General features: G+C 29.0%; 8 protein-coding genes across 9 annotated transcripts; 6 read left to right on the plus strand and 2 right to left on the minus strand.

Moving 5' to 3' along the window:
• The first annotated feature begins 8,895 nt into the window (after positions 1-8,895).
• Positions 8,896-10,383, plus strand: LOC124912948 (11-beta-hydroxysteroid dehydrogenase-like 4A). Its single transcript, XM_047453582.1, has 5 exons — positions 8,896-9,078; positions 9,185-9,377; positions 9,467-9,552; positions 9,642-9,773; positions 9,852-10,383. The coding sequence occupies exons 1-5, from the start codon at positions 8,896-8,898 to the stop codon at positions 10,239-10,241; spliced, it is 984 nt and encodes a 327-aa protein (XP_047309538.1). The 3' UTR covers positions 10,242-10,383.
• Positions 10,384-19,799: 9,416 nt separating this feature from the next.
• LOC124920436 (11-beta-hydroxysteroid dehydrogenase-like 4A) lies at positions 19,800-21,340 on the plus strand. The gene is made up of 5 exons (XM_047460926.1): positions 19,800-19,997; positions 20,104-20,296; positions 20,410-20,495; positions 20,597-20,728; positions 20,809-21,340. Exons 1-5 carry the CDS (start codon positions 19,815-19,817, stop codon positions 21,196-21,198), a joined length of 984 nt encoding a protein of 327 aa, XP_047316882.1. The 5' UTR covers positions 19,800-19,814; the 3' UTR covers positions 21,199-21,340.
• A 2,812-nt stretch (positions 21,341-24,152) lies between these two features.
• Positions 24,153-25,749, plus strand: LOC124918633 (11-beta-hydroxysteroid dehydrogenase-like 2). The gene is made up of 6 exons (XM_047458679.1): positions 24,153-24,404; positions 24,508-24,700; positions 24,800-24,888; positions 24,967-25,098; positions 25,178-25,309; positions 25,388-25,749. Exons 1-6 carry the CDS (start codon positions 24,216-24,218, stop codon positions 25,613-25,615), a joined length of 963 nt encoding a protein of 320 aa, XP_047314635.1. The 5' UTR covers positions 24,153-24,215; the 3' UTR covers positions 25,616-25,749.
• A 754-nt stretch (positions 25,750-26,503) lies between these two features.
• Positions 26,504-28,394, plus strand: LOC124918634 (11-beta-hydroxysteroid dehydrogenase A-like). Its single transcript, XM_047458680.1, has 6 exons — positions 26,504-26,742; positions 26,818-27,010; positions 27,329-27,414; positions 27,524-27,655; positions 27,729-27,893; positions 27,968-28,394. Exons 1-6 carry the CDS (start codon positions 26,560-26,562, stop codon positions 28,256-28,258), a joined length of 1,050 nt encoding a protein of 349 aa, XP_047314636.1. The 5' UTR covers positions 26,504-26,559; the 3' UTR covers positions 28,259-28,394.
• Positions 28,395-29,183: 789 nt separating this feature from the next.
• LOC124918635 (SWI/SNF complex subunit SWI3A) lies at positions 29,184-32,740 on the minus strand. 2 transcript variants are annotated; one of them, XM_047458682.1, is made up of 7 exons: positions 32,555-32,740; positions 31,937-32,469; positions 30,728-31,222; positions 30,123-30,286; positions 29,990-30,030; positions 29,695-29,855; positions 29,184-29,602 (listed from the first exon to the last, which is right to left on the minus strand). In XM_047458682.1, the coding sequence occupies exons 1-7, from the start codon at positions 32,643-32,645 to the stop codon at positions 29,420-29,422; spliced, it is 1,668 nt and encodes a 555-aa protein (XP_047314638.1). In that variant the 5' UTR covers positions 32,646-32,740; the 3' UTR covers positions 29,184-29,419. The 2 variants fall into 2 exon arrangements, with proteins under 2 accessions (XP_047314638.1, XP_047314637.1); XM_047458681.1 differs by having other exon boundaries at positions 29,981-30,030.
• Positions 32,741-37,165: 4,425 nt separating this feature from the next.
• On the plus strand, positions 37,166-46,131 carry LOC124912959 (DEK domain-containing chromatin-associated protein 1-like). The gene is made up of 12 exons (XM_047453592.1): positions 37,166-37,297; positions 41,522-42,166; positions 42,249-42,282; positions 43,277-43,356; positions 43,546-43,605; positions 43,782-43,892; positions 43,974-44,054; positions 44,162-44,218; positions 44,845-45,322; positions 45,408-45,511; positions 45,588-45,618; positions 45,704-46,131. The coding sequence occupies exons 1-12, from the start codon at positions 37,166-37,168 to the stop codon at positions 45,910-45,912; spliced, it is 2,022 nt and encodes a 673-aa protein (XP_047309548.1). The 3' UTR covers positions 45,913-46,131.
• A 4,328-nt stretch (positions 46,132-50,459) lies between these two features.
• LOC124918636 (omega-hydroxypalmitate O-feruloyl transferase-like) lies at positions 50,460-52,205 on the plus strand. The gene is made up of 3 exons (XM_047458683.1): positions 50,460-50,586; positions 50,710-51,162; positions 51,245-52,205. The coding sequence occupies exons 2-3, from the start codon at positions 50,722-50,724 to the stop codon at positions 52,106-52,108; spliced, it is 1,305 nt and encodes a 434-aa protein (XP_047314639.1). The 5' UTR covers positions 50,460-50,586; positions 50,710-50,721; the 3' UTR covers positions 52,109-52,205.
• A 4,227-nt stretch (positions 52,206-56,432) lies between these two features.
• Positions 56,433-57,119, minus strand: LOC124912970 (auxin-responsive protein SAUR71-like). Its single transcript, XM_047453601.1, has one exon. The coding sequence runs from the start codon at positions 56,907-56,909 to the stop codon at positions 56,433-56,435; it is 477 nt and encodes a 158-aa protein (XP_047309557.1). The 5' UTR covers positions 56,910-57,119.
• Between the last annotated feature and the right edge of the window lie 14,630 nt (positions 57,120-71,749).

The following is a 71,749-nucleotide window of genomic DNA, read 5'->3' on the forward strand; positions in this document are numbered from 1 at the left end:
AATTTTGGACACATTCATTACTCACTACAACATTTTTTTATTAATAGAACAACAATGAAAATTTTTTATTAAAAAAATTCTATTAATATGCTTAATAAATAATTCATGATCATAGTTACTTAGAGTATTTAGATGTTCATATTATTCAACTATAATGTATTCCCATATAAACTAAAGTTTACAAATAGTGAAAATAAATGTAATATAGGATATCACATTAATCAAAAGGGGTAATAATGTGTATGAATTAGAGACGACAATATATTCGTTTATAATGATGCTATCTTTCATTAGAAAATATTTCAATTTATGAAAGATAAAGTTTCGTTAGTATTCTAAATTGAACACTTTGAACTGAAGCGGTGTTATGTCAGTGGAGTGTCATACTAGTTCTCCTTAATTAAAATAAAAATATATATAATTAGTTTTTAAATTGAAATTAAAATTTGTTAGGAAAGATATAATGTTCTTTAAATCAAATTTAATAACTCAATTTTTTCATAACTCCAACCAAACCATTATATTAAATAAAATAACCCAAATCCCAAAAAGGTTTAATAGTTAATATATTATTGATTTCTTTTTAATTATTGTTTCTATTAAACTATATTTGTGACATTATCTAATAGGATTAGATATTTAGATGCGATAATCACGTGTTACTCTAACTCAAAGTAGTGTCTTTCATGTTTTTTAATTTTTGTCAATCTTAAACTTTGAGAAATTGAATTATATTATATTATTTTCAAATTAAGCAAACAAACTTTGTCACTGTTAAAATTTATTAGAGTGCATAATAGTCAGAAAGGATAGAAGTGTTGTCTAGAAATAATATATATATATATATATATATATATATAAATTATTTTACAAATAAATTAAATTAAAAACAATACAATATACAAAAACGAAATTATCATAATATAATGTTTGTTGATTCGAGGTGTGTTTAACACATTTCCCTTAAAACAGTTTCAACGCCTCCCATTATACTTGAGCTTATCACAGATAACTGTCTCCCAAGGTATAACGAATCTATTAGTGATTCAGCATCAGAATCACTACGCAACGAACTTGACAAAGTACCTGAATCAATTATCGTGTTTCAACGGAAATACGACGAGTCAATAACTCAAATAACACTCAATTGAGTGAAAAAATCGAAGAACACTTAGATGAGTGAAGAACTCAAAGAACACTCAAGAAAACAAATAAAAACATTTAGAATTCTAGAAAGATTATGGAATGAGTAAGAAAAAGAGATATGAGATATTTTAAGAGTTCCAACCAACATGAAGGGGATATTTATAGCTGGAAATTAAACTATCACAATAAATTCATTTATCAATCCAACGATTAATAATTCATCCAATGACTATCATTCCTAGACTTTTAATATTTCAAGACTCTTGACATTCACTGGAATTAAATTTTACCAAAAATTCACATTTAATTTGGTATGAATTTATATTTATTTGGATTAAATTACATTTAATTTATTTATCGAAATTCCCATTTACATTTAATTAATGGAATTAGTTTAAAATTTCAACAATCCCCACATTAATGGAAATTGAAAGATTAACTCGGTGAAAGGTTCAATACTTGAATCATACATAGGATAAGTATGTGTAACCCTTTTAACTTTCCCTTATGAAAATATATAACTTTACTAGCCGATTAGTAGACTCGATGTCCTTGAACTATTCTGTCATTTATGTAAACGATTACACACTTTCACATAGAACTCTCCCTAATTAATACATGTCAAACTCTCATGGTTGTGTCCATTTTAGCCATGGAACACGCGTCTGATTCCTTGAGAGAGTCTAGAATTGAGCCTTGCAATTCCTTCGATGCTGCCCCACTTCTCCCTCACATATGTGATCTCTTTGCTCACAATTAATCATTAAAAGTAATACGCTTATCCTCGTTAAAATATATATTGTTTCTCTATAGGATTAATCCTCAACAATAATATTTCAAGTCAGTACGATTAGGTTGTCCCATTGAACCTAGTTCTTGGGATTTCTAGTCTGCATAGTTGGGTTTTGCTTCATACCAACTTATAGTAGGCTCATTTCTTTAAAAGACCTTCAAACTAACTCTTTATTCAATATTTTGGCTACAATGTTATCTTTGAATAACATAGTCAAATGTGATAACTCTATTAGAGAATATAATCTAATGACATTATGTCTAAGACGTGTATGTCAAGATTTGTCATTTAGTCTAAACTTGTCCAATTTAATATTATTATAATAATTAGAAATTTTAGACAATCTTGGAATATCTTCTAATAAGCATAGTCATTCATACATATTTATCATTTAAACATTATTTTGTAAAAAAATATTGTTTACTTGGCTATCTAGTAGACAAAATGTCTTTGAACTATTATGTCTACGTGTAAACGATTACATATTTCACAAAAAAATATATTTTTTGTTAGAAGATTTTCACTCATATAGATGCACTTTCAAGTGTAAACATATTCACTTGTAGACGTAAAGTCTTTCATATCAGTTTATCATTTGATAACAACATGATACCTCGTTTAGTGCAACTCGCATCCTTAGTGAATTTAATCATTTTTATTGTAATTTTCACTGACAAAAATATCGTATAAAGACACTAATGAAATAACCACTTTCATTGTCTTCATGATATACACAATTGTCACATTTATTGACTTTTCAGTTAAAATCAAAATATAATCAAAATTTTCATACCATTATTGTAAACATTGTTTTAAGTCATACAAAATTTTACAAGCCAAATTTTATTTATTAATTTATTTCATAAAATTTATTTTGAAGATATTTGTTCTTCATATTTGTATGAAAATAATATTAAAGAAAAACGTGTCTCTTGATTTCAAACCCTCAAAAAAATCAAATTGAGCACCAACTAACAAGACATTTTTTGGTTATGTTAAGTTGCAGAACTTTATCTTTTGTATATTTCTTTAACAATAGATCATCATTTTACTTATTATAAAATACACAATAATAATACTTTGTGTTATTATCAATAAAAATATTTGCACCCACATTCGTGTTGGTACCTTTTAAAACACACATCTATATGAATTAAATCCGAAGTTTTTTTAATCAAGAAATTGTCACACAATTATGGTGTTATACTTATCATTATATATTTAATTGAATAAATCATTCATATATAATTTCTATATAAAAGATTAGAATGTTTATTCACATAATTTTTATATAAGAAACTATAATGTTGAATCAATTAAAATTTTCATTTCAACATATTATTTCTATAAAATAAATTAAAATATTTAATCAAATAAATATTCATCATCATGTCACGTAATTTCTATAAAAAAAAAAATCATAATATTTCAAGATCTTTGGTCAAGACCGTTGGTTGCACGTTTGCATCCGATAATTAAATAAGATTTTACTTATATCGTTCTCAAATTAATTAAGATTTTACTTGTAAGACCAAATCAAACAAGGTCTTATTATTGAGATATTTAACCAGTAGGCCTCTATTAATGGCGCATAATTCAAATCCAAGCTGCACATTTAAAAAGAATATCTCAATGCTATAATAAGAAAATGTAGTATGTAAAACAATATATATATATATATATAAATAAATTATCTATCTTTATGTAGTAATCATAGTACCATATTCTTATTAATCAATTCAAAAAAATAAATATATTATAAGTAATTATTTTAAAACTGCAACATATGTTTCAATTATAATTAATTTTAGTTACCATTAATAAATATAATCATCAATTTCTAAAAATTAAAATTAAACTTTTTAATTACTTTTCATTTATTATTAATAATAATTTTAGTAACCAACAAACCTTTAATTTAAAATAAAACAAATTATTATTTTTTAATTTATTTAAAAAAAAAAACGATTTGTAAATTGAATATACAATTTTTCTTTGAGAAAATTTATTTGTAACATATATTAGCTTATAAAATTAAGCTTTTTTGACAACACAAAGAAAAAATGTTAATAATCAACATATATATCAATCTTTTGACAACACAAGAAAATAATGTTAATAATCAACATAAAACAAATTATCTTTATTAGTCGATTCTTCTCTTTTTTAAGATGAATGATTTCAACTTGTTGAAATGAGTCATATCTCTTTTGTAACATCGCAATTCATATTTCTGAAATATCAAAGACAAAAATTTTCGACAACTAGCAAAAGCTACTGATTAAATAACTTAGCATACGAAACAGTTTTAAGATTGTTAGAGTTCTTATCTTGAAATAACATAAATATATATATATATATATATATAAATATAAATAAATGATGTTACAAATAAATAAAATAAAATATACAAAGAACGAAATTACCATAATACAATGTTGATTCGAGGCATGTGTTTAACACATTTCCCTTAAAATAATTCCATTGTCTCCCCTTGTGCTGGAGCTTATCACATATGGTTGTCTATGGTACAATGAATCTAATAGTGATTCAGCACCGAAATCACTACGTAACGAACTTGACAAAGTACCTGAATCAATAACCGGGTTTCAACGAAAATACGACGAGTCAAAGACTCAAAGAACACTCGATTGAGTGAAAAAATTGAAGAACACTCAGATGATTGAGTTCTAACATGAAGGGGATATTTATAGCTATAAATTAAACCATAATAATAAATTCATTTATCAATCTAACGACTGTCATCTCCTCAAGACTCTTGACATTTCAAGACTTTTGGCATTCAATCAAGACTTTTGGCATTTGATCTTATCTATCCATTAGCATTCAATATTATCATTGGCATTAAATTTCACCAAAAAATCACATTTAAATTTGGTATGAATTTATATTTATTTGAATTAAATTATATTTAATTTATTTATCCAAATTTATGTTTTCTATTTAATTAATGAAATTATTTTAAAATTTCAATAACATCTTTATTTATTCATATATTTTATTATTATAATTAAGAGCTAATGAAAAGTTGGTTAAAAGCTGCCATGAAGTTGAGAAATATGTAAGCCATGGAATATATATTTCTCTGATTTGAAATTATAGGTATGACGGAATTTATTTTCAAAATAAGGACTGAAAAACTTAGCTTTACAAAACTTATAATTAAAATCTAAGTTACGAACAATCATATTCATTTATAACAAATTAATTCTCATTTAAATTTATTGAGAGTTACATATAAGTAAATATTACAAAATAAAAATATATAATCAATACAAAAGTACAAACAATGGAGGATATAGATATCAAACTGTATGTACCATTTAAAAAATTAAAATTTTCTGAGTAGATCCAGTAATTATGTAATTTATTAATGACAAACTCATTTGAGTTCAAGTGTTAAAGTAGAACAAGTTAAACGAACTAAGGAAACCGTCATAGTTGTAAAAATTTCTAAAAAATATTCTGGACGTTAGTTGAAATTATCTTTAGTCGAGGGTTGATATATAACGCCGAAAAAAAATTATGTCAAATAATAAATGATCATTTATGTAAATGACAAAAATAGTGAGAAACTCGTACAAATAATGAGATGATACATGTAAAAGGGTCTCCATATAAAATGTCAAATAAAAAAATTGTTGAAAAAATGAAAAACAACCCAAAATCCAATAATTTCATTTTTTTCGGTGCTAAAAAGGAGACGGATATAGATTCAGAAAATAATTATCAACACAATCGGATGGTATGAGCAACAAACAACACATCGAGGGTTAGAAAATATTATTCGAATCACAAAATTTCGAGATGGAAAAAATTATTCAATTAAAAAAGATGTCGCACCAAACAAAATACAACACAACAACCTCCGAAACTAGAAAAACTAAAAAAAAGATAAAAAAAAATTGCATTTCAATTTCTCTAGTTTTTTTATTCTTCTCGAGATAAAAAAAAAAGAGTGAACAATAATAGTGTAAGGTTCCAAATTATTTATTTATTTGAAATATTTTGCAAGTGGAGTGTTCGTAGCTCTATAGAATTGTCAATTTGTTTTTATTTTCATCTTGCAAAATTAATCATGCATGGGATGGACCTTCTTTTATTTTTATTTTCATGAGAACATTCAATACTTTTTCTGATTCAGGGTGCGATTAATTCTAGTAAGTTGATCCTATAAATCGCAAACATACTTAACTTTGAGTTTTTATTGTCTACTGTGGGCCTGTGGCTAACACCATGGCCTAGTCATATTTTTACACATCTAAAAATTTGTTTTTGATAACTTTTGAAAGGCCTTAATATAAAAAGAAGAAAAATAAATTAGACTCAATACAAATTAAAATATTAATATACAAAAAGAAGATAATATTGACACGTTAGATTTAATTGACCGAATTTAAATATTGCGCATTTCCTTGTTTAGATATCACAACCAAATTTCACATTATCATTCATTCTATGTTTTCTACGTCAAATATGTCTGCATACAAATTAAAAGTCCTCTCTTATTATCCATTTGTAACGTGAATCTCTCAACAATTTGGTCACGATTGTTTTTTTTTTATCATACTAACTTGACATTATTTGATTCATCTATTAAATTGCGAAAATTAAGATCTAATTTAATAGTATTAGTTCAAAATAAAATTAAAAAAGTCACCAAATAATTGTGATCACTATAAACTAAACAACATTCACACCGACGCAAATTATCCCTTCTAACCACCACACTAGGGATAGTAAAGATATGAGATTTTATAACACTCTGATTGTTTTCGATCGTATCTAATTAAAGAACGGATTAACTAATTAAAATTGTCCCTTCAGGGACGAATTTATGTAGGGGTTCGGGTAGGCTGAATTCCACCCCGAAAAAAAATAATTTAATTTTACGGTACAATTTTGACATTACCCTTTATTTTATTTTTTTTTAAATTATATTTTTTCACTTATTTTCTCCAAAATTTTATCGTTATTTATTTAAATTCACCCTAATTTTTTTTAATCTCACACTATTTCCGATTCTTGGGTCCTTCCAAGCAATATGTGTTCCTTAACCATCTAGTATCCATATGTTCATTTCATAAAAATGGCAATAGGAGCTCAAACTTTAAATTATGTCGTATGAGAGTTTTAACTATCAAAATTTTAGTAATATGAGGTTTTTCTCAAGCAAATGAACTCTTCTTATTTTAATGTAATATTTTTTAACTAATTTACGACATTTGTAAAAATATAACAAGTATGATTTTATTTTATAAAAAAATCAACAATTTACGTACATTACACATTGTTTTAAAACATTCAATTCGCATTCGATAAGTTGAAACGCATATATTTCAAAAAAATACTTAATTTAAAACACAAATATGTTCAAATTGTTAAATTTGACACAAAGTTACGTGGTTATGCAAAATATAGTATATCAAAACTATCTCTATTTAGATTTTTTCAAATAATTTCATAGCTAATACATTTTTTAGATATCTAAAACATCTTTAACAAATTAAAACGTATAAATCTCAAAAAAATATTCTATTTAAAAATAATACGTTCAAAATGTTTATAAATATTATTAATTTATAAATATATAAAATGAATTAGATAAATTAAAATGAAATATTATAATAATAAGAAAAACGTTTTAATTAAAAAAAAATAAAATATTAAAATTTTGATAATTCAAATTAATATGATAGACTTAATAGTAAAGTCGTTTATATATATAATGATTTATTTATGACTATAGTTTCAGATTTTTAATCGTTAAACTAATCGGTTAGGTTTGATTCAGCTTATTTATTTTTTATATTTATAATATGATTTAATAATTAATATTATATAAATATATCATGTTATATATATTTATTAATTTAATTTTAAATATTAATAAATGATTTAAATTAAAAAAATAAGTATATATTTAAAAATAAATTATATTAATTTTTATAAATTTTTGTTAATATATAATTTTAAATATTAATAAATGATTTAAATTAAAAAATAATATGTTTTAAAATAATTAATATGAATAAAAAAATAATTTATTATTATATATATTTTTCACCTTTTAAACCAAATCTTTTAATTGTTAATTTATTTTTAGGTTTTTTAAACTTCTTTCTTATTATTCATTTCGGTCAAGTTTGATCCATCAAATAATTAATTAAGGGGCTAGTTTATTTTTAAAACTTAATTATAATTTTGCGTGAGTTTATTACATAAATGTTCAAATGCAACTTATAAACGCGAAACAAAACCTACCTAACTGTCAATTATAATGGACATTACTACTGTGGGGCCACTCGTCTTAGTTAAGTGTCAATTTGAAAAAACCAATATCTAGATACAGATCCAGATCCCATCGGGTTTTGAGCAAAAAAAATATATTTTAAATTTATTTAAAAATTTATATTTTTTAAATATATTAAAAGAAAAATAGGACAACAAACTTCAACAGGAACTTAGATTAGAATATTCGTCTTAGTTACTAATAGGATAGAAGATTAAATTTTTTAAATATATTATTAATACATTAATTTAAATAAAATATATTTTAATTATATATATATATATTAACAAATATTATAATATTTATCTTTTAAATTCAGCTCACTTCAAATATATTTATTTGATGAATAAAGCTTAAACTTTATTTATAAATTGGAAATTTGCATAACAAATAATTTAAATGTTACTAATAAAAATTAAATCAGTAAATTTTTTAAAATATATTAATATATAATATGATAAAATAATTTTTTTTATAAAATATAAATTATTTTAGTATTTTAATTAATTAAATTAAGTATTTTAATAGATGAAAAGGGTTCAAATTGGAATAATTGGATTTAAATAAAAAAAAACATGGCTATATATATTCTTGTCCTTAAATACTAGCCCAAGTAAGGTTAAGGGAGGTCAATTATCGCCAAATGGATCTGATTCAAGATCTAATGGACATTTTTGTCCCTGTTCTATTCTTCATCATACTCCCTATCTTGTTGCCCTTCTTAGTAATTTACAAGGTTTTGAATTTCATATCGGGATTCTTACTAAAGGAGAATCTCGCCGGAAAAGTGGTCATCGTCACCGGCGCCTCTTCCGGTATCGGAGAGGTATGTCCTCGTTAAAGATTGTTTTTTCACAAATGATATATATTTTATTCAGAAGTGAAATCGAAATATTTATTAAAAACATGGTTTTGCATACTTTTATATATAGGAATTGGCATATGAGTATGCTAGAAAAGGATCACGTCTCGTGCTGGTTGGAAGGCGGGAGAATCTCCTCCGAAAGGTTGAAGAGAAATCGAGACTGCTCGGTTCCCCTAATGTTCATGTGGTGCGTGCCGATGTTTCAAAACTCGAAGATTGCGAGCGTTTAATTCGAGAAACGATTGACATTTTCGGTAGATGTGAGTATAAGATACACTTAAACTTATAATTATTTGAAGAATTCTGTAATGTCATAACAATAATATTAATTGATATTTCAAATGCATAGTGGACCATCTTGTGAACAACGCGGGGATACTTCAAGCTTCATTGTTTGAAGATTGTAATAATCTTGAAACTCTTACTTCACTAATGGTAATTAATTCCAAGTAAATCATTGTTATATTTTTCAAATATTATTTATTTCATTTTCATTTATCTAACATTTAAAAAAAACATTATAGGATGTAAACTTTTGGGGATCGGCTTATTGCACTTACTTTGCGATTCCACACTTGAGAAAAAACAAAGGGAAAATTATTGTAAATGCTTCTTGTGCTGGTTGGATCCCAACACCAACCCTATCCATTTATGGTGTAAGAAAATTTAACCAACCATTTTTCCATATGCAAGTGAATATGTGTTAGAAATAATATTTGCTTTTCGAAAATCAGGCAACTAAAGGCGCAATGATAAGCTTCTACGAGGCTCTTAGAGCGGAGATTGGTTCTGATATTGGGATAACTATAATGACGCCTGGTCACGTAACATCAGAGATGACAACATCTGAACAATTTTGCACGAATGTGAAGACAATGGCGGCTTCTAGCCCGCCTGAATCAGGAGAAAGGTGTGCAAAGGCTATTGTTAGGAGGGTTTGTCGCGGGGATAGATTTGTGTTCGAGCCTGCATGGATAAGGTGGGCTTTCTATTTGAACTTGATTTTTCCACAACTTATCGAGTGGGGTGACCGATTATGTGGCGCTCTAAGGGCCGGGCAACCAAGGAAAACAAACAAAAATGTTGTATGTGTCGACTCAAATGGTCCCTTGAAGGTGGATTAGGTCAAACATGGAACATTAAGGAGTTAGCTAGAGCTTCACAAAACCACCTCTAGCTATACTTTTATTTAATAAGAAATGTTGGAGTTCAAACTTAATTTCTAAACTTTTTATTATTGGAAGGTCTTGCTTTTGATACTTTTCAGCTATACTTTTATTGAGATCTTGATTTGATTTTCATTTGAAACATAAAAATTGATGTACCTTTGTTTTGTATTGTGATTTTAGTGAAAATTTATACTTAAAATTTAAACCATGAAGGAAAATGAGAGTTTCTCGTTCATTGCTTCATTCGTGTAAATCAATTTCATAGTTTGTGTCCCACAACAAGATAAAACTAATAGTTTTGTTTAGTTAATTACTTATTTTAAATTATCTAATTTTTTTTATATGTAAAATATAAATGTGAGAAGGTAGTTTGATGTAAAAGAGATTATTTTATTCTCCATGTTTTGGTTTACGTCTCGTTCATTCATAATTTTTTGACATATGATATTTGAGAAATTTGATTAGATGATCCTCATAATAGGTCTAATTCTAAAAAAAGTCCTAGGTTGATAAACCTTGCAAAAAAGGCATTTTCTTCCTTTGAAATGTCAGTCATGCCCTTAATAACACATTTATCACTGATGTGTGATCATTACAGATGCGAGAATCGTGTAATGCTTGCACATCATGCGAGCATTACACGATTCTCGCATCTGTAATGCTCGCATATCAGGGTATAAATTCAAAATCTAATTTTGACCCTCATTATAAAACATTTCAAATTCGATTTTTCCACTCTCCACGACTCCACTCTCCAACGTCTCATTTCAATCCGCACCACTTCAACCGGAAATCGTCCATCTCGTTTGAACTCATCATCGGCCGAGCGTCCGTCCTTTCTTCCGTCTCGTTGTTCGATTATTCAGGTCAATTTAGGGTTTAGGTTTGAGTTTAGGGTTGTGTAATGTTCTTATTTATGGATAACTCCAATGTATGCTTATATATTGATATATTAATCCTTAATCTTTAGGGTATTTGTAGACTTTAGGATTTAGGATTTGGTTTTATGTGTAATATTCTTATTCAGTTGGTTTTCCATTAAGTTGGTTTTATGAAATTTAATCAAATATAGGTCAAATTCGGGAAAAAAAGGCCACGTTTGATAAACAACGGCTTATCCATCGTTGAAGAACCGGAATTTTTATCCACGTTTATTTTTATATTTGATATTTTAGTTTAATATTATTTTTTACTTGAATTTTCTAAATAAAATGTAGTATTTACTAGATACATAAATATGTACCTTGGTATAAATAGATGTAAAATCCATGTTTCTTTATTTATTATTTTTGACAATGTTGTAATAAATTTATGCATGAATATCTTAATTTCAATTTAAAGTGAAGAATAAGTAGTAGAAAACAAAGTTATTCTTCTAGCAATAAATTTAAAAAGTTTTTCCTTTCTTTCTTATTGAATTAGATATTTGAAAATCACTTACATGATTAAATAAAATAACAAAAGAAGATAAATAAAAAATAATGAGTTTAAATTTTCAGATGAATGGAACCAATACATCTCTAAATAACAATAATAGATCATGTATTGACATTCTGCATAAATATTTATAATAATAATTTATATTTTCTCTAAATTTATCAAGTTTTGTTGAAATAAGTAGTTTGAGTTGTGAATCTCATACACCTTACACCTTGTTCCCACAATAATAAAAACATGTTAGTTTAAAATATAATCTATAAAATTATACATCCTTCATGTTTTGTGAAAGGAAAATTAGGTTATTTTTTTTGTTTCTTTAAAATGATACAAATGTTTTTAACTAACTTTTAATATATTTTGTAAATATAATACAAATAAAGCAATGCAGAAATTCTCCAAAACCAATGATTGCCAAGTACCAATTTATTTTTTTTCAATATACAATAATCTAGATATGGGAATCAAACTCATAAAAATTTTGATAGGAAAGTAACATTTTAATAGCGGTAAATGTTGATTTGTTTGTTAAATTATAGTAATAACCACTTTTTTGAGTTATTTTGTAATTATTAATAAGTTAAGATACTTAAGAATATGTTGAGTTTTTTTTTTTTTTTTACTTATATTGGATTTCTTACCTAAGTTTTTTCTCTCAATTTTGTGTAAAATATTTCTTCTCTCCAATTTTCTTCATAACCTTTTCCAATAGTTTTATCAATCACCATTTCTATATAAGTTCTATATAGTATTAGAGCTAGATTCATCTAGCACTAATTGTTAAGCAAAAGAATTAAGATGGTGAATATCAACAAAACGTCAAACAACTCTAGCCCTAACACGATTCAAAATGTTACTCCACTGATTAACACTTCTCAAATGTTGCCACAACCGGACTCATTTGTTATACAACAACGATAACGATTCTTTAGTCATTCATCCAACAGATCATTTAGGAGAAACTCTAATTATTATCGTTCTCGCTAGAGAGACCGGGACCGGGACCGGGACCGATAGAGCTAGGGGTTGAGGTGGGCTTAATCCATTTATAATTTTTTTTATATACATACAATTTAGAGGAAGACTGTTGAGTATGCAATTAGAGGTTTTAGGCATGGTTGGAGAGAGGAAAAGAGAAGAGAGAGTTATATATATTGATATTAATGATTATTTGGATTTTAATTATGTTTTAGAATTTGTTTATATGAGTTTTAGTATTTTTATAATTTATGAGTATTTTTTATCTTTTAAATTTATTTATTTCTTTATATTCAAATTATATTTTATAATAAATAAATATTTTATTAAAATAATTAATATTAAAATAATATATTTCAATCTTTCGAAAATAATATTAATATTATTATATACATATATAATAGTTATTTGACTTTTTCCTTAAGATATAATTCTTTTTAGTTACATATTATTTATTTATTTTTAAAAAATTAAAGTTAATCTCAAATATTAACTTTTATTTTTCTATAAGTTCACCTTAATGATAACATTAATCTGATCTTCAATAAAAATATATAGGTAAGAAAGTTCTTTTAATAAAAATTAATTATTTTTAGAATAATCAATTATTATTTTATTCATTCATATTTAATAACAAATGTCTTGTTATAATTATATTTAAAATGTTGGTACGGGAATATCATTATTTGGTTAAAATATAGAAACTTAATTAAATTTTACTTTATTAATATTATTTCAGTTTTATAACATATATTATTTGGTAAGTACTAAGCTTAGTGTAGACAGTTTTTTTATTATTTTACCTGTTACAAAATTGAATTTAAAATATTTTTATTATATTTAATTATATAAAAATTTAATTAAATTTATTTTTATTAAATTTATTCCGGTTTCATAACATATATTTTTTAATATTCTCTTATACGAATGGCTTTATTTAAGAGTGAATTTAAGTTAGGGCTTAGAAGGTTTAACAAATATTTTTTTATAGTAGAGAAAGGACATGGATCATTAATTATTTTTTTACACTTATATTCATTATTTTCTTTTATAAATAAAAAAAAAGGATAAATCCATGTTATCCCTAGTTACATCTCTCATTATTTTATTCAACCCCACTAAAAAAATTCATTTTAATTTTTTTTCAAGCCCACCCAAACAGTAATTCTTAATTTGTCCTTGAGAGAGACCTATTATGGATGGTGTCTTAGCGTTGTACTTGCCTTATAAGCAGTGTTCTAAATGGCGGTCGAGGTGGCCGCCTAGGCGGCGCCTAGGCAGTAGGCGGTCCAACACCGCTCCGCCTATACATGAGGCGGTCAGATTATTTAATTATTTATTATTTTTAATTAATTAATTACTAATATTAATATATATATATATATATATATATATAAATTCAATAAAAACACTCTTTATCTCCCACTATTTATATAAATTTTGAAATGATTCTTTACATTCCAATTCATTTATCTTCTTCTTTTTCGTTTCTTATCTCATTCACCTCACCTCCCTTATCATCTACATATCATTCGATCATCTAAACATCTATCTCTTATTTAGCTCGTCTACATACTTATTTTGGTTAGATGTTACTATGTTAGAGAATATTAATTTGGCTTTTTGATAAAATGATAATTATAGAACATATTTTTTATATTTATATTTATATTTATTTATATTCAACCGCTTAGGCACCGCCTAAGCACCGCCTAGGAACCTGAGGCAGTAGGCAGTCACTTACCGCTCCGCCACCGCCTACCGCCATTTAGAACACTGCTTATAAGATAGGATAAAAGTCAGATTCATAGATGAATTATTCCCAAGGCCTGCGTATTTCGTTTTTTGGAAGATTGAAGACAATAGGGAATCGTCGACTTTATGGTTCTCAAGTGCATGGATGATGAATACGTTAGGCTTAAGAAGGTTCCTGTTTACTAAAAACTAAAACTAATTGCGATCTCTAATTGAAAATTAAATCAAGACGGAAACAACTGTACGAAAAAATGTTATCTTCAAAAAGATATTGTCATATTAGATGAAATTATTAGTTAAAACCACTTAGAATGTGAAGGTGTTAAGAAGCTAAGATAGATTGCGATCTGAAACTTGTTACTGCAATTCCTGATGAGACTTATATATGAATATGTGAAGGATTAAATAATAATGCAAAAATCATAGTCTGCTATTTTAAGATGGTTGGTTATCTTGCTTGGTGAAATAACAAAAAAATAATAATAAGAAATAAAAGAGAAAATACAATTATTATCAACAATGTTTTAGAGAAGAATGAGTATGAAAATAAACTCTAGAAGAATATAGAATGTACAAGGATTTTTTTTTAAATATGAAAGATGTTAAAGGAAGATGAGCAGTTGAAACATCCTCAAGTGGCATGGATGCATGTAAATGTTCCTAACTTATATCTTATTCACATATTTTTTTTGAGTTTACCATGAGCATTAACAATTTAGTTAAAGATAAATATGAATGATTACTGGACTCGGGTATCATGTAATGTATGCAATTAACAATAATTTTATTAAAGATATTTGAAAATTAGAGAATGCAAGGCTTATGTATTTAGTTAATGGATCATTTAATCAATTTGAGAAGTATGAACAATTATAATTTTAAATGAGTTAACACTCAATTAAGTTTTATTTGATCCATACTTTAAACATAATTTAATATGAACTGTTAATCTTATTCATGATAGCAAAACAAATTGTTTTTTCTCAAAAAAAAAAAAAAAATGTGCAACTTAGAGCATCATAAGTTTGCATCAAATATATATTGAGATTGAAAAAAAAAAAAAAATAGAAAACTGGTATTCGTTTCTAATGACATGATACAAATAATATTTTTGATATTTTCCCTAAATATTTTTTTTACAGAAATAAATTATTCTTAATGTCCATTATCTCTAAGTGAATTAGATTACCTTCATTAATATTGTTTCTTACACTGATAAAATCTTTGAATTGATTCATGTTGATGTATAGAGCCTCAAGGTGAGGAGTTAAATTTAAATTGTTTACATAATTACCAGTATTGATGATTTCATATGTATTTGGAATTCCTCGTAACACTTGTATTTGAAAAATTGCAACAATGTTTCATACTTATTAAAAATAATATGCAACAAACGTACGTTAAGATTATTAGGAGTGATAATGGAACAAAATTTATTAATAATAAGTGTTCTAATCTTTTTAAATTAATATCTTGGTATAATTCACCAAACAACATACAAATACACTCTACAACAAAATGATGTTGTAAAAAAAATAATAATAATCTTTTCAAAATAGCTAGGTGATCTATCATGATTGATTCTCATATTCCTTCAAACTTTTGGGCACGTTTAGGATATCACAGTTTATAATGATGTTATCTATCATGAGAAAATATTTCAATTTTTGAAATATGAAGTTTGACAGTGTTCTAAATTAAGCGTTTTGAGTTGAAGTCATGATGGTGGTGTGTCATACTTGTTTTACTTAATTAAAAAAATAAAATAAAATAAAAAATTATTGTTTTAAATTGAAATTGAAATATGTTCCAATTTTCTCTAAATTAAATATATAATATCCTTTAAATCATTTTTAATAACTCAATTTTATTATAACTCCAAACCAAACCAATTTAAATAAAATAACCCAAATCCCAAAAAGGTTTAATAGTTAATATATTATTGATTTCTTTTTAATTATTGTTTCTATTAAACTATATTTTTGACAATATTTAATAGGATTATATATTTAGATTCGATCATCATGTGTTACTCTAACTCAAAGCATTGTCTTTCATGCTTATTAATTTATTTATTTTTGTCAATCTTAAACTCTGGGAAATTGGATTATATTATATTATCTTCAAATTAAGTAATTAGCTTTGTCACTATTAAAATTTATTAGAGTGCACGTGGAGAAAATCCGTGGTCCATGTATATAATTGTAACATCTTTATTTATTCATATATATTATTAATTTATTATTATAATTAGTAGCTAATATTTTATATTTTTATCATATATATATATATATATATATATATATATATATATATATATATATTCTAAGCGAAACGGAAACAGTGTTATAAAAATTTCTACGAAATATTCTAAGTGTCAATTGAAATTATCTTTAGTCGAGAGTTGGTAAACAATGTCGGAAAGTTCGGTCAAATAATAATTGATCATTTATATATATATGACCAAAATATTGAGAAATTCGTACAAATAATAGAATGATACATGTAAGAGGGTCTCTATATTAAATGTCAAATAAATAACTAATTGTTGAAAAAATGATAAACAATCCATATCCGATAATTTCGTCTCTTTTAGTGCTAAAAAAGATATGGATATAGACTCAAGAAATGATTATCAATACAATCGAATGGTATGAGTAGCAAACAACTCATCGAGAGTTAGAAAATATTATTCTGATCACAAAAATTCAAGATGAAAATTTTTATCTGGTTAAATAAAATATCACACCTAAGAAAATACAACATAACTCAAATATGAGTTATTGAAAGAGAAACAAAAACACCCTCCTCCGATATTAACAAAATTACGGAAATAGTCAAGAAGAAATGCCATTCAATTTCTTAATTTCAACTTGCAAAATTTATCTTAGCCATCATTTATATATATAATTTATTATGGTGAGAACATTGAGTTTTATTTCGATTATTTTCTGTTTCGATGTACGACTAATTACCACAAGTTAAAACATATAGTTCACAAACACTCCTAACGTTAACGTTCAATTCTGTTTTCTTTGTAAATGTCAGCTTCTTTTAGGACTTGGATAGCAGAATATTAGACTCAACAAATGAAAATATTAATATACAAAAAGAAGATAATATTGACACGTTAGATTTAATTGACCGAATTTAAATATTGCGCATTTCCTTGTTTAGATATCACAACCAAATTTCACATATATAATCATTCATTCTGTGTTTTCTACGTCAAATATGTCTGCATACAAATTAAAAGTCCTCTCTTATTATCCATTTGTAACGTGAATCTCAACATTTCGGTCACGATTATTGTTTTTGATCATACTAACTTGACATTATTTGATTCATCTATTAAATTGCCAAAATTATGATCTAGTTTAATAGTAATAGTTCAAAATGAGATTAAAAAAGTCACCAAATAATGTGATCACTATAAACTAAACAACATTCACAACTACACAAATTATAACCGCGCAAGGATGGTAAAGACATGAGATTCTATAGTTAATTGAACGACCGGATTAACTAATTGAAATTCTGCTCCGGCTTCACCTCCCTTTTGAACAATCGGATTGTGCTGAAGGACGTATGAAATGGCTTGACAAGTGATAAACTTTTCATTCATAAATCTAACCCGATATCTCCACATGTGATCTACATGTCTCTTTGTCGAATTTTTTATTTATAAATTTTAATCAAGAAAAAATGGTGATTTATAAGAGCTAGTTGAAAAATTAAAGAAATTGATGTATGATAAGCCCGATTCATCATGAGTTTTTGTTCTTTTAATTATACAAACTTATAATTATTTTTGTATGATTCTTTATTGTCAATATGTGTTCCTTAACAATCTAGTACTCCATATGTTTATTTAATAAGTTTATAGAGTTCATAAATTTGGCAATCTAAGAATAATAGTTGAAAATTTAAAATATTAGAAAATATAATATTAATTGTTTTTATAAAAAAGAAGTTGATAAATTAATTTATATAAATATGACCAATTATTTGAGGTTCGAACTTGTGTAGTTTCATTAATTTACAAACGTTGTCAAATGAATTAGAAAAACTAAAATGATATATTATAATAAGACCATTTGATAAAAATAATTAAGATCTAAAATCCCCGTAAGTAAGCATGTCGTTGTAATCGGTTAAGCTCTAGTTTCGATACTATACCCGAAACTAATATGACAAAATGAAAAGTGAACCCGTTTATATCCACCCAGGGTTGCATGTTTTGGAGGGATACATGTGACATGTGAGGGAACAAGGATCCATTTACAGAGGATCATATCTTTTATATCCATAAGAATAGTTGGGTCATATAATTAATATAAATATAATGATTTATTTAAAATTTATTTAAATTATTCTTAATCTAACCTACCCAACTATCAGATTAGAATGGTCATTACTGCCGACACTAAAGAAGTACTAATATATTTATAAGTGGAGCGGTCTTCTAAGGTATTTGTTAGGTAGAGTTATTTAAATAATTTAGGAAAGAAAAAATTTATGAGAGGTGTAACCAAATCTGTTGAATAACCCAATAATGACCAAATTTTAAAAAACCAACATACAGATTCAGATCTGAATTGAATTGGGTTTTGGGTAAAAAAATATTTTTTAAAATTTATTTAAAATTTAATACGTTTTAAATATATTATTTTAGATAAAATAATATTTCAAAATATATATTAATTAAATATATATATATATATATATATATATATATAATAACGAAAAGTAATAGAGAGGATGAAATTTGAAAGAAACAATGTAAAAGTGAGAAATCTAATTAATTAAAAATATATCAAATTTTATTTTTTTATTGTTTCCCCAACCCTTTATATATCACATCATTCCTTCACATTTTCTTTCTCAATTTTTCTTCTTTATCACTCTTTTTTATTAACCAATCTCAGCTTAATATATTTATTTTGATGAGGATGAAATTTAAATTTTCATTTTTAAATTTGAAATTTGAAATTTGCATAACTAATTTTAACTTAAATGTTACTAATAAAAATTAAATCAGAAAAGTTTTTAAAATATTAATATATAATGATAAAATAAAATTTTATTTTTATTTATTTTGGTATTTTAAAAGTGAATTTAATTTATAAATTGATGAAATTTGGAAAAATAAAGGAAAAAATTCTTTATCTTCTCTCCTTTCATTTATTTATTTTTTTAAAAACGAGGTAATATCATTTCCATGATCGTAATTATATTTGATTAAGATTAGAATGATTGGATATAATAATAAATAAATAAAACCATGGCTATATATATTTATATTCTTGTCCTTGAATACTAGTCCAAGTAAAGTTAAGGGAGGTCAATTATCGCCAAATGGATCTGATTCAAGATCTGATGGACATTTTTGTCCCTATTCTGTTCTTCATCATACTCCCTATCTTGTTGCCCTTCTTAGTAATTTACAAGGTTTTGAATTTCATATCGGGATTCTTACTAAAGGAGAATCTCGCCGGAAAAGTGGTCATCGTCACCGGCGCCTCTTCCGGTATCGGAGAGGTATGTCCTCGTTAAAGATTGTTTTTTCACAAATGATATATATTTTATTCAGAAGTGAAATCGAAATATTTATTAAAAACATGGTTTTGCATACTCGTGTATATAGGAATTGGCATACGAGTATGCTAGAAAAGGATCATGTCTCATGTTGGTTGGAAGGCGGGAGAATCTCCTACGAAAGGTTGAAGAGAAATCGAGACTGCTCGGTTCCCCTAATGTCCATGTGGTGCGTGCCGATGTTTCTAAACTCGAAGATTGTGAGCGTTTAATTCGAGAAACGATTAACCTTTTTGGTAGATGTGAGTATAATATACACTTAAACTTATAATTATTCTTTATATTTTCATAGAATTATTTGAAGAATTATGTAACGTCGTAACGATAATAATTTGATATAATTTCAAATGCATAGTGGACCATCTTGTGAACAACGCAGGGATACTTCAAGCTTCCTTGTTTGAAGATTCAAATAGCCTTGAAACTCTTACTTCACTAATGGTAATTAATTCTAAGTAAATCGTTGTTATATGTACATTTATTTTTTCAAATATTCTTTATTTCATTTCGTTTATCCAACATTTTAAAATTAACAATTATAGGACGTAAACTTTTGGGGATCGGCTTATTGCACTTACTTTGCGATACCACATTTGAGGAAAACCAAAGGGAAGATTATTGTAAATGCTTCTTGTGCTGGTTGGCTCCCAACACCAACCCTATCCATTTATGGGGTAACGAAAATATAACCAACCACTTTGTCATATGTACGTGAATCGCGTGTTAGATATAATATTTGCTTTTCGAAAATCAGGCAACTAAAGGCGCATTGATAAGCTTCTACGAGGCTCTTAGGGCGGAAATTGGTTCTGATATTGGGATAACTATATTGACGCCTGGACTCGTAACCTCAGATATGACAACATCTGAACAATTTTGCACGAATGTAAAGACAATGGCGGCTTATAGCCCACCTGAATCAAGAGAAAGGTGTGCAAAGGCTATTGTTAGGAGGGTTTGTCGTGGGGATAGATTCGTGTTCGAGCCCGCATGGATAAGATGGGCTTTCTATTTGAACTTGATTTTTCCACAACTTATCGAGTGGGGCGACCGATTATGTGGCGCTCTAAGGACCGGGCTACCAAGGAATACAAACAAAAATGTTGTCTTTGTTGAGTCAAATGGTCCCTTGAAGGTGGATTAGGTTAAACATGGAACATTAAGGAGTTAGCTAGAGCTTCACAATACCACCTCTAGCTATACTTTTATTTAGTTCCTATTAAGAAATGTTGGAGTTTGAACTTAATTTCTAAACTTTTTATTATTGAAAGATCTTTGTTTTTTATTTTATTTCAATTATAGTATCCGTTCTTGATTTGATTTTCATTTAAAACATAGAAATAGATTAATGTTTGTTCTATTATGATTTTAGTGGAAATTTTAACTTCGTAAAAATAAATAACTAAATTTTCACTAAAAAGGGAAATTATCATTGAAATCTTTTTTTTAACTATAACTTATTTATCTTAATCATTGTTTCGTTTTTTTTTTTTTTCTATGTGATAATTTCATGATTTGTGTGGCATAATATATAAAAGTAAGATATTTGATTATTAATTTTTTTATTTAAAGTTAAAATATTTGATTGTATTTAATTCCTGGTTTATCTTATTTTTAATTATCTAATATATATTCTCTATATATAATAATGTAATAGATAATCGTTTTATGAATCAATAAAATAAATTGTATAATAAAGAGTTTATTTTATTTTTTAGGTTAGTCATTGTCTCTGTCAATTAATGAATGTCATAACCTTTGGACATATAATTTTTTTTTATATTTGATATTCTAGTTTAATATTATTTATTTTTATTAGTTTTTTCTAAATAAAATGTAATATTTACTGAATACATAAATATGTAGCTTGGGTATCTTAATTTCAATTTAACATGAAGGAGAAAGAGGGAGAAAACAAAGTTATTTATATTTTAAGGTTCAAAATTAACATGATCTTTTCATAAAAAAATTTACTTTTAGTCTCTTAAAAAATAATTCTTATAATTTAAATTACCTTAGTGAGTTAAAAATAAAATAAAGTTATTCATTTAACAACAAAATAAATTAAAAAGTTTTTTTTTATAAAGTTATAAAATATTTTTGATTAAAAAGGGAAACAAAGAGAAATAACAAAGAATGAGTTTAATACATCTCTAAATAATAATATATCTTTTATGAATCTGTAAAAATATTTATAATAATCTCATACACCGAATCGGTATTTAGATCAGAAATGAAGTAAAATTAATATTTACATTGTCACAACACTACTAAAAACTTGATAATTTAAAATAAAGTAATGATAGGGAGTAAAAAAAAAATCTTGACAAGTGTAGAGAATGATGTGTCACATTCTTAAGTGGATTGAAAATTTAATAGGAAGAGAATTTTCAAATTTTCAATCTAATTAGAATGTGACACATCATTCCCTATACATTCTTGTCAAAAATTTCCGCTCTTTATCATTTCTCTTTAAAATATAATCTATAAAATTCATGTTTTGTAAAATGAAAATTAAGTTATTTTTATTTGATTCTTCAAAATGATACCAAATTTAAAACTAAATTTTAATATGTTTTTGTAACAGAGAAAAATATATTATATATTTTTTTTTAAATATAGTAAAAACAATGTACTCTTAAAATTCTTCAAAATCAATTATTACGGAGAAAGTAGTAAAAACTAAAAGTATCGAAATATTATTTTTGTTAACTAGTTTTTTTTCTAATTTAAAATAGACTTAGAGTTTGTTCTTGAGTCTTTTTTTTTTTTATAAAATTTCAACATAACTAAATAATATTTAATTCATTTCTCTAATCACATAACTTAATTCATCAAACAAAATACTAAAATACATTTTCTCATTATATATTAATATCTTCTAAATAATTCTAATAAAAATAATATTCAATTTCTCTAAATCATTTTTTAAATAAACTAAATTTATTCTTATAAACTCAAACCAAACAATCTCTTCAATAAAAAGACTATTATTATATTTATCCATGAGGTTGTATTAATTTCTCTAATTTCTTCCCGACCTAAAAATATAAAAATTTGTTCTCTATTAACGATCTTGTAATTTATGTCATATTCAAATGGAATAAAAAATTAACGATGTCATCTAGACAAGTAGGTTTATTTATTTTTTATAAATATAAGTCATTTAATAAACGGAATCCTACTTGAATTAGCTAACTTAAATAATAACATAATCACTCTATTATTAATGTTAAATTAATAACTATTTAAAATATTTTAATTAGCTAAAACCTACCAAATTGATTTGATGCTCATATTTCTCTCTTCATTGTTGTTCAATCCTTGCATCAAATGTAATATCAAGCCAACCAATCATCAACATATATCTTATTATTAACTTATTTATGCATCTAAACTGATTCAATGATGAATTTAATACAAGCCTAACAACGCAATATTAATGCGGAATACAGAGTAACGGTCACAAATAGTAATTTATCTCGGACTCAAAAACTTATTTTCAAACTCAAAAAAATATTATTTGAATAATTTTTTTTAAAACAACTTTTTAACTTTATTAATAATATATATATATATATATATATATATCAATTTTACAAAATTATATGGTTATTTTTTTAACTTTTTTATCAATTTTGTTCATTATTATAAATTTATAATATCTATAAAAAAATATTAATAAAAAATATAAAATAAAAACAAAAAGTTATAAATAAATTATATAAAAAAACTAAATATATAAAATTACATTTTAGGTATTTGAACAGTAAATATGTAAATATTTGGAAGTAAGAGGTTTGGATATAGGAGAGGGTTGGAGTTGAAAAATTCAATATTCTTTCGAGAAACAAATGACACCTCTTTAAAAATCATCTACAGAAATAAACTATTTTTTAAATTAAAGAAAGAAATAAAATCTCACGTTGGAATCCACTAAGTTAAATAACTTAAATTAATAATAAATAAATAAATCTAAGACTCTAGATTAGGTGATGGCAAAATTTAATATCACTTATTTCTTTGTTTCATTTAATATATACAACACAATATATATATATTTAGACCAAGTCCACTATTATCAGATTCAGATCCATTTAAAAATACAACTGTTGTTTTAAATATTCATGGTTGTCATTACAAGTTAAAGTTAAAGATAAGATGGATCTTGTTCAAGACTTATTGAACATAGTTGTTCCCGTTGTATCGATCTTCATATTCGCCATCTTTTCACCGGTTATTCTCGTTTATAAGCTCGCGAACAAGTTCTTGAAGAGGCCTTTCGATCAAAAGACTGATTTGGTAGGGAAAGTAGTTCTTATTACAGGAGCTTCTTCAGGCATTGGAGAGGTAATTCATATTATTACACCATAAATTGTGTTATTGTTATTGATTAATTATGAGATTACATTATTATAATTAATCAAGATTTTATAAAATTATGTTTATGAAGCATCTTGCTTATGAGTATGCCAAGGGAAGAGCTGAGTTGGTTTTGGTGGCTCGAAGAGAAGATCGCCTTCGATTGGTGGCTGAAAAAGCAATGCAATTGGGCTCGCCAAACGCGATAATTGTATGTGGCGATGTTTCAAATCGTCGAGACTGCAAACATGTTGTTGACAAAGCTATGGAAACTTTTCCTAGATGTGAGTAATTGACAGAATTGTTTTGTTTTATTTTTTTTGTCTCAAACTTATAATTATTCACAATTTGTAATGGTTATTTGATTGTTACAAATGGAACAGTGGATTATGTAATAAACAATGCAGGAATAGCTCCAATTTCATTGTTTGAAGACACTATTGATGATGATGTTGAAAATCATCCAATTATGGTAAATTAATTCAATCTTTTTCGCGAAACATAGATTATGTGAAATTTTAGTAGTATTTATATGTTTTGAAACGCGCAGAATATAAACTTTTGGGGATCAGTTTACATCACGCGTTTTGCTATTCCTTATCTGAGAAAGAGTAAAGGGAAGATCGTCGTTATAGCTTCTCTTGCCGGATGTTATCCAACGCCAACTTTATCTATTTATACCGTAAGTAACAAGAAAACATGTTCTTTACATTTTTTTTTGTACAAATGTTTTTTTCACATGAGTTTGATAATTTGTCTAGGCGAGTAAGGCGGCTATGATTGGTTTCTACGAGGCACTAAGAATGGAGATTGGATCGGAGATAGGAATAACAATTGTGGCACCCGGTTTGGTAGATTCCGAAATTACACAATCAAGTCAATTTAATAACAAGGTTGGGATATATGGGAATTAATTATAGGTCATTTAAAAGTAGTAAATATGAATTGTGTTAATTTTTCTTGGTGTGTAGGTTAAAGTGGGATTTGTTCCATTGGAGACGACAGAAAGATGCGCAAAAGCGATTGTGAGAAGTGCTTATCGTGGAGAGAGGTTCTTAATGGAACCGTCGTGGATCAAGTGGTTATATTTGTGGTACTTGATTTGTCCCGAGCTAATCGAACGGGCAAGTCGTCGCGCTATTCTTGAAAGACAACGAGCTTTATTAGAGAAGGAGTCAACTCATGCTAAGGTTAAGTGATAATAAATACATAGGACGATGAAATAAATATTTATACTAAGATTGGAAGTTTACTGGTTGTTTTTAGTGTAATATGTTTATCTTTTGAGCCTTTATCCTTAAAAAAATATTGATATTGCGTGTTAGTTTTTTTTATATACTTTTTATTTTCTTTTGTAATATTAACAAAGTTTAAAATACGTGGCGAAATGGGTGAATGGTAGTTCCGAATTCTGACTTCAATATTGGTATCTTTCTGACCGGACGGTTCGACTCAAAATCTGATCCGAAAATTTTCAGTTTAAAAGATTATTTCGAACATCTTCGGTGCCCATAACTTATATAATTTTTCGTCGTCAAAACGTTACGTCATTACTCACCTCTTTCCCATTATAGTGTGAAACAACTTAGGATACTTGAGAAGAATAGACTATATAAACACTATACTCCAAAAATAGTTTGATTAACATTATCCTTTGTGAATGTCATTTTCCCTCTTACTCAATTTTCTTTGTTGGTATGGATGAATAAATAAAGTGAGTATTATTTAAAGTCTGAAAATTAAAAAATAGCAATTTCCTAATTCACATTATTTTTCAAACAATAATAGAACCTCGATAAATGAATAATCTCGAATAATGAATAAAAAAATTTAATCCCAACTTGGTTCAATAGACTTAACGAATAATTTTGCTCAATACATTAATGAAAAAATACAAATGAAGTCTTTATAGTTTCTATATTATATAAATATAAATGAATAATCACTATATTTTAAATAATATACTTTTATTAAAAAAAAAAAAAAAAAAAAACATGACAGAGAATTTAATGCGTACGCGCTGGTAGCCAGCTTACAGGCCACGCGTCATCTTCTTCGCATGCATGAAAACCAGAAGCTTTCTCTCTCTCTCTCTAATATTATAACTAGCTTTCTCTCTCTTTCAATCTGAAAGTGAGAAATAATGGATCTGATTAATGATCTTCTCAATTCCTTTCTACCAAGTATTGCCATCTCCGCTCTCCATTCCTTCTTCCCATTTTACCTTATCATCAAGCTCTTCTCCTACATCCTAAGCGCCTTCTACTCCGAAGACGTCGCCGGAAAAGTTGTCGTCGTCGCCGGAGCTTCATCCGGCATCGGTGAGGTATGTATCTATCTATCTATCTATATTATCTTTATTGTTTGAATTCTGATATGTATATATATATGTGGGGTGCAGCATGTAGCCTACGAATATGCTATCAGAGGAGCTTACTTAGTCCTCGCGGCGAGGAGAGAGAAAAGTCTCCGGCAAGTCGCCGACGTAGCTATTCTCATGGGCTCTCCCGGAGTTATCTCCGTTCCGACTGATCTTTCCAAGGTTGAAGATTGTGATAGATTGATCAATGAAGCTATCAAACAATTTGGACGAGGTAACTTTTCGAAACTAATCGTTATTATCGAGTACGAGCTCAATAACTTATTAGGTCCGATTAGGTCCGGGAGTTGATAACCTACTCAGAGTTAATAGTTATTATCGAGTATTTAGGAGTTAGAGTAACAATTTATTTATTTTTTTCATGTTTAAAATTTTAATATAAATGGACTATTCTATAATAATAAAAAATTGACAGTTTATTTTATAAGTAAGGGTATTATGGGGATTTTTTAATACTGATATATGAAAATATAATTTAAGTAGTTTTTATTGATGTAATGAAATGAATTATCTAATAATATTGAACTTGCAGTGGACCATTTAGTGAACTGTGCTGGGGTTACACCAGTTTGTTTGTTTGATGAAATTCCTGATATGACTAAAGTAGCTCAAGTAACGGTAAATACAATTACCCCCTCCATTTGTTGTTTATCGATCTAGATAAGAAAAACCCGTAAAAAAATGGGTTCAGAATCGATTAAACGGTTTCACCTGATTTTATTCATAGGACACAAACTTTTGGGGATATGTTTATACCACTCGATTCGCTATTCCGCACTTGAAGAAGACTAAAGGCAAGATTATAGTCATCGCCTCATCTGCTTCTTGGCTGAATGTTCCAAGAATGAGCTTATACATTGTAAACTCTTTATACTCTGTTTTTTTTTAACATAATAATGTTCTATGGAGGAAACTAACACAACATTACACAGGCAAGTAAGGCGGCAGTGGTGAGTTTTTACGAGACGTTAAGGGTGGAAGTGGGGTCTGACATCGGAATCACGATAGTGAATCCAGGATTGATTGAATCGGAGATGACGAAAGGGAAGTTTATGGACGAAAACGGGCATATGATAGTAGATCAAGATTTACGCGATGTATGACCCTAACTCTAACCTTAATTCTAATTCATTGTGGTGTTTGGTATTATTAACTAATGCTATCTTATTAGGTTGAAATGAGCATAGTGCCGGTAGAGGAAGTAACAAAGGGGGCAAAAAGCATAGTCAATAGTGCTTGCCGAGGAGATAGGTATTTGGTAGAACCGCCTTGGATGGTAACAACATTTGTCTTGAAGGTGTTCATTTCCGAAGTGTTGGAATGGGCAAACCGTATCTTTCTACTCACTAGACCCGGGGTTCCTCGAACCGAGGCTTTGAGCAAGAAGATTTTGGATGTAAGTGGGCTGAAACAATGCGTTTATCCAGAGTCACTCCTAACTCCAGATATCAAGAGAGATTAAATATTTTGAAAATGTATCAAGCTTGTGTCCTCATGTAATATTTTCTTCAATAAGAGAGGAACTAGAGCTTGTAGATGATAATAGAGATATATGGAAACCCTAATCTGGCTATTGGGCATACAATCAAACACTTTGAGGGCATTTAAATATATAGAGAAAAAGATGGGTCAGTGGATATTTGGGCACAAACATATAATTAACCATTTATAAAATTCCTGTATGCAGCCAGATTGATTCAGCCCCCAAAACTAATAAGAAATACAATCCACAAAAATAATGTACCACATCTTCTTAAAAGGGTTTTTCTTAGATTAGGGTTTATTCCTTGTAAGAGGCTAGGTATGACCCATATTAATCAAGGTGCAACCTCACAAATTCAGAACAACATGATTACTATATTGCTAAGAGAAGGTGAGAATTGGTCTCATAAACAGTACCCAAATAATCTTTGTAATTGGTCATAGGTTGCTAATCAATAAAAGTGCATCCATAATATGCAGTAAGTTTCATAAACAAACACCCAAAACTTTTGTGGTCTATGTATTAGCCCAGGAGCTAGGTGTGGTGTGGTCATTCATAAGCACCTATATATCAATGAAACAATGCATGGTGGAGTGCGATAAGAAACTCGACGAAAAATACCTGAGTGCAATTAGCTAATGCATCTGTTTAGGTTGAATTGGATGAAACCTGTGAAGATCGGAGAACCGTCTTCACAAATAATTGTGACTCTTTTCTGTGTGTCTTCCTTTGGTCTTGAACTAGGCATATAGATTTTTAATTGCTTTAAGTTTCCAAGTGTTTATGTAATCAATCCAAATTTTAAGTATCCCAAGCCCTCCATATCAGATGACCATTAGAGCAAGTCAAACCAAATTCATATTGGTCATGTACCAAGTTTAGGGAATATATCAGTGCAAAGTAATTACTAAAACAAGTCTCCGGATTATAAATATATTATAGTTAATAACTTGACATTGGCAGATTGATACAAGATACAGATGCTTCTAAAATCATAAAATATTTTCCCTGTTCAGTCGGGTGTCGAATTTGAGCTTAACATACAATCGAAAACAAACAACATATCTCAAGTATAGAAGGGTTAAAAGAACCAACATCTATCTGACTACTCATCTAACCTTTTAAGTCTGTCAAAAGCCACTAGGCTGATTTTACAGGAGCATGATCCCTCCATCCAGATATCCCAGCATTCATTAGATTCTGTAAAACACTTAATCTATCTGATGTGAGAGCCTTCTTAAGCCTTTCTACTTGAGCATATTCCTTTTCCATTATCTGCTCCAGATCTTCAAAATTGTCAACTTTGTGGCGCAATTTTTTTAACTATATGAAAAAATAAAACAATCATCAAAGCCTGTTAGTATAAGGTTCAATTTACCCAGAAATGTAGCAACAAGGAGAAAAGGAGAGTTCACCTGTGCTTCAATTATATTTGCCATTTGATTTTCTATTTCTCGCTCTTCCTGATCAGCCAACAACTTGGCATGAGCAGCAGCAGCACCAAGGGCAGTGGCTGTTGCAGCTCTTATCCTCAATGTATAAGGTATCGTGTCTTTTTCTTGGGTTGAATGAGTTTCTACATGAACAAGAATATTAAAAAAAGATGGAAGCAGTTACACTAGTCAAACTATACAATAGCTTAGTTTGCTTTACATTTTTAAGCAGAAATATTTAAATTAGCTACAGTTCACATATACTAACCTGACTCACCAGGACCTCCACCAGCCTCTGTACCTTCATCCCGGTGTTCTCTGAATGGAGAAAAGAGCAGGTAAAAAATCCACAAACATTGAAACAAAAGAAAATAGAGATATCATTATTAAAAAACCATGAAGATATTAACCTGTCAAGCATGTCCTCCAGAGAAGATCCTAAGACATGATTGTCACTATCATCACCATCAAATATCTCATTTGGACATTGGATTTCATGACAGAGTGCAGTGATGGCAGCAGAGGCCGCAGAGGCAGTGATATGTGGACCAACTAAAGAGGATATGAGAGCTACCTAATTTGCAGAAAGTTGATAGTCAACATAATAGGAACTGATAAGAAAACTATGCAACAAGAGAAAAGGGAAGCAATATTAGGGTAAATACAAATTTCAAACTTTCAAATAACCCTTTCACTGAAAAACCTCTTGAAATGATATATATCGCCTGTTCCAGTCAAGTAACATGTCATTTGAAAGCTTGAATTTTTATGATTTTTTAACATTAATTGGATATTACAACAGAAAGACGAGTAATTTATTTTTTGAATCAAATCAATAAAACTTCAGAAACTGGATGATTGATTTGAAATCACCTTGTTCTAATTAAACCATCTGATTCTGATTTAAAATATAGTGTATGTGAATGTTTTGGTTTAAATTTATATAAGTAAAAATGTCCATGATGTCCGATAACAAATTTCTTCTGAAGATTTATGAAGAAAAAAGAGTAATAACCTGTTCCATCAATGTACCCCTATTGTCTGAAGGTGAAGCACTACGTCTTCTCTTCAGAGTTGGTGTCTCCATCTCAGTATCTCCATTCTGTTCACCCTTATGCTCAAGCTCATTGTCTTGGACTTTTGCTTCAGTTTTCTCTTGAGAATGAGACTCGTTTGAAGTTAATTCTCCATGCTTGGAAACAATCATATTAGCATCAGTATGATCCTTCTTATAAGCAGACCCAAACATATACTCCCCAAACGGAAGCTGTATAAGCTTCCATATACATTCCTGTTTACTCTTTGTCTTAACATTTTGTGTTACAGCTTCCCAATCATCTCCATGCTTGAACACAGATTCCAAAAGAACCAAAGTTTCTGCCTCCGTCCAAATAGCATCAGATTTAGTCTTGTTAGTAATGCTTTGAATGAGGTTGAAATCATCCGCAGACCTGTTCACCCCATAGTTCCCATTCTTGTAGCATTTTGAACAGATTATCATGTCCTCTTCCTGAAACACAAAAAAATCTCCAATTACTGTCTAAGACAATTTGCTTACTAAAATAAGAATGTATCGGACGCCAAAGATAAGTACAACTATGCTCGATGTGAATTGATGATCCTAGTAAAAGGTATTACTATTTCCGCATTGGAAATTCCAATGGAAGCAGTTATACAAGCTTAAAGCTTATACATACCTAGCTTCTAGCAGTAGCAAGGAAACAAACAAGTAGGTGATCAATGATTGTATGAATGAAGATGTAAGAAAGTATTTAAGGTAATAACAATTGATATCTTTGCTCAAACTAAACGAGAAAGAATATAAAACGAATATATACAACCATTGAGATAAATCGCAAGTCCCGATTCATCGTAGTTCTAGTATTTTAATCAACCAATGTTTACGAGTACGAATGAAGATGTAAGAAAGTATTTAAGGTATTAACAATTGATATCTTTGCTCAAACCAAACGAGAAAGAATATAAAACAAATATACACAACCATTGAGATAAATCACAAGTCCCGATTCATCGTAGTTCTAGTATTTTAATCAACCAATGTTTACGAGTATGAATGAAGATGTAAGAAAGTATTTAAGGTATTAACAATTTATACCTTTGCTCAAACTAAACGAGAAAGAATATAAAACGAATATACACAACCATTGAGATAAATTGCAAGTCCCATTTCTTCGTAGTTTACGAGTCTAAAACAAGAATATACCTTTGTACAATGATAATGTTCGGATTCACAAACTTCTTTGCAATTCCCGCATAACATTCCCTTCACCTCACCATAAACATCCTTATAAGAAGCCAAAACAGGCAATTTAACAACATTATCAACCTCATTCCCACTCGAATCACTCCCATCCTGAGGCAAACAAACCGGCTTCAACGAATTCGGAACAGCCACAACACGAACACCAATCGGTGCACCTTCCTCCAATTTAACATTCCAATTTCCTTCAGTCTCAACATCCTCAACTCTCTCCTCATCATCCAACACACCAAAGTTAATCAACCCCCATTTATCCAGAAAACTAAACACTTTATGAAGCAAACATACATCTCCAACTAACGACTTACGAATCTCAGTAAATGTAAGTCTCCTTAACGGATCTTCCCTATACTTTGAAATAATGAAATCTCGATATTCCTTGTAAATCTTTGGAGTTCTAGTCATGGAACTTCCGTCGAAGAATTCTCGGAGGTGTAGTTTCTCGGTGTCGTGAATGTCGTTCCATAAGAACCAACCTTGTTTTCAAATAAAGCAATTTAGGTTTTCAAATCCATTGAAGAGAATTGAGATGTTAATAGAAAGAGAAAGAGAAAGACTTACTGGAGTGCGTAGGGATTGTGTAGAGATCGAGATGATGATCGTCGGACGGAGATTGGCCGGAGGAGGTCTTCAAATCCATTGAACTATCCATTCTTAGCCGGAGCTTCCGGTTGAAACCACCGCCGCCGTCAATACGTGAAAGACTTCACGGCTTGTTTTAGGGTAAAATTGGTATTTGTATTTTAATCTTTTAACACATCTTATCAAATATATATATATATATATATATATGATTTTTTTAGAGAGGATAAACAAATATAATAGAATTTATATCTATAATTTTATTGTTACACTTTTATTTAACTATAACCCAAAAAAAAAATTATTTCAAATTGGGACTCCATATATTGAGATTTTATACTTTTTCTTTCAAATCACATAAATCTAGGTTTTTATTGATAAAATTATACCAAACAATATTTCGTTTTAACAATTTTAAATTTTATTTTTCGTTCTAATATAAGACTTGTTTAAACTTTCAAACATTATTGACCATTGTTCCATAGATAGTATATGTATTTATAAAAAATATTTTTTGGTGTAAGAATTAAAAAGACTAATTTTTTAAAGGTTAATTACTTTATTACCCTTACTTGTTTAAAGTTATAAATTAAAAAATATTTAAAAGACGGGTATTTTGCATAGTTGTAATGCGTCGTCCGACGGCGGTCTAACCTGTCCCACCGTGATACAGTTGAATGGGCGATCCAATTTTTTACTTTAATGCGGAAATCTAGGTAAGTTTGATGACGACTTCCGTTTTGTGAGAGTAGACGTGCGGATGAAGAATGAATTGAAAGGCGGGCGTGCTTACGAGAGGATTCTCGCTTTCGTATATAGAAAAATGGATTGGCAAACCACTTGAACAAAGCCCTTAGCTTCTGGCTTAATTCATTTGACCTGAAATTTAGGATTTACTTTCGAGAAAGAAAACGAGAGCTAGCTTAGGGGCGAAGCGGTCAATCTTATGCTTTTTGAAGTCAAGGTCTTTTCTTTCGTAGCAGAAGTTCAAAAACTATGATAACGAATTTATCATCCTTTGGGGGCTCGTAAAAAATGGAATGACAACTAGGAGTTGGACTCTTTTACATTCACTATTAGCGAGAGGTGAGACTACACCGATGCAGTGAGGAATTTTTTTCCTTTCCGGAAAGACCGGTTATGCAGCCTACCCCTATTATATAAATTATAGAAAGGAGAATCTCTCTTTCTAATTCAATTCCATTTATGGATACACTTTCTTTTAGACATTAGTTTGATTGGATAATCCTTTCTTTCAAGATAGTCGAACTAAAAGACTTAATGAAATGAACGTTCCTGGCCCATCTTCTCTCTTTTATTTTGTTATCCCCTGCTTCTTACTAAAATATTTTTCTCTGAAGTCAGTATAAAAAAAGATAATTTGAGAATCCTACGCAGCTGAAAGACGAGTGAACGGCTACCTCCCCACACTAAGTGCCTATTGAGTTGTCTACCCATTGCCCCCCGTTTGAGTTAACTACTACTCCTATTTCGATGTTCTAAGCCTATGGCATCGGTTTACACATTCTTGACTTGAAAAAAAGAGTGATAAGGATTTTCGCCATTTGATTTAGGAAGATAGGATTCTCGGTCTGAGAACAAGAGCCATTTCAATCGTGGTCACATGAAAGCGAAAATAGAGTCTTTTTGAACAGGACAAAATCCGATTCAATCGGAAATCCGAACCAACAATTTCCGGTTGGAAAGGTTACCCATTAGAATAGGCTATCACTCGGCTCATATCTATAATTTATATGTTCTTCAATCCTTAGTTCTTCTCCTTATTTATTTAGCGACATCAACTCATCACTCGACTTATATCTATAATTTCTATCTTCTTCACTCTTTAGTTTATTCTCCTTATCTATTCAATGACCTCAATTCATCTACTTTTACTTTGGGTTAGTTCTTTTCCAAATCAAGATGGTTAGTTCTTCTATTTCTTTGGATTTGGGGTTTATAGCATAATTTGTATACGAGTATACATATTAACATGACTTTGTCTTTCAATTGATTTTTGTTATCTTTTAGGGATCTTATTTGTATGAAACTGCAATTGTCATGCAAATCATGTATGGAAGTTACCATGTATGGAAGTTACCGATAGAATGATATACCTAGATTTGGTTGTTAATTAGTTGGAGGTGTGCTTTGGTCGATTTTACAATGTACTATAAACCCCATTTGAAAACATTTATTGTTTCGATTGTTGGTTCCGTTCCATATTCAGAATATTATAAAATCATTTTTTTTAAATCTCTCTGAAGTAAAGTTTCCAAAACGACTCTTTATTTGGATCTCCAAATACAAGAGCAAATATATTAGTAGGCATTTCCAATAGGGGTATTGCTGCAATATAATACTCCTCTTTAATCACCAATTCAATTGCTTTTAGAATATCAATTCCAAACATGTGTTGAGTTATGGAGCCTACACTATAATAAACTCTATATTGTTAATTAGAGTTTATTGTGTTTGTATTTGGTTTTGGGATTGGGTCTGACCAAGAGTTATTTAGGTTTTATTATCTGAATGTTTACCCTATAAATATGTGATTATTGAGGGTTTACTCGATGAAGACATAATTCTAGAGAGATAAAGTGTGAGGCAAAAACTTTGTATTCCCCCTTATTCTTCTTCATAGTGAAATCTGGTGGTGCATGAAGTGGACGTAGCTCAATTTGAGTTAACTACTATAAATCTGTGTTTTCTTATGTTCTTCTTTCTTGCATTTTTACAGATTGATTCAAGCTAATCGGATTTGGGAGATACAAATTCGAACAACTGGTATCAGAGCAACTAGGCTAGATCTGAGCATTGGAAACAATGCCAAGTGAGAACAATATAGGACATGGTATTGGAAGATTCGATGGGACAAATTATTCCTTCTGGAGAATGCAGATTGAAGATTATCTCTATGGAAATAAGCTTCATGTTCTTTGAGTGAGAAACCAGAGAAGATGGATAAAGTTGAATGAAAACTCCTTGATAGACAGATTTTGGGAGTTGTCCGATTGACGCTAGCCAAGATGGTTGCTCACAATTAAGCAAAGGAGAAGACCACAATGGGTTTGATTAAAGCTCTTTCTAATATGTATGAGAAATCATCTGCTAACAACAATGTACACTTAATGAAAAAACTTTTTTACTTAAAAATGGTTGATGGTACTTCTGTTACTACTCATTTGAATGAATTCAATACAATTGTGAATCAATTGCTATCTGTTGAGATTGATTTTGGGGATAAAATTAGTGCCCTGATTTTGTTAGCATCTCTACCAAATAACTGAGAACCTATGAGGGCAACAATTAGTAATTCAGTTGAAAATGCTAAACTGAAATTTTTTGAAGTTAGAGATCGTATTCTTACTGAAGAGGTTCGTAAAATTGATTATGGTGAAACGTTCAAAGGTTCTGCTTTGAATGTGAAAAATAGGAGTAGAGGTAATGATAGAAATTTCAACCGAGGTAAGAGCAGATTTATGTCGAGGAGCAAGAGGAGTCAGTCCAAGTCTGTACGGACATTTGAGTGCTAGAATTGTGGTAAACATGGTCATTTGAAGAGGAACTGCAAAGCACCGAAGAGAAACAATGATGATAAAAATGATACAGCCAACGTTGTTACAGAAATTGTCACTGATGCATTACTTCTTTCTGCTGATAGCCCGATAGATTCATGGGTTTTAGACTCGGGAGCGTCTTTCCACACCATTGTCCACAAAGAATTAATGGAGAATTATGTGGCTGGAAACTGTGGGAAAGTTTATCTCGTAGATGGTGAACCACTGGATATTGTTGGTATGAGAGACATCAAATTGAAGATGGCAAATGGTTCTGTTTGGAAGATTAATAAGGTGAGACACATTCCAGGTTTAATGCGCAATCTGATTTCTGTTACACAACTTAATGAAGAAGGTCACAATTTCATTTGTGAAAATGGTGCATGGAAGGTGACTGAAGGAGCAATAGTTGTTGCTCAAGGTCACAAAACTGGAACGTTAAACACGACTTCAATTTGCAGATAAACAGTTGCTGCTATAGTTGATGACTCGAAGAACAGTGAGCTGTGGCATTACAGGTTGGGCCATATGAGTGAAAATGGATGAAAATTCTTTTGAAGAATGGACAAATTCCAGAACTAAAGTCTGTTGAACATAAGTTATGTGAAAACTGCATTCTTGAAAAACAGAAACGGGTGAGTTTCTTAAAGATTGGGAAGGAACTCAAGAAATAAAAACTATAATTGGTACACACTGATGTGTGAGGACTTGCACCTGTTTTTCTATTGGCGGATCACAATACTACGTGACGTTTATAGATAATTCGACAAGAAATGTATGTGTATATTTTATGAAGCATAAGTTTGAAGTATTTGTTATTTTCAAGAAATTGAAGACTTTGGTTGAAAATGAAACAAATCAGAAAGTTAAGTGCTTGAAATCCGACAACGGAGGTGAATATATCAATTCAGATTTCAAAGAGTATTGTGTTGTGAATGGGATCAGTATGGTGAAGACTGTTCCCCGAACGCCTCAAGAGAATGGAGTAGCTAAACGAATGAATCGAACATTGAACGAGCGTGCTAGAAGCATGAGATTGCATGTAGGGCTGCTTAAAACCTTCTGGGCAGAAGCTATAAACACTGTTGCCTACTTGATAAACAAGGGACCCTCTATTCCTCTTAAATTCATAATTTCTGAAGAAGCCTGGAGCAATAAAAAGGTAAACCTTTCTTATTTGAAAGTGTTTGGTTATTTATCATATGTTCATATTAATGAATATGATAGGAGCAAACTTGATTCAAAGTCTAATAAATATTTTTTTATTGGTTATGGTGATATCGAGTTTGATTATCGTTTCTGGGATAATCAAATTCGGAAGATCATTCGTAGTAGAAATGTTATCTTCAATGAACAGGTTCTCTATAAAGATTGTGTTGGGAATGTTGAGTTATGGAGCCTACACTTATAATAAACTCTACATTGTTAATTATAGTTTATTGGGTTTATCTTTTTTGGTTTTGGGCTTGGGCCTGACCAAAGTTATTTAGATTTATTACTTGAATGTTTACCCTATAAATATGTGATTATTAAGGGTTTACATGGTTAAGATAGAATTCTAGAGAGATAAAGTGTGAGGCAAAAGCTATGTATTCCTTCTTTTTCTTCATAGTGAAATCTGGTGGTGGCTGAAGTGGATGTAGCTCAATTTGAGTGAACCACTATAAATCTGTGTGTTCTTGTGTTCTTCTTTCTTGTATTTTTTACAGATTGTTTCAAGCTGGTCGGATTTGGGAGATACAAATCCTAACAGGGAATACATCAAATGGTGATTCCAAGTTGGAAGAGACTGGTACAGTCGATTTGAGAGAATTTTCATATGAATATATACCGACTATCGAAGAAGAACAATGTGTTGTTGAAGATGAAATCGTTGAGAACGTGGACTCAGAGAAAAATCAACAAACACCTGTTATATAGTTGAAAGATCATCAAGGAATCGAAAACCAGTCAAGAGGTGGTCTCCATCTCTGAACTATATATTGTTGACAGATAGAGGTGAACCTGAGTGCTATGAGGAAGTAATACAATCTGATAAATCAGTTAAGTGGGAGTCTGCGATGAAAGATGAGATGGACTCTTTGACGTTGAATCAGACTTTGAGCTCACTAAGCTACCAAAGGGAAAGAAAACACTTCACAACAAATGGATCTTTAGGATTAAAGAAGAACATGATAAAATAATGTGGTACAATGCAAGATTGATTGTGAAAGAATTTTAACAGAAATAAGGTATTGACTACAATGAGATATTCTCTTTAGTAGTTAAATTGATGACAATCAAAACTATTTTGAGTTTGGTTTTGAAAGAAGACCTTCATCTTCAACAAATGAATGTCAAAACTGCTTTTCTTCATGGTGATTTAGATGAAGAGATTTACACGCGACATCCAGAAGTATTTGAAATCAAAGGAAAATATGATCTTGTGTGTAAGTTTCAGAAAAGTCTGTATGGTTTGAAATAGGCTTCAATGCAATGGTACAAGAAGTTTGATAGCTTCATAAAAAGTAACGCTGATCATTGATGCTATATCAAGAGATTTGATAAATCGTACATTTTTCTACTCCTCTACGTTGATGACATGTTGATTGTTGGAGCAAATTTGTATAAGATTAACAAACTCAAGAAAAAATTGTTTGAAAAGTTTGCAATGAAGGATTTGGGTGTTGCTAAACTAATCATTGGGATGAGAATTTTCAGGGATGAAGAAGTTCTTAAGCTTTCACAAGAAGAATATATGAAGAAAATTCTTAGCAGGTTCAACTTGTATGATGCAAAACCAATTACTACCCCCTTAGCTAGTCACTTCAGACTATCTAAAGACCAATCGCCTTCAACATAGGAGGAGAAAAATTATATGGTCACTATTCTGTATTCCTCTGTCATTGGTTGTATTATGTATGCGATGGTTTGCACAAGACCAGACATAGCACATGCAGTGGGAGTTGTTAATAGATTCATGAGCAACCCGGGTAGACAACATTGCGAAGCAGTAAAGTGGATACTACGATACTTAAGAGGAAGTACGTGTCTCACTTTGTGTTTTCGAAAGTCTAATATAGGTTTGGAAGGATATGTTGATGTAGATAATAGTGGTGATGTTAATAGTAGGAAGAGCACAACATGGTACATTTATACTCTGGGAGGTACTGCAATCAGTTGGGTTTCAAAATTGTAGAAGGTTGTTGCTCTTTCTAGTTGTGAGACAGAGTATATTACTGTGACAGAGGCTGCTAAGGAGATGATGTGGTTACAACCCTTTTTGCGAGAATTGGGTAAAGACTACGAGGGAAGTGTGTTGCGATGTGATAGTCAGAGTGTCATTCATTTGGCAAAAAAATCATATTTATCATGGCAGGACGAAGCATATACAAGTTCGTTATCATTTCATCCGATCAACTTTAGAAGATGGAGTATTATCTCTTGAGAATATTATCGGGAGTGAGAATCCAACTGATATGTTGACGAAAGCTGTGACAAATGAGAAACTGAAGTTGTGTGCAACTTCAGTTGGTCTTCTTCGTTAAGACACCGGATGGAAAACCGCTATCGATCGAGAGATGATGAAGTTAGTCTCCAAGTGGGAGATTGTTGAGTTATGGAGCATTCACTTATAATAAACTCTACGTTGTTAATTAGAGTTTATTGAGTTTGTATTTGGTTTTGGGCTTGGGCCTGACCAAAAGTTATTTAGGTTTTATTACCTGAATGTTTACCATATAAATATGTGATTATTAAGAGTTTACATAATAAAAACATAATTCTAGAGAGATAAAGTGTGAGGCAAAAACTCTGTATTCCTTCTTCTTCTTAATAGTAAAATCTGGTGGTGCTTAAAGTGAACGTAGCTCAATTTTAGTGAACCACTATAAATTAGTGTCTTTTTGTGTTCTTCTTTCTTGCATTTTTACAGATTGTTTCAAGCTGGTCGGATTTGGGAGATACAAATCCTAACAGGATGAGTGCAATATTCCGGTCTGACAAGTGGTTTAACCAGTTGAACTGATCGAACCGAAGTTTGCCAAAAAAAATTGAGTTTATGTATAGAACGATTTTCAAAACAATGGTATTTTGATATTTTGTATATTAAAAAGTATGATTTAATTGATGAAAGGAAGTTAGAGGCAAGGTTTGAGTTTCTAGATAAAATCATAAAAACCCAATTTGAGACAAGCTCTAATAGATTAGTTTCACTATGGCTTTGATAATGTTCATTTGAAAAATAATAATTTGTGGTGATTTTGAGGAGGTGTATAATTTTTTTTTCTTAAAATACTTAAAGTGTATTAATATAAAATGATAAAATAAAAAATAACAATTTAAAATAAAAAGATATTTTAATATTCTGATTAATTAATTAATTAATTAAGTGACGTGAATAAAATGACGATATGAAGGGAGTGATGTGATATTTTTTGGATTTAGGTTATTTCAATAACTCAAACCGAACCAAACCTATATCTACTTTATTTCTTGTGGTGGGAGAAGTTGAATCAGAATCTCTGTCACTCAAAAAGAACTCTATTTCATTCGCCTTATGAATCTATCTATTTTCAGCCAGTGTAGATGCCCTAGTGTAGATGCCCTGTTCGTGATTTTTAAAAAGTAACATTATGAATCTTAGAGAATCGGTAGTCAAAACACTAATTCGTTGAGAAGATTCAACTTAACACCGATTTGGTTTGAGTTTCTTTCGATTTTTGAAATTTAGTCAAGAACGTCTTGAAATTTGAGAATGATGTCTGAGCCTTTTAACGTGTCGTCCCAAACTGGACCACAAGAAGAGTTTTCATAACTATTGATCTGGCCCCTCGGTCGAAAACATCGATCATGAAACGATTTTTAATAGTGGACATGGTTTTCGACCGAGGATGATATGATTCTCCACCGAAAATAGTAGACGCAACTATAATTCACAACTGAGGAGATTCAACTTGGCACCGATTTGGTTTGAGGTTCTTCCGATTTTCAGAATTTAGTTAGAGAACATCTTCAATAATTAAATGAGTGATATTGAATAATACTACGTAGATATTAAGTTAACGAAATTTGAAAACGTTTGATACGAAAACTCATTTTTGTATAACTTAAATAATAAAACCTCAAATCGTAAGGTTTAAAAGAAAATGTCCGAAATTTGAATTAACATGCTATAAAGAGCCCTAGTTTGATAATTATAATTATTTTTGGTTTAAAATCGAAATGAAACTAGACCTTGAATTTGCCGCGATTTCCAAAAATAAAACCGCGCCGGCACGGCGAAGAAGAAGCAGATCCCGCTCACAAATTTGGCTACGAAAATTTGAAACCCCATCTCATATTCAATCAGCGCGCCCAATAAATTGATCCCGATCCCTAATTTCTCTCTTTAACCCTGTTTCGGAAGCTCAAAACCCTCGCATCTTCACTCACTGAAGCAAGTACGTACAATCTTCTTCTCTTTGTTTTTCCTTTCGATTACCTCTCTGATCCGATTACAGTATTCATCGCTCTTATTTCTCATTCCAGAAACTGCAAGCTGACTGTTTCTGTACGGAAAATGGAAACCCTAGAAGACGAAAAACGGCAAGATACGGTCGATTTAGATATGAAACCAGCTCAAGAGTTGGTGGAGAAGCCAGATCAAGGCAAAGAGAAGGACACGGAAGAGAAAGAAGAGGCGAAGGAAGGGGAAAACATGGTGGAAGAAGAAGCGGCGAAGGAAGTGGAACAGAAGGAAGAAGGAGCGGTTAAGGAAGGGAAATACGTCGAGGAAGAAGCAGAGAAGAGAGTGGAGGATGTTGAAATAGCTGAGGCTGAGAAAGTAAAGGAGGGATCTGAAGTGAATGCGGAAGAGAATAGTGAAAATGAAGAGAAGAAGGTGAAGAAAGTTCGTAAGAGGAGATCTGAGAAGACAACTAAATCACCGGCTTCAGACAAGGAAGAGCCTGTTACGCCTAATGAAAGGCCAACACGGGAAAGGAAGACGGTTGAACGCTATTCAGCACCCCAATCATCAAGAAGTGCGACTAAGGGGTTATCAATTGAGCAGGTATTTGCTGTGAAACAATTTTTTATATGAATATTTTGATAGTGTTATCGATGGGTTTCTAATCAAGATCTCATATATGCAGGGTAAAGGCACACATCTTAAAGATATACCCAATGGTATGTATTCATGTTCTCCTTGAAAGTTTTACTGTTTTATGTGCTTTGTTCTGAACAAGATTGTGAATTGGACTGTTATTATGTTTATGTATGTTGGTGGAAACCTGGAAGTGTAATAGACTTATACATGCCAAGGTTTTCATTTAGTTTTGCAAGTATTCCTAGATAGTTTAGACTGATTTATTCCTTGTTCATCAATCATTTTAACAAGTCAGCAATTTAAAGTATGCATCCTAATTTTCTATGTTTTTTGACTATAAATGTCGAGCAATGCCTGTTGTTTCCAATGACCTGGTTTAGAATAATCTTACAAGAGGGTACAATTCACTTGTATGCGATTGCTCTAATTTTAACTTGATAATTATATATTATAGATCATCACTTTTTGGAGGTGAGTTGTGGTTGGATTCAACCCACCTCTATGTTAAGTCGTTTCAAATATGTCTTGTCTTGTAGTATGATATAATGGCAATAGTCCAGTAGTACTTGCAGAACTACAACCTAAATGTCTGGTTCAGTTTTTATGTTTGGAGAACCTTAACTGAATGTTGATGGTTTTGAATTCTTACTAGTTGTGTTCAGGGGCTTGGTTGGACTGTGCACATGCTCTTTATGTGTTTATTCAAATTTACTCTTTAAATAAGTTAGGATAAGAAATTCTCCTGAAAGTATATGGTCTCTATGGGTACAGGTTGTTCTTTATGACAGGGCATGGTCCTAAAGTTCAATAGCTAATATTAGTTCCACATTGTTGTACATGGAGTTGTATATAGACTGCTTGTTTGCTTTAATCCTGAAACCCTGTTAATGATGTTATACTGAGCATTTAGAGGTTATTTGCAGTTTTGTTCTGAAGTAGATTTCATATGTGCCTCTGTTATTTTTAAACTTTTCATCAGTGAAAATGCTGGAAAATAAGATAATACATAAAATTCTGCTTGCTTGTTGCCTTAATAATGATATTTTTTGGGATCTAAAAATTTGAATTTTCCAGTGGCTTACAAGTTATCAAAGAGAAAGCCTGATGACAATTTGCAGGTTCTTCACTCAATCCTGTTTGGAAAGAAAACAAAGGTAATACTTCTAGGTTGTGTATTTATTTTTTATGGTGCCTTTTTTATTAATGATTCAAGCAGTGTCTAAATCTATATTTGTATTTTTTATCTCTTGATTTGACTTGGTGGATCAGGAATGCTTACATAATCCATTTTCATGTGCCAGATTGTATAACAAGAGTAACTTTGTTTTGTTTGTTGTTTGCAGATACACACATTAAAGAAAAACATTGGCAACTTTTCTGGCTATGTGTGGATTGAGAACGAGGTACATTGTTCAACATTGAAAGACTTGTTTTTACTTATCTGCAATTATTCTTTTTGTTGTCTCTTTTGCAACCTGAATATGCATGCAACAGGTTTAGATTATGATGTTATATTATATTTACCAGTCAAACTAGTGTTGGAACCCTTGGCACTCTTCACTAATTAAGTTTTCAACAGGAAAAGCAAAAGGGTAAGATTAAGGATAAACTTGACAAATGTATTAAGGAGAAGCTATTGGATTTCTGCGATGTTCTTAACATTCCAGTTAATAAGACTTCCACTAAGAAGGTAAGTGTTATTAGATGATGATTGTACATGCTTACTGGGATAATGGATTAATCTTTTCTTTCATTTGAATGATATTTTCAGGAGGAACTTTCAATAAAGTTGTTGGAATTTTTGGAAGCTCCAGAAGCTACCACTGATACCTTGCTTGCTGAAAAAGAACAGGTTAAATTTTTCGTGGCTTGATTATTTTGATATAAATACATTTGCCCTTTTCAGTGTTCATGATTTCCTTTTTCTTTTTACCTTATCATGTTACTTTACATACACAGAGAAGCAAAAAGCGAAAGGCAAGGGTGGCAAAGAGATCTCGTGAGAGGCCTTCAAAGGTTTGTTCTCTACAATTTTAAAAGTCAAAATTCTGTAAAGATTATTTAGCAACTGACATGGCAACTCTTTTGAAGTTGCATTTGGTTATGTGGCAATTATATTATACATTCAACACTGATTGTGCTGCATACAACACTCTTGGTTTCATTAGGATGTTATTGACATTTATCTTTGTTTTAAGTTACTCTAACTGGTAGCATCTCACCTTTTCAAAAAATAGTTCCTTTAATTGGTTTATTTAATTTTTCCATGTTTATACAAAACTCTGCTTTTTATAGTTTGTTATTTATCAAGACAAAACATTATTATATATTAACATCAAAATCAAATGATGCAATAGTGGCACAAGATTTAAACCAAATATAGACATTGCCTTATTTTGGAAGCCTGTTTTAAACTGACGTTTTCTATTGATAGTCTTGGAATAATATAAAGTTGTCTTCTACATCAACCGAGTGTATTTCCATTTCAAATAGACTAAGTATTTTTATATGGTGATTGCAAGTTAAAGGATGAATGATTGTACATGCAAAATTTTACAATAGAAAACTGAAAAAGACTAATTTTGAAGTTGAACATCCTCTCTGGTGTCTATATTTTTAATTCCCTTCATTTTGATGAGTAGAAGAAGAAGAAGGAAACTGAAACTGATGACAAGGAGGAACAAGTTCCTGAAGCAGAGGAAGATGATGAAGAAGATGAGGATGATGATGATGTAACTCTGCCTTTAGACACCAAATCTGGTTCTGAGGATATGGATGAGGATGAGAAGGTTCACGAGCAAGAAAGTGATGAAGAGACTAAGTCTGAAGATAAGGAAGAGGGAGAAGAAGAAAAACCTAAAAAGAAGGTTCCATCTGAGAAAAAATCAACTAAGAAGTCTGTGAAAGAGTCTGGGAGCAAAGAAAAGGAGGATAAATCTGTAAAATCCCCCAAAATATCTACCAGTGTTGCGAAAAAGAAGCGTGCAAGTGATTCTGTGGAGGCTTCTGGATCAGCTGCTTCAAAACAGAAGGTGGTCTCAGCAAGTAAGAGCAAAAAAGTTGAGAAGGAAAAGGAAAAACCAGTGAAGGAGAAAGGCAAGTCGTCGTCAAAGGATCAAGGTATGTTAAAGTTAAATGCTTCTTTTATTAAAATCTGAATTTTGTAATGGATGTGTAATTTCTCTGCTATTTTTTCATGGAGTAGAAAAAGGAAAACGAAAGGTTGGAAAGAAGTCTAAACCAGAACCCAGCAGAGAAGAAATACATGCAGTTGTTGTAGATACTTTGAAGGAAGTTAACTTCAATACGGTAAGTTCTGCTTGGAAAATACGAAAAATTCTCGTTATTGCTCTATGTTTTTTAATTGTCTTTGTTCATTTTGCAGGCAACTTTGGCAGATATTATCAAATTACTAGGTTAGTTTCATGATTGAGTTGTTTTTAGTTAGTTTAACACGCCCTTCACACCCTTTTGACATAAATAACACATGTTTATTGACAGGCAAACATTTTGAGCTAGATCTTTTGCATAGAAAAGCCGAGGTGAAGGAGATAATCACTGAAGTCATAAACAATATGACAGATGACGAAGAAGATGAAGACGAGGAAGAAGAAGAAGATGATGATCAAGGAGAATCCAATTCTGCCGACGAGAAAGATGATGATGAGAAGGATGATGATGACGACGACGATGATGGAGAAGACAAGTGATCGGCTGATCTGTAGACTTAACCGTTAGATTAATATCTTGATATGTTGTTAGCAGCTATATTTGAAACTGTTTTTGTACTGTTTTTGTTTCACATTTTGTTATAGATTGTAATCTTATTTAGTTACCTTTCTTGTTTAACTATTGTTGGTGGGTTCTATATGAATTTTTAAGCTGATTTTCTGTATAAATAGTCAAATGCTATTTATTGAATAACAATACAATTAAGGACCAAGTATTTTGCAATTATTTTTTATTTTATTTTGTTTGTATTGCATAATTTTCAGAATTCAATTGTTTGTATTTTTATTATTTTTACAGAATATATATATATCTGAAAAAAGGATATTGGAGTATTCTAGTTTATGTATCTGTATAAAGAGATAGTCGCAGGGTGGGGTCTCAATGTTTTATGTCGACTGGATAAGATTGTAGCAAAACATTAATTGAAAATTGACATTTCTTGAATTAACAATCTGTATTATTATTAATTGATAGTATGTTTATAAAACTAATAGATGAATTTGATACAATTCTATTTTTTTTTTTTTGAATTAAAGGTGAAATAGCATGATACCCCACAACGATGATCCTTCGCTTAAACTCAATTCGCTTTTAGATGGAATTGAACCGTGACTTTTTTTTTTTTTTTGTCTATTAAACCAACTATTACCACTAAGTGGGGTAATAAGTGATGTGTATTCAGTTATATGAAATTGTTGAGTAATAGTGTATAATTTTAATAAAAAGATGTCAGATATTTTATTATAATATTATGATAATATTGAAGACTCTTTACTAAGATATTGATGTTGACCTAGTTGAGACTTATTTAAAATTGTATTCGGTCACCTTAGAAAACTGAAGTATTTATTTTAAAAAAACATCGTTTATAATCCCAATTTTGTATTTTTTAGGATTTTAAGAGACCAAGTGTTATATAAAATCGTGTCACACCCATAATCTGTTATGATATAATCTTTGTTTTGATCCCTTCAATATTAGTCAAATTTTATTTTAGTAAACTACGTTAAATCCGCGTTCTTTTATTGTTTACATCGTCTCTTGTTTTTCTCGGCTACAATATTAATAATTAAGGAAAACCACATATTACCTAATTAATTAAAATGATTTAAAGTTTATGTTTAGTCAAAAACCTATGTCAATTGGGTAGATATTATAGCATTTAAGCCTATGCATTAGTTATGTCATAGGGGTAGGTACTAATATTTGAAACTTATGATTGGTAGTAAAATACCACGATGGGGCATAGTTCCCGGAAGTTGTCGCTCTCGGTCTTATCTTCTGCACAACTTATTATTATTGTTATTTATTTTTTTAAATTTATTATAATAATTTAAGTGATAAGAGTGATTTCTAAGAAATTAAGAATCATAGGTTTAATTTTTATTTAAAATACTTTAAACAAGAGTAAAATAGTTGTAAACACGTGTTATTATAAACAAATAAAAACTTATGTTTATTATTGTGTTGCAGCATGGATGAAATTCCAAATATGAACTTGTAATGGAAAACCTTGAATTTAATGTGATGGGGGCCTAACTCCAACTGCATCTCTCACCATCACACACTTATTTGATTTAAACTCCTTTGACTTTCTTTGTTATTAAGGTTTATATCATCTAATTCAGAAATTCCATATTTTAATTAAATAAAATTTATTTAAAAGTATTGGTTGATACTAATTTTGAAAATATCTATCATTTTATAAATAAAAAAAACATAAAAATTATTAATATAAAATGATAATATTTATTTATTTATTTTTGAAATAGAGAATATTTTAGTATTTTAGTTAATGAATTAAACGATTGATTGGTTATAGAGCAGATGAAATGTTTATTTTTTATTCTGCGAATTTGGAGTATGAAAATAAATGACGAATTTTAGAGAATTGCGGTGAATCTTTGATAAAAGCTCAAACACAAATCGTTTAAGCGACTATGTGTTTACACAATTTTATGAGACGTCGTATCTTGACGAAAATGGATATGACGGTTGACAATGATGAAGATAAAAATGACCACTATAGTGATGATGATAACGATTCCGATTGTGATGATGACGACGATAACTATAACGTGGAAAGAAATATTCACGGTGATGAAGAAGAAGAAATAAGTGTATTTAGAGATTCTTTAGCATTAAAATTGTAGTGACACATAATTTTGAACTATTACTAATTAGTATTAAAAATTTCAAATATAATAAAAAATTATCTTATAAAAAATAATTTTATTGGTTGTATAATTAAATATTAGCATTTTAAAATAAAAAAATAAAAAATATTTTTAATATAAAATTAATATAAATATCAACCAAACCTAACCTGTAAATTAAATATAAAAACTATAAAATTAAAAACAAAACAACTTTCAGTTACCATTATTGTTCATACCAAATATAATAAAAAATACATTCAAAAATTATTTTTTAATTTCTCAATCAATTATAAGAATAATCATTAATTTCATTAATGTGATAGAGAACAATAGTACACAATTAACAAAAATTCCTAATTCTTTAAAGAGTATTTTTTTAAATATAAAACTCAATTTCCAAAAATGGCAACAAAACAAATAGTTGAAAATCGACAAAAATAAAAAATACGCGACACCAACATCCGTTATCATTTGTGTTCATAACAAAATAAGAAAATAATTCATCGCCACACAAATTTAACTCTCCAAACTATAAAACTCAAAATTTTAATGAGCTTCGAGAATAATATGCTACATCTTTTGTAACTCAAATTTATTTCATTTAAATCAGATTATTCTGAGTTGAAATTAAAATCTAAACCTTTAATATTTTTAGGTAAGATCTTTTGCATTCATTTCATGAAACATTTAAGTGGAAGGATTTAAAAAATGAACCTAATTAAGCAATATAATATATAAATGTACTGCAGAAACAGAGATGAAGCAGATTCGTACCATTAATGGTTTAATGAAATACCAGTTGGAAAGATAGTGATGTTTTTGTTGCAACTATTTATTTATTTATTTTTCTGTGAACAAGTAGTTAGATTTCTATCATATCAAAATGGTCTCTGTAAATAATTCATATATATAATAAACATAAAAAATGTTCACATGTTTGTATTTATTTTGCATGTCCGTATTTTTTTGTAACCTTATCACTTTATATTAATAATGTGTCCCTTATCACTTTATATTAATAATGTGTCCCTATTGTTAAGAAATCAGTAGCTGTCTTATTTATTGTTATAGTAGACTTTCAAATAATATTTTGATGCAATGCCTTTTGTGAGAATGAAAGTCTTGCTTTATTAATTGTGGCGTATCCTCAAAGTTGTTTAGATCATGACCTAATTTCAGTTGGGACATTTGAGATACTTAACCAAGTTGTTCTTGTAAAGGAGTTTCCATTCTCATGAAATTGTTTCTTATTGTTTTGGGTGTTCTAATGTTGTTTGTCATTTTTGTGGGTCGATTACAAATTTTGTTTTTCTTGTAAGAAAGATTGAGTTCGTGACACATATTTGAATATGCGAGTTTTGATATTTTAAGAATTAAATTTGTCATTTGAACTATCTTAGCGAGTTTTATGATTTTTACGTAGATAATGTTAGAAAAAAAATAGAAAAAAAAATCATATTCTATATTGTTGTTGAATTCTATCTTTGTCACCTTTGTTTTATTCTTTGGAATCTAAAATATTTAATTTCTTAGATAAAACATTTGATATTTGAGTGAGTTAGCCTTATAAGGCCCATGCACCTCTCTAAAAAAAATAATATTTGAAAAAATTAAGAAATAGAATAAATTATTAAAATATTTAACCAATTAAACTAAATTACTTATATTAAATATAATACAAAATTATTAATATTTTTAATATAACAAGTCAAATAAAATATAAGACCAATTTTCCATCTAAGATACCCGAACCTTAATCTTCGGGACGGTCCTTAGCCCGATCTACATTACAACGATCTTCTATTTAAATTAAGACAGCCCACAATTCAAATTGAGGACGGATTTTTGGGGTTAGCTCATTGTCACGAGATAGCGATCTTTTGTGAATTCTATATATTTGATGTCTTAAGAAACTATTATTTTAACATTATTGTTTTGTCAATGAATTTACTTGTTTTGCTTTCTTCCACTCATCTTTTTGTATTTTGTGTTAGTCTGTTGAACTACCCATGTTTTTTCCCTATTTTGTTTATACAATACCATTATTAAAAAACAAAATAATAATCAGACAATATTTAATAAGCAAGAAATATGGAAGGAATTGACAAAAGTGTGAGTTTGTTTGTTTCTTCTCTGCAAGAAGCAATGAAAGAAAGTCAAAACAATTTACAAAAAATTCCAACTTACAAATAAAAATAAAAATGGTGTTGATCAAACATACCAAATTTGGATGCCAACCCTATCTACCCACATTGGTTGCGTCATAGCCAGTAGCCAACTGCCACACATATGAATTATAAATTTGTAACAAAATCTGACTCATTCTTAAAGTCTATATATAAATTATTCAAACATTGCATCTTTTTGTTAACCAAAACAATCAAATTTGTTCATCTTCCCACCACCCTTAAATTATATCTTCTTCTATATATACAACTTTGCTTCCTCTCTTCCATTTCAATTCATTTCTCATCCTTTCAATCTTCTCCATTTGTAAGTTCATTCAAAACCCATGATATTGTTTTTATACCTTTTTTCATCTACCCAATTTAAACTTACTTTTTTTCAAATATTAATTTTCACCCAATTTACACTTACCCATGATCTAATTTTCAGGGACAATAAGTGATGGATCATATCATCAATGGAAGCTTTGAACTTGAAGTGAAACAAGGTGAACCGATTGTAGTTCCACCGGCTAAGGAAACTGAGAAGGGTTTTTATTTCCTTTCTAATCTCGACCAGAATATTGCTGTTATAGTTCGCACCATCTATTCATTTAAGTCAGATGTTAAAGGAAATGAATCAGCAGCCAAAGTGATTAAGGATGCTTTGTCTGAGGTTCTTGTTCATTATTACCCATTTGCTGGAAGACTCACAATTAGTCCTCAAGGTAAACTTATTGTTGATTGTAATGGAGAAGGGGCGGTTTTTGTTGAGGCAGAAGCAAATTGTAATTTGGATGAAATTGGTGATGATACTAAACCTGATCCTGTTACACTTGGAAAACTTGTTTATGATATTCCTGGTGCTAAAAACATTCTTCAAATTCCTCCTCTAGTTGCTCAAGTAAGTAGTTTTTTCGAGATTGAAATTATGGTTTTTAACTTTGAATTTAGTTTGATTCTTATGATGCATGACCTGTAATTAGGTTACTAAGTTCAAGTGTGGAGGATTTGTTCTTGGGTTAGGATTGAACCATTGCATGTCAGATGGAGTTGCTGCCATGGATTTTGTCAACTCATGGGGAGAAATTGCAAGAGGGTTACCTTTAAAGGTGACACCTTTTCTTGACAGAAGTATTCTTAAAGCTAGAGATGTCCCAAAACATGAATACCCACATCTTGAATTTGCTGAAATTCAAGATATTTCCAAAACCAATGATCTCTACGATCAAGAAATGCTATACAGATCATTCTGTTTCGATGTTGACAAACTAGAGAAGTTAAAAGAGAAAGCAATGGAAGATGGTTATCTAAACAAGAAATGTACATCATTTGAAGCTCTATCAGCTTTCGTATGGAAAGCAAGAACTCAATCATTAAACATGAAACCAGATCAACAGACCAAGCTTTTATTCGCCGTCGACGGTCGTTCAAGATTCCAGCCACCTTTGCCAGAAGGGTATTTCGGGAACGGAATTGTATTAACGAATTCACTTTGTTTCGCCGGCGATCTTGTAAACAAACCATTGTCTTTTGGTGTTGAACTTGTTCAAGATGCTGTCAAAATGGTGACTGATGATTATATGAGATCTGCCATTGATTATTTTGAAGTTACAAGAATGAGACCATCTTTGAATGCAACTCTTTTGATTACGACATGGTCGAGATTGTCATTTCATACGACTGATTTTGGATGGGGACAACCGATTCTTTCTGGGCCGGTGGCTTTGCCGGAGAAGGAAGTGATTCTGTTTCTTTCTCATGGTAGAGAAAGGAAATCTGTTAATGTTCTTCTTGGTTTGCCTGCTCATGCTATGAAGATCTTTCAAGAACTTATGATCATGATCTAGAAGATGATGATGAACAAAGAATAAGAGATTATTTATGTTTTCAGTATTTTTTTTTTTTTGTGAATTTTATTGGTGTTGTTATTTGTTTTTTGCATTGGGGGTGGTGTTTAAATGTTTGAATTTGTGTATTTTAATTATTTATAATTATTATTTATAACATTTATGGGTATGTCTATTATTAGATTAGACTATATATATATTTATGAGTCATGACCTGAATTTATTGTGATATATAATATATGAATATATATATGTTTATGTTTGATTTATTGTGATGTGATGAACCCTTTTTTTATATATATTTTTGATAAAAAAATTATAATAATTTTAAAAAACTTTTTATATTAATTAACTAAATATTAAATTTAAAAGTAATCTACCAAACAAATTTATATTAAAAAATATATATTTTTCAACTTTAATTTTACTAATCAATTTGAGGCTAATCTAGGTAAGTCCATCAAGGCATGAGATAGGGCTGACCAGCGGACAGCCCATTCAAACTATCATTTAATTAATTTAAAATGTTAAAAACAATTCAATAGGTTAAATATATATATATATATATATATATATATATATATATATATATTTTTAATTTATTATCTATTAATATTAATCAAATACAAATTAAAACAACAATTTATATTAAGTGCTAATCAATTTCAAATGCACTGATTATCACTTATTTATCTAATTTTCTTAATTAGTTGTAAAACGATATTTTTTTTTATTGTAGAAATATATTTTTTAAGATGTTATCGCCGATATAATAATATAAACCGATAAAATAAAATAGTATTTTAAATAAAACAAAACATAATAACAAAAAGAAAAATATTATTTAACAATATTTCAAATAAATTACAACTATATTATTCAAAAATTTGAGAGATAATTTATTTTTTCTTTGAATATTATAAGTACCTCTTTTTTAAATATTATTATTGAGAGACGGTTCAAAATTGCTATTTAGGTAAAGATTTTTATAGTCAGTCTCTTTTGATTGAAAATATTTTCTTGATATTGATCTATTCTTTTGTATCATTCTAGAGCGAAAGATCAATTGTATTTGTATGAATACATGAATAACTAAAATTCAATCAAATTTTTATTTGCTATTGTAGAGTAAAATTTTTTGAAAAAATTCAATAAATATTCGAATAAGACAATTTTAGCACATTTCTTTTAACTTAACATCGATTATCTCTTCTAACAAAATGCGTTCAAATGATAAAAAATAAATAAAAAAATAAAAATATTTTTTTAAATGTCTATAATAATAATTTATGATGAACATAGTTTTCTCGAATTACTTTTTTTTAATAATAATAATTTATAAAGTACTCTAAATTCTAACTTAAATTATAAGTGATACATTAAATATGTAATATTATTTATTATAATGTTTAAAATAATAAAATTAATTATTATTATTGTGGACAATTAATTGTCATAATTCTCGAAAATTTATGAGTTCGATAATTTATTTAGTCCGTTTTTCTTATTTGTTTTTAATGTGATTCTTTATTGTTGTGTTTAAATTATTTATTTATTTTTAATTAATATGAATCTAGAAAAGATAATAATAATTTTGAAATGAAGAAACCAGTTTCATTCTTAAATAGTATTGTTAATAATGATTAGTAGTATTATAATGAATGGGTAACATCAATAGTAACATCAATAATAATATAAGACTCGTTCTAAAAAAAAACTAATAAAATAAGACTCATATATAATTGATTTTTTAAAATAATAACAAGAACAATAATAGAAGAACTTTTATATTATTTTAACAATTTTTTAAACAATAACTATAAGTAATTTAATCAAACAATGACAACTGCTTACGTTTGAATTTATACTTCTTTTCTTTTATGACCCAACATATTATATTAGCCCAAAGTTTGAGATAACTAAATCAAACATAATTCACTTATTTTAATTACATAAATGGAAATTACCAATACAGCTCAATAACTCAATAAATTAGAGTAAGTGGTTAATAGTTGGTTTAATTTGGCATGGAATACATAAGTTTTGAAATTCATTATTACCACATCAATCACAGGTGTCACACATGTATTAGAGCGTTAAATAGAGAGAAAATAAATAAATAGGACTTCAATATAAATATAGTCCCACAAACATATTCATTTGAAACTGTTCTGCGATAATCGATTTGAATCGAATTAATTGATCGATGTGATTTTTTTCGCTTTGATTGTGTATTAAGAACAATTTGAAATATGTTAACTCCTGTCGGAATCAGGACGTTTTTGATAAATTCCGAAAAAGAATGGAAATGAGGTTCTTGAACCGAACCACCTCGTCCGCTTAAGAATATTTGTGAATCTCAATCTTTTAATTAAAAAGATATATCCTCAGTGTTATAGTTTATTATTTAATTTCAGAACGTAAATTACAAAAATAAATTATAGACATTATTTTATTTTACAAATTTTCAACCTTTTTTAATTTTAAAAGTTATTAAAATTTTGTCTTATGATTATAACAATAATATATTTATTCAGGTTAGAGTTGTGAAAATTTAATTTCTTGAAAATTATTATACATTAAAAGTACTTTAAATGTCTACTTCAATTATTTTCTTAAAAATAATTTTTAAAAATGTCAAATATATATAATTTATGGACACTTTTTTATATATTATATTAGATTTATGATAGTTTTTGTTTTTATTCCACTATTTGGATAATATAATTATTATTCATCTTATTAAAATTTAAGCTCTTGTTATTCTCTTTTCTTACCTCATTCTAGTTGTACTTTTCTTGTCAATATATATTTTTTTTAATGTAAATACAAATTATGATTGAAAAATTGAATCACGTCTCTCTATTCACGAGAAAACTGAACTTTAATTAGTTGACAATCAAGATATTGCTTAAGAGTGTAAAATTTAGTATTTCCTTTTAAACCATTAGTATAGCTTAATTAAACCTTTTTTTTAATATAAAAATCTTAAATTTAATTCTCATAAGAAAATTTTAAATTAGAATGAGAATTAATAATTCCGAGAGACTGTGTTAGATTTTTTTTAGATAATAAAGTATAGTTTAAGAAATTGAAGCTTTTAATATTTTTTTTTATATATCTATATTCTAAGATAATTATTCTTATTATGATATTTAAACTGATAATCATCTTATTTAAAAATCAAATATATCGTATTCGTGATTCCGGGGATGTATTAGTCAACCCACATATAGACTTAGGATACAAAAGAACTGTTACCAAAACTTTATGATATTTTATTTAGACTTTGAGACTTCCTTATTGTGATCGATTAAAATTTTGAACATTTCTTACTCCACAATTTGGAATTCCTTATTTTTAAAATTATACAAAATGAGATTTTGTCTTAACGTTTTCAAACTCCATTAACTTATTATTTACGTTATAATTATAAAAAAAAAAAAATTCATGTCACTAATTTAACTACCGATTCTCTGAAACTAGGTAGTCGACAGTTAAATTAATGATATAATCTTTTCAATATTTATTTATAAATGTCACGTAGATAATAAGTCAACACCGTTTAAAAACGTTAAGATAAAATCTCGTTTTATATAACTTTAATAATAAAAAAACCCCACATTTTTACCTACCAAGGTAGCTTAGTGGTAAGAATTGGCTTAAGTGACCAACATGTCACGTGTTCGATTTCACACGAAGCACTTTAAGTTTAAGCGGATAGTCATGATTGTGGAGTGTCATGCTAATTCTCCTTTAATTAAAAAAACCTAAATTTTGAGATTTGAAAAAATTCCGAAATCACAATGGCTAAGAATAAAAGCACAAATTTGACAATTCAACCATATTATTTATGTCTTTGAAAATATAACTTCATATTCTTTTAAAAAGAAAAAAAATAGAACATCCCAATTAAAGATAACAATTAACAAATATCAAATAATAGACGTTTTATATTAATATATAGCACAGTAAAACATCAAGATAAATGTCCTAAAATAATTAATGTCACCATAAATGATGTATTTATGGCAAACTTCTATGATCATCAACCTAAATCAAACAAAAGATATGAAAGACAACCTTAATCAAACATCCATCCTCATCACAACCCATTTCAAGACAAAAATAAAAATATATATTAAATATTAGAAATTGCTACTAATATTGCAATTTCAAACCAGACAATACAAATTACAATAATAATATCACAAATCACAATCACACAAGTTGGAAACTTGGAATTATTCACACCCTAATAATAATAATAAAAACATTTGTATATGGATTGATCATTGATTGATCTTACTTAGTAAATAAAACCTCATACCATATAATATTGATTGAACTTGAGAATTGGTGGAGGAGTTAAAACCTTATAACTAGATGCTGCACCTGATCCATAAGGCGAGATAACAAAAGGGCTACACGAAGAACCCGAAACAAAGCCATGATCATGTTGGCTACAACCGATCTCAGCCAAAACCTTGTAAAATAGATCAACATCACAAGGAAGTAATATAGGACCTTGGCTAGTATATCCATATTCCATCTCGGCATCTTCTAGAAGCATCTGAAATAGAGGATGATTCGCATACTTAGCCTTGATAGCAAATCTCTCTTTATCCGGTCCAACATAAACCGAGAAACACCCATCGGGAGCCACCTTATGTGATCCACTTATCGGACCGTGCCATGACTTACTCTTCGAAAAAGTTGTTGGAAATGAACTTTCGCGGTTCCTCATAGATCGACATCTTTCCCATGTCTTCACAAACACGTTCTTCTTCTTCGTCGTCATCGTGTTTATTCGATATTTCAACTCCAAGCAATTAACAAGAACAAGATCCTAAAACAGAAATATATAAATCAATATGAAACAATTAATTTTTGTACCGGATTTTTGTTTCCTATCCTCTATCGTAGGCTAGGTTGAACATGGACCTCATCCTTGGTTTTACTATATTGCTCATAATTGATCGATAATCGAAGATCGATGATCGAACAACCATCAACAATCAACAGACAGGTTAAAGATCAAAGGTTGAAGACGATCGAAAGCTGGATCGAAGAAGAAGTCATAAGAATACAGCTATAGCTAGTTAGATTTCTTTGACATTTATACTAAAATGAAACAATATATTTCCACTATATAGATCGCCCTTTATTTAATTAATATGCATTTAATTTGTCAACTCCACAATACTAATTATAATATGATCTTTCTCAACACATTATTCTATATTTTATATTGCAAATTTAATTGGAGGTCCCGTCTGGTTGACAAGATTGTTAATAAGGACCATATAGTACATTTAAAGATAAACACATAAACAATTTGTCAAAATAAAAGTTATTTCATATATAAAAATAATATAATACAATAGAAATAAAAATAAAAATATTTTTCAGAGCTATGTATAAAAATAATTGTTTTTGATTCAATCTCAACATTAATTAGCAGTAAGTAATAAATTGTTTTTTTTTATTTGCTTCTAAATTTACTAATGATATATTATCTTTTAAATACAAAGAATTTAAATGTTCCTAATTAGTCTAGAGTATATATGGCGTAAATATTAATTAAGTGAATCAGCCCAATTTGATATTAATTAATCTTTATTGTGTTGATTTCAAGAAATCATTTTTATAGTAAAGTTTTATTTGTGCAATCAATATATGTTTTGAGAAATAAAAAATATTTTGGTTGGTAAAAAATATGATCGGACTCATAAAATAAGTTGACAAATTAATTTGTGGTTAATTTGGGGAGACTGGATGCCCAATTTTATTTATAAGGAGTTTTATATTAATGTTTTGATTATAATTACTATTATTATTATTATTTTTAAAAAAAATCATTACCATTATTTTAGAGTTGTCAATATTATATAAAATTATCAGGGTTTTCTTAGAAAAATCTAAACCCCTATCATAAAGAATCTTATCAGGAAGGTTGACTTTTATAGTAAAGAATTATTGTTATTATATATATATATTAATATATTTGATCTATTTATATTATTCACATTTTAAATATATTCTATGATAGTCTGTTGGGGAGTTATTATATTTTTCTTTAAAGACATTTATACTAGTTAATTTCTGGTTTATTTAGCCTATTTATTATTATTATTATTATTATTATTATTATTATTATTATTATTATTATTATTATTATTATTATTATTATTATTCATTTCATGGATTTTAATATTGCATTTTTTTATATGATTATGCTTAATTAGTTTCACTATTTTTAATTGACTCAGATTTTTATTTATAATAAATACAACATAATTTTTTTTAATTCATCGATCATTATATAATGGCAGTTTGGAAACTCAATTCACAGTTAATTAAAATTGTATTTCTTATAAAGCAGCTGAAATGATCATCCATTCTTTTTTAATGTTTATGTATACTAAAATTGATAAAAATCGTTTAAGCACGTCGATAAAGCATGATATAAAAAAACGTTACCCTAGGTTAACGAAGTCGTAAGTCTTTGAGATTAACAATTAACTTTTCGATAGACTTTATTGACTTTCCTAAATGAATATCAGAAAACGTCATAATAATAATTATGAATGATACGAATCGAATGACTACGATTATTGAAAGTTCAGCAATTTTTCTATAATCAGATAATTCACCAAAAAATAAATGGAAAAATAAACCAAATTACATAAGTCTAACATATCAGCCGCATCGATTCAAACTTAATTACCTACAATTATGTAGGTCTCACATATCAAGCACATCAATTCAAATTTTTCAACAATTACTTAAAAACTCGGTAATCACAGATATGAAGTAAACTAATTATACAACCAAAGAATTAAATTATTGTTAGAGAAAAAAAGAAAAGAAAATTAGCAATAAAAAAATTGAGAAATATATAGAAAACTTAAGACAAGCTCAAGAATCTATTTCTTTTTCAAAAATTAGCAATCGATTTAAAATGAAGATTGAATTAATAATGCAATAATGCAAAAGTACTATCAGGAATATATATTAGACACTTGGCCAAGGTGATGCTTACAACTCTCTTAGCCTATCACTATTATAACATTTTATTAGTTGTTAGCATGCCTGCTCCTTTAATTAATTATATATACAGTGTTAATTGTGTTATTTTATTTTATAATATATACAATTGTTGTTTGGTTCTATATATGGTCGTGTCACCATGTGACAAGTGAGCAAATTAACACCAATGATTTAATTAAAAATAATTAAATCACAAATTGGACAGCTCTTATCAAGATATTATATGAAATGTGTTGAATGACGCATAATTCTATTATAAGAAGTTGAATTGATAGGCTATTATATGATTTCTAATATTTTTGTTATGAGGGTGTCTAACGACAAAAGTCGAACCGCCCTTCCCTAGAAGGGGTTTTGTTCTCTATAGTCGACCTCACAATTCATATTTCTATTGAGTCTCAAATGAGAGACGAAGATTCAAAATGGTAAGTTCGATTATAGTGCATTTAAAAATATCGATTCTAGACTAGATTTGACTTTTTTAAAATCGTCGCCTAATTTATTTATAAAAAGTTAGATTTTTTTGCGTGTTCAAAAATATTTAGAGATTATGTTATTGGTTAAGTATTTAGTTACATGTGAGAAAATGCTTTGACGTTATGTCTCATGTGCCATCAACTTATTGTCTCTACTTCAAACTTTTGGCCATTTAAATTTATTTATCAAATCATAGATAGTTTAAAATGTAAATCTATTTTAAATTTTTGAACATCTAAACAACATCTAAACGTAAATCTAAATTTATGCATGTGTCAAATTTGTATCATTATATTTCTTGGTCATACATTTATGTCAAGTATATAGAATAGTAGCAAGGATTGAAAAACAAAAGTACACGAAGAAAAATTAAATAAAAGAAGTTAGTTTAAAATCTAGTAAATCCTTATTTAAATTATATATATATGAGAAATTATTGAGGAGAGAATTTGAGAGAGAATTACGTGGCACGTTTAGCTGAAAAATTTACAAATTTTTTATTTTTTTTCTCTCATTACATTTTATCATTTTTTCAACAAGTGATTCCTTCTTCCAAATTCTCCCACATCACTCCTTTCTCTCTCTCTGCAAAAGTATTTTTTTTTTTATATTCTTGGAAAATAAAGAAAGGTGTCTATACCGATTACCGCATCCTAAGCTTCAAGACGATATCAAATACAACTCAACACATACAATCCAAATATCATACTAATCAAGATTTGAAGATTTTTCAATGGGTTAAAAACAATAGTTTTGATTGTTCTTTAAGTGTACAGGATAAGGATTGAGACGAATGCAAGACTTAGAAGTAGAGTCGATCCCGAGTTTTGATCCCGAGTTTTGAGCTGTCCCAGTCTCCAGTAAAAAAATATCAATATTTTTACAGTCATTTTAGATCTAATTTAAAAAATTGATTTTGAACACATGACCAAATAAAAGTTTTACATTCTTATCTTCAACCACTAAGGGACAACTATTTATGTTCAAAATTACAACAAAATTAATAAAATATCTTACTAGTTTTAAAAAATGGGCTGCTTAAAAGATAAGTCTCCATCCCTATAATTTTCTAGTGGACTATCTAATTGTAAACAAATTGTAGAACTTTTAACAACGAAAGTAGGCCGTTAAAGATTCTTCATAATATCATTGTCATGACGATGTAGGAGATTAGATTCTGAAAATTTGTAAATTCGTGTGAAGATCTTATTGCTTTTCTTGAATATATTCGAATCAATTAATTATTCTAATTTATTTAATTTGTACCCAACTCTTTTTTATATTATATTTTTATCGTTTATGCTTAAATGATTTTTTTTATTAAATACATCATTTTCTAAAAAAAATAAAATCAATTTCATGCACGAAAAATACTAATTAAGGTTTTGAAATTACAAAAGAGAGTGTCATATATTTATTATTATTTCTTAAATAATTTTATATTTAATTATATCTATAAATAAGAATTAAATTATAATTATAATTTTAACAAAATTCAAAATTAATGTTATTTTATAATTTACAATTCCAATTATTTTAGTTTAGAATTATAATTTTAATATTTTAAAAATATTTTTCTAAACAAAATATCTTAATACTTTATCCAATACAACACTGTTCATTTGGATAGTGAAGGCGTTTTTTACGGTTCTGATCCATTTTCTTTTCTTTTAATAAAAATACCTCGTCTATAAGGTGGTTCATGCAATCTGAAATTAGTCGAACCCATGACTTACCTTCTTCACGTGCTCTTGCGGTAGGAGACGATGGATTTTTATGGTAGACTTATCCGTGCATTGTTTTTAAGAAAAAAACGTTTTGGGTGTCTTTTATGTTATGTTAGAGAACCATTTAACTTACATTTCTCTCGAATCTCAAAAAAGTAGACGATGAAACAACATTCTCTAGCGTCGACTCGTCTCAAGTGAGATGAGAAACCAAAAATAGTATTCCTTAGCATGAACCTTTTAAAATAGGCCCGTATAGGTTTTAGATCGATTCATTTCGAATAAATCGATCTAATTGACTTTGAAGTCACCACTTTAGTTTACTTCTCAAAGAAACTAAATAAAAAAAATCAGAGTATTCATTTTAAGAGTTCGGTGCTTGGTTACGTGTGAGAAAACTTCATCAGCATTATGTCCCATACGTATATCTTAAACGGAAAGTCTCTATAAAAAAAAATAGTTGGGCATTTAATATTAGAAGAATTGTTACACTTGCATTTGGAGTTCATAACTCTTTTTCTTTTATGAGTATCATAACCTGTGACTAAAAGAATGGCTAACCATATTCCTTTCTAAGAACAAATCTATGAGTCTATTAATTGTAGACAAGGTTAAAATAAAAGAACTTAGAACGTTTTTCCAATTAATAAATGATAGTAGAACTGAGAAGTAAAAATTCCATAATTGCTTGATTATAGATTTAATTGTGCATCTAGGTAGAAAACATCTTCAGAAACGACTTGGAATTTTTGGGATCGCAGAACTCTGTTTTTAACGCTGCTAGAATGAGTGTTTTTTCAAAAGAGTTTTTAATTTTTTTGATCGAGAATAATTTTAAGAGTACGTGACAACTGAGTTTGTAATTTTCGGAGTAATAAAATTTTGTTTATGATACCGTAAAGATAAACGTTTTTTTAAATGTGTTCCAAAAATTCTAAATTTTTTTTGTGTATGTCAAGAGTATTTTCAGGATTTTGTAGAATTAATTTTGTTATTTTATAGTGGTAGAACTCGAGAAGATATGATATCACAGAGTTAACAAATTTTTAAACGAGTCCTGAAAATTATGGAAAACATTTATTATTGTTGAAAATAATATTCTTGATCACCATATTTTTTTTGAAATTTTTATAAAATGATTTAGATGTGTAATTCCATTAAATAAAATTGTTTGGTGAAAGAAAGAACCAAACAGGACCTTAGTATTTAAAATTAATTTCAAAATTGGATGAAAATGTTCTGGATGAAAATGAAGTCGGAGGGTCATGTGAAAATAACTAAGAAGTCTAAGGGCCGAAATAATTTAAATAATTTTAAATTAAATGAAATTAAAATATTAAAGAATATATTCATAAGCATCAATATTCAAAACTATCAAATTAATATATTCAATTGAGATCTAATATGTACTTGAACTAGGTCAATTCGAAGATAAAAGTAAAATATTCTCCAATCATAAAAAAATGTGGATTATTGATTATAAAAAGTGATTATATTTCTAAGATAAGTGCAAGGCGGATGAGCAAAACATATAAATTTATTACTTGTTAAAATTTTGATTTCAAATATTGTAAAATATGCAATATATTAATAGTTAAGTAGTTATTTTTAAAATAAATGTACATATATATTTGGTATTATTTTTAAGTTCATTTTTATCTAAGTCAACTATGTCACTCCACAGGTTTGACCGGTCCTCGCTCGGTAAATTAAGGTGGACTATTTTTTTTTATCTTCTTTTACTTTCAATCTTCGAATTCTTTATTACGAAAAATAAAATAAAAAATAAGATGATTTTATAATTAACATTTTTTTTTCAAAAATGTCCAACAACAATATTATATTTAAACTTCACAATTTTTCGAGCCGGTATTCATGAAGACATTTATTTGTCCAATTTTAAGTGTTTTTTAAAAGTGACGTTTGAATTAACCCAAAATATGTCAAAAAGAAGTCAGTTTGCATAATTGAACTTTAGTTGCATTTTTTATTGTGAGATTATCTCATTAATTTGAATTATTCTTAATGTGTGAAACTATGTATATTTATGGATAGATAAATGATAAAATTAGGAATCTAGTTGAATAGTTTTTGTTAAATTTTAATAATTTTTTTTTCTCTACAATTATTTTTATTTGTTATATATAAGACTTTCACTGACACACCAATAACAATCGTTAATTTATACATAGTTTTATTAAATATATTTGCCATATCATTTTATTTTTTAATTTTTTTTATATAATTTTTTTTACATTTCATAACAATTGAAAAAGGTCTAGATTTTCTGCTGTATCTTCAAACTAGGATTGAAGAAAATGTCCCCAACTTACAGATGGACATGTTTATGACATTGAAACTTCACAATCTGGTTAAAAAAATATTAAAAATGCTTAAAATTTTAAAACCATATATATAAAATAGGAAAGTGTAATATTTTTGGGTTAATGTGTGATTATTTTTTTTTTTTTATCACATTAGCAAGTTTAATGGCATAAACGAACCTCAATAGTAACATATTAAATATTATGCAGTGAATAAATATTCTAATTTTAAAAGTGTAAATAATTAAGCGTCCCTACACTTTTAATTCTAATTTCAGGAAATACTTTTTATTTCAACTCATATTAATATAATAATAATAATAATTTAAATAATATAATATTTTATAGCATAACTTAATTTGTTATATTAATAAATGAATAACTTTTTAAATTAGTTTACTCTAATTTCATTTAGAGTATCGGGTATACCACCATTATCTCTATTTAAAACAACAATATTAAATATACCAGTATAAATCGATTTTTACAACAGAATTTATAATTTTAAAAGATCACAAACCAATAAAATTGTTTTTCAAAATTCTATATGGGCTTATTGTTCAATTAGAGTGCAAGAGAAATTGGGAGAACACTGTAAATTTCAAAATTAGAACGGACTAAGTAGAATGGGTGTAGAGGTTGTTTGGGAAACTAAACTAAGATAATTTTAGAAAGGATATAAAAATCACCGAAATTTGTACTACACTACTTAAATTCGATTGGTAAAAATTCTGAAAAATATAATTGTTAAAATTAATGTGTATAATCTCACTATATTGATTAGATATTATTAGAAAATTTTAACAATCAATTTTATTATTTTTTTTATATTTTATTTTAAATTAATTATGAGTGAAACCTTTAAATCCTTATATTGATTAACAAGATTTTTCAAATAATTTTAGTCTATATATTAATGCTTTGTAATTAAAGTCTCATTATCAAAACAATAATAAAATATCATTCTCTCTCAAAGTCTCTCTTCAAAATATTCTAACATTGTGGAGAATGGTGTGAATGAGCCAGAGGAATAAAATGACCTCAATAAAGCCGACCTGATGGAGCTAAAATAGTCCCGATAAGCCGACACAAACACTCTTTTAATCCTCCAAAGAGTAGTCACTCAAATAATCTTTCTCAGAATCATGTGTGTCGATATAGCCAAAGAGGTATGGAGATCTTGTAGAGTGAATTTCAAGGAGATGTGAAAGTGAGAGCAATTAAGCACCAATCACTACTCAAGGAATTCAAAAATACCAAAATGAAGGAGATAGAGACCTTGATGGAGTTCTCGACCAAAATCTTTGATTTTGTCAACCAGATGAAATCTCATGGTGAAGATGTCACATACTAAAGAATGGTGTGAAATATTATCACATGCCTTCATGAGAAATACAATCCCATCGTAGCCGTCATTGAAGAAACAAAGAATCTATCAACACTCATAGTTCAAGAAGTGATGTCGTCCTTAAAATCATTTGAGCAACGATTGTCTAGACTCTCTAAAAGGTCAATAGAGAGTGCATTTCAGTCAAAGCTCAAACTAGCAACAACAAACAAGAGGATAACTCGAGTTCTAACCAGTCAAAAGTGGAATATATTCAAGAGGACAAAGTGGACACAACTCAAAAGGCAAGGGAAAAGACAACACATAAAATTGCAATAACTGCAATAAGTCAAACCACTCTAAGAAGGACCGTTGGTACAAAGGCCAATCTAGATGCAACAAATGTCATTGATTTGGTCACCTCACCAAAGATTGTCGAAGTGGAAACACCTATCAAGCAAGTCAGGATGAGACAAATCAAACAACCCTGGAGACACACATAACATTCTATGCGTGTCACATAGTTAGTGACAAAGAGAGAGGAGAATGGTTACCAAATAGTGGATGCAACAACTATATGATATCGACCTCATAAATCTTCTCCGAGCTCGACAAAAGCGTCAATGCCCCTATTCAGTTCAAGAATGAAGAGCAAACGAAGTCAAAAGGGCTTGGAAGGATCTCCATCAAGTCGAAAGAAGGACCGAGCTATATTAACAATGTACTATGTGTGCCAAGTTTGAGCAAAAATTTACTCAGCCTCGAACAATTGGTGGAAAATGGGTATAAGCTCTACTTCGATAACAATTACTGTATTATATTTGATAGATAAGATAAGATAAGTCAAAGGTGTTCACCAAGAATAAAATGGTCAATCGAACTTTTGCTTTTGACATCCATTTTTTCGATTTAAAGCTCACCGAGTTTCTACCTCAAATTATCGAACCTCAACGTTATGGCATCAACGACTTGGTCATCTTAACTTCCAAAGCCTCAAGGAGTTGTATGACAAGAGTATTGTGCAAGGGCTTCCTCGTACAAAATAAAAACAACACGTATGCGAATGATGTGCGTTCAAAAAATAACATTGACTTCCTTTTCCAAAAGGAGTATCATGGGGAGCTAAAGAAAAAATGGAACTTGTCCACACCGACATTTATAGACTTATGAACTCCTTTTCTCATGCTCAAAATAAGTATTTTGTTCTATTAATCGATGACCACACTCGTATGACTTGAGTCTATTTCATGAGACAAAGTCCGAAGTATTTACGACATTAGTTCAAGAGTTTCGTTGAACCCTACAAGGTGATAGAGGCAAGAAATACACTTCAAAGAAGTTTCACAAATTTTGTGAAGACGAAGGAGTAAACGACAAATAACAATAAGGTACACTCCTCAACAAAATGGTATTATTGAGAGGAAAAATCAGACGATCGTTGAAATGAGAAAATCAATGATTCATGAGAAAAATTTACCCAAAACCTTCTAGGCTGAAGTAGTTTACACTGTCGTTTACCTATCCAATCGCTGTCCAACCACAACCATACCAAACAAGTTTTGAAGCGTGGACTAGTAGAATCCATTGGTAAACCATCAGAAGTATGTGCTATTCTCAAATTCCAAAAGTGAAACAAAGTAAATTTAACGAATCGAGCGAAAGATGTATTTTTTTTTGGCTACAGTACCATGAGAAAAGACTATATAATGTTTAACCTAAAAGAAGGTCAAGTTATTATCAGTCGAGATGTTCAAGTTGATGAAAATTCTTCGTGGAATTGAGAAGAAAACACAATTAAGAAAAATGACGTTCTAATCAGTACTAACAATGATGAACATATTTCATCAGTGCCAAGTACACTAATCTGAGCTTAGATCAACTCAATAAAAAAGTTGTAACTCAACTGATCCGACTTCATCCCCGTGTTCAACCCCCAAAGAGGTACAAATCAATAGACAATATATATGTTACATGCAACTATTGTTCAGTTAAGTCTAAAAACTTTGAAGAAACAATCAAAGAAAAATGCGGATAAAAGTAATAGAGGATGAAATCAATGTGATCACGAATAATAAGACATGAAAGTTTGTTGACAAGTCAAACAACAAAGAAGTCATAAGTGTCAAATAGATCTATAGAGTCAAACATAACACAGATGGATCAATTCAAAGGAATAAAGAAATACTCATTGGGAAAAGTTATTCTCAACAGCCAGGAATGGACTATAGAGAGACATGTACCTCAGTAGCTTGGCTGGACACAATCCGAGTTATAATTGTATTTGCTGTCAGCAAAGAATGAAAGCTTTATCAGCTCGATGTCAAGTCAGCACTCCTCAATGGAGAACTAAAAAAGAAGTGTATGTAGATAAACCTCAAGCCTTCATTCTTAAAGGAAAAGAAGATAAGGTCTACAAGCTCAAAAAACGTTATATGGACTAAAATAAGCTTCATGCGTTTAGTATAGTGAGATCGACAACTACTTCAATCGAACAAGATTCGCGAGGAGTAAGAGTGAATCAACTTTGTATGTCAAAAGACAAGGTATCGATATTTTTATAGTCATTCTGTATGTTGATGATCTGATTTTCACTAAAAACAACAAGAAGAGGACATGACTCAAAAGTATGAAATAAGCGATATGGGTCTACTTTGATATTTCTTGGGCATTGAGATCTACCAAGAAGAAGATACCGTCTTTATCTTCCAAAAGGTGTATGAAAAAAAACATTTTGAAGAAATTCAACATGTTCGAATGTAATCCCATCTCTACATCACTTATTATGGGGAGAAATTGAAGAAAGAAGATAGAGAATAAGTAGTAGATGTAACTCATTATCGTAACACCATCGATAATCTACTATATTTTACATCAACCCGACCTGAGCTCATGTATGCTACAAGCCTACTCTCAAGATTTATGAAAAACACATCATGACACTGTTTTTCTTTTGGTTCAACAATATTCTCATGGTTGTCCAATAAACAATAAATAAATGCACAATCATCCGTTAAAATCAAGTATGTCTCAGCATCACTAGCCACTTCACAAGCAATATGGCTTCACAGAAATTTAGCTGATCTCAATCATCATCAGAATGAAGGAGTCACGATGTACTGTGACAACAAGTCTGCAATTACTATGGCTAAGTACCCAATTCACCAGAATCAAACTCGACATATAACACTCAAACATCATTTTATCCGACAAGCAATAGAAGAAAAAGAAATTGAACTTGAGTTTTGTCGATCTGAAGAACATGTATCTGACATTCTCACAAAAGCACTTCCAAGTGAGAGGTTTCAACAACTTCGAACTAAACTTGGAATCCGACAACACATTAAGGGAGAATGTTAAAATTAATATGGTGTAACCTCCATCATATTGATTAGATATTATGAGAAATTTAACAAACGATTTCATTATTTTCTTACTTTTATTTTAAATTAATTATGAGCGAAACATTAGAATCCTCATCTTGATTAGAAAGACTTTTAAGATATTTAGCCTATATATTAAGTCTTTGAAATTCAAGTCTCATTATCAAAACAATAATAAAATATCATTCCCTCTCAAAGTCTCCCTTCAAAATATTCTAACAATAATCATTCTTTCAACTTTAAAAATAAAATTTTGTATGAATTGTATTTCATGGTTTATTTTTAACAATTTATAAATTATTTGATTATATAATATTTGAAAATTATGCAAATGATAAACGATGATTTGGAAAAGCTAAGCATACCCTTTAGAAAACTTATGGCAATGACAGACAAAAATATTACATTCAGATCCTTTTGCTTGAATCATTTGAAAATTATACAAATGGAAAAACTAGCTACTCTCACCCTTTAGAAAACTTATAAGTAACGACGAACAAAAATACTACACCGAGATCCTATAAAGGAGGTAACACGCTTCAGAAGATGTCATTTTCTTAATTCATTTTTCATATTAATGGGTCTGTTAGCTTTTACTCACTGTACAAACTAGTTTCTACTTTAATATAATTTCGCGATTCATCTTCTTCGTTTCATATCAGAAGATGTCACTTTCTTAATTCATTTTTCATATTAATGGGTCTGTTAGCTCTTACTCACTGTATAAACTAGTTTCTACTTTAATGTAATTTCGTGATTCATCTTCTTCGTTTCATATCAGAAGATGTCACTTTCTTAATTCATTTTTCATATTAATGGGTCTGTTAGCTCTTACTCACTATACAAACTAGTTTCTACTTTAATGTAATTTGGTGATTCATCTTCTTCGTTTAATATCAGAATATGTCACTTTCTTAATTCATTTTTCATATTAATGGGCCTGTTAACTTTTACTCACTGTACAAACTAGTTTCTACTTTAATGTAATTTCGTGATTCATCTTCTTCGTTTCATATCAAAAGCTGTCACTTTCTTAATTCATTTTTTATATTAATGGGTCTGTTAGCTCTTACTCACTATACAAAGTAGTTTCTACTTTAATGTAATTTCGTGATTCATCTTCTTCGTTTCATATTAGAAGATATCACTTTCTTAATTCATTTTTTATATTAATGGGTCTGTTAGCTTTTACTCACTGTACAAACTAGTTTCTACTTTAATGTAATTTTGTGATTCATCTTTTTCGTTTCATATCAGAAGATGTCAATTTCTTCCTTCATTTTTCATATTAATGGGTCTGTTAGCTCTTACTCACTGTACAAACTAGTTTCTATTTTAATGTAATTTTGTGATTCATCTTCTTCGTTTCATATTAGAAGATGTCACTTCTTAATTCATTTTTCATATTAATGAGTCTGTTAGCTCTTACTCACTGTACAAACTAGTTTCTACTTTAATGTAATTTCGTAATTCATCTTCTTCGTTTCATATCCGAAGATGTCACTTTCTTAATTCATTTTTCATATTAATGAGTCTTTTAGCTTTTACTCACTGAACAAACTAATTTTTAATTTAATGTAATTTTGTGATTCATCTTCTTCGTTTCATATCAGAAGATGTCACTTTCTTAATTCATTTTTCATATTAATGGGTTTGTTAGCTCTTACTCACTGTACAAACTAGTTTCTACTTTAATGTAATTTCGTGATTCATCTTCTTCGTTTTATATCAGAAGATGTCACTTTCTTAATTCATTTTTCATATTAATGGGTCTGTTAGCTCTTACTCACTATACAAACTAGTTTCTACTTTAATGTAATTTCGTGATTCATCTTCTTCGTTTCATATCAGCAGATGTCACTTTCTTAATTCATTTTTCATATTAATGGGTCTGTTAGCTCTTACTCACTATACAAACTAGTTTCTACTTTAATATAATTTCGTGATTGATCTTGTTCGTTTCATATCAGAAGATGTCACTTTCTAAATTCATTTTCATATTAATGGGTCTGTTATCTCTTACTCACTGTACAAACTAGTTTCAACTTTAATTTAATTTCGTGATTCATCTTCTTCGTTTCATATTAGAAGATGTCACTTTCTTAATTCATTTTCCATATTAATGGGTTTGTTAGCTTTTACTCACTGTACAAACTAGTTTCTACTTTAATGTAATTTTGTGATTCATCTTCTTCGTTTCATATCAGAAGATGTCACTTTCTTAATTCATTTTTCATATTAATGGGTCTGTTAGCTCTTACTCACTATACAAACTAGTTTCTACTTTAATGTAATTTCGTGATTCATCTTCTTCGTTTCATATCACAAGATGTCACTTTCTTAATTTATTTTTCATATTAATGGGTCTGTTAGCTCTTACTTACTATACAAACTAGTTTCTACTTTAATGTAATTTCGTGATTCATCTAGTTTGTTTCATATCAGAAGATGTCACTTTCTTAATTCATTTTTCATATTAATGGGTCTATTAGCTCTTACTCACTATACAAACTATTTTCTACTTTTATGTAATTTCGTGATTCATCTTCTTTGTTTCATATCAGAAGATGTCACTTTCTTAATTCATTTTTTATATTAATGGGTCTGTTAGCTTTTACTCAATGTAAAAACTAGTTTCTACTTTAATGTAATTTCGTGATTCATTTTCTTCGTTTCATATTAGAAGATGTCACTTTCTTGATTCATTTTTCATATTAATTGGTCTGTTAGCTCTTACTCACTATACAAACTAGTTTCTACTTTAATGTAATGTTAGAAAAATGAAGTAAGTTAATTTTAACCCGACCAAAGAACTTAATCAGTCTCAATTTCCATGTGCATGTACAACTCAAGCCGCATCAGACCGGTTGAAGCTCTTGCTTCAATATTCCGGTCATGATCAAGAAAGTCCGGTTGAACCCCTCTAACCGGATCGACTGAAAGAAAAATCGTCATTATCCGGCTGACTCAAATTATCGAGGATCATAAAAGTTAAACGGAAAACTATGTAAAATGATTAAATCTGTGAAGATGACGAAATATGATATCTCTTGGAAACATGCAAGAAGAAAGATCCGGATCAGAAGCATACAACGAAAACAATGATGACTATTTACCTAAGTTTGCAAGCAACATCCAAATCAGGTGGCCATCCTAATGCATGTCTGCCAAATGTCCAAAATGGAAATGCGTGCACGCAATCTCTATGAACCAGCACGGTTTCCAGCGACCAATCTCCTGGAGAGAGAAAAGATGACCGTTGTCATCCTTTCACTATAAAAGGAAGTCATAGCGCTTCCAAAACAAGAGAGAGAAACAGTGAAAAAGAAATCTTACGCGCGACCTTGAATAGT

Source organism: Impatiens glandulifera, chromosome 1 (genome assembly GCF_907164915.1).
Source record: "Impatiens glandulifera chromosome 1, dImpGla2.1, whole genome shotgun sequence".
NCBI classification, from domain to species: domain Eukaryota; kingdom Viridiplantae; phylum Streptophyta; class Magnoliopsida; order Ericales; family Balsaminaceae; genus Impatiens; species Impatiens glandulifera.

What these genes read in the sequence shown, in the direction of transcription:
- LOC124912948 (XM_047453582.1), top strand. Translation starts at nt 8,896, where the DNA reads ATGGATCTGATTCAAGATCTAATGGACATTTTTGTCCCTGTTCTATTC. An exon ending in CCTCTTCCGGTATCGGAGAG is followed by an intron (nt 9,079 to 9,184) that starts GTATGTCCTCGT and finishes TTTTATATATAG; the next exon opens with GAATTGGCATATGAGTATGC. An exon ending in AAACTCTTACTTCACTAATG is followed by an intron (nt 9,553 to 9,641) that starts GTAATTAATTCC and finishes AAAACATTATAG; the next exon opens with GATGTAAACTTTTGGGGATC.
- LOC124920436 (XM_047460926.1), top strand. Translation starts at nt 19,815, where the DNA reads ATGGATCTGATTCAAGATCTGATGGACATTTTTGTCCCTATTCTGTTC. An exon ending in AAACTCTTACTTCACTAATG is followed by an intron (nt 20,496 to 20,596) that starts GTAATTAATTCT and finishes TAACAATTATAG; the next exon opens with GACGTAAACTTTTGGGGATC. An exon ending in CAACCCTATCCATTTATGGG is followed by an intron (nt 20,729 to 20,808) that starts GTAACGAAAATA and finishes TTCGAAAATCAG; the next exon opens with GCAACTAAAGGCGCATTGAT.
- LOC124918633 (XM_047458679.1), top strand. Translation starts at nt 24,216, where the DNA reads ATGGATCTTGTTCAAGACTTATTGAACATAGTTGTTCCCGTTGTATCG. An exon ending in CTTCTTCAGGCATTGGAGAG is followed by an intron (nt 24,405 to 24,507) that starts GTAATTCATATT and finishes ATGTTTATGAAG; the next exon opens with CATCTTGCTTATGAGTATGC. An exon ending in CAAGTCAATTTAATAACAAG is followed by an intron (nt 25,310 to 25,387) that starts GTTGGGATATAT and finishes CTTGGTGTGTAG; the next exon opens with GTTAAAGTGGGATTTGTTCC.
- LOC124918634 (XM_047458680.1), top strand. Translation starts at nt 26,560, where the DNA reads ATGGATCTGATTAATGATCTTCTCAATTCCTTTCTACCAAGTATTGCC. An exon ending in TATCAAACAATTTGGACGAG is followed by an intron (nt 27,011 to 27,328) that starts GTAACTTTTCGA and finishes TTGAACTTGCAG; the next exon opens with TGGACCATTTAGTGAACTGT. An exon ending in TAGATCAAGATTTACGCGAT is followed by an intron (nt 27,894 to 27,967) that starts GTATGACCCTAA and finishes CTATCTTATTAG; the next exon opens with GTTGAAATGAGCATAGTGCC.
- LOC124918635 (XM_047458681.1), bottom strand. Translation starts at nt 32,645, where the DNA reads ATGGATAGTTCAATGGATTTGAAGACCTCCTCCGGCCAATCTCCGTCC. An exon ending in CTGGAGGACATGCTTGACAG is followed by an intron (nt 30,031 to 30,122) that starts GTTAATATCTTC and finishes TTCTCCATTCAG; the next exon opens with AGAACACCGGGATGAAGGTA. An exon ending in CAAATATAATTGAAGCACAG is followed by an intron (nt 29,603 to 29,694) that starts GTGAACTCTCCT and finishes TTTTTCATATAG; the next exon opens with TTAAAAAAATTGCGCCACAA.
- LOC124912959 (XM_047453592.1), top strand. Translation starts at nt 37,166, where the DNA reads ATGAGATTGCATGTAGGGCTGCTTAAAACCTTCTGGGCAGAAGCTATA. An exon ending in ATAAGACTTCCACTAAGAAG is followed by an intron (nt 43,893 to 43,973) that starts GTAAGTGTTATT and finishes TGATATTTTCAG; the next exon opens with GAGGAACTTTCAATAAAGTT. An exon ending in TGCTTGCTGAAAAAGAACAG is followed by an intron (nt 44,055 to 44,161) that starts GTTAAATTTTTC and finishes TTACATACACAG; the next exon opens with AGAAGCAAAAAGCGAAAGGC.
- LOC124918636 (XM_047458683.1), top strand. Translation starts at nt 50,722, where the DNA reads ATGGATCATATCATCAATGGAAGCTTTGAACTTGAAGTGAAACAAGGT. An exon ending in TTCCTCCTCTAGTTGCTCAA is followed by an intron (nt 51,163 to 51,244) that starts GTAAGTAGTTTT and finishes ACCTGTAATTAG; the next exon opens with GTTACTAAGTTCAAGTGTGG.
- LOC124912970 (XM_047453601.1), bottom strand. Translation starts at nt 56,909, where the DNA reads ATGACGACGAAGAAGAAGAACGTGTTTGTGAAGACATGGGAAAGATGT.